Genomic DNA, 72,089 nt, shown 5'->3' with positions numbered 1-72,089 from the left:
CCATTAAATTGTATTTTATTTATGTCTACCCCCTCCCCAACCCTGAACCCAAGCATCACAGTAATGTAAAAACACTAATTATGCCAAATATTTATAAAATTACCCATTAAATCGTATTTTATTTATGCCTACCCACTCCCCAACCCTAAACCCAACCATCACAGTAATGTAAAAACACTAATTATGCCAAATATTTATTAAATTACCCATTAAATCATATTTTATTTATGTCTTCCCCCTCCCTAACCCTGAACCCAACCATCACAGTAATGTAAAAACAGTAATTATGCCAAATATTTATTAAATTACCCATTAAATTGTAATTTATTTATGTCTACCCCCTCCCCAACCCTTAACCCAACCATCACAGTAATGTAAAAACAGTAATTATGCCAAATATTTATTAAATTACCCATTAAATTGTATTTTATTTATGTCTACCCCTCCCCAACCCTGAACCCAACCATCACAGTAATGTAAAAACACTAATTATGCCAAATATTTATTAAATTACCCATTAAATTGTATTTTATTACATCTACCCCCTCCCCAACCCTTAACCCAACCATCACAGTAATGTAAAAACACTAATTATGCCAAATATTTATTAAATTACCCATTAAATTGTATTTTATTACATCTACCCCCTCCCCAACCCTTAACCCAACCATCACAGTAATGTAAAAACAGGAATTATGCCAAATATTTATTAAATTACCAATTAAATTGTATTTTATTAATACACAGTAATGTAAAATTATTAATTATTGTTGTAGTGTCACAAAAATGATGCTATATTGACGTGAGTATCCGCAGCTGTATCCCTTTCAGACTTTACATAGTAAGCATGAGCAAACACTGCCTCCATGTGGCTGTTATATATATAGCAAAGCGAGGAAAATCCCAATCGCTAAGTCTGTGCATTAGTCAATGTTAAGTCAGAAAACATCAGGAAGATTGCACTGGAAATGACAATGTTCTGATGATTTCTTTCTTTTCTCTTCTTTCTATCCACTCACCTGTCCAAACTCGCTTGTATTTTACTCCCAGTCCATCCTTTCCTGACCTCCTCTTCTTATATCCAGCCTTTTTTATCCAATAGCATCACTTATGCTGCGGGAATGTTGAATGATTCTGATTGGCTGATGATCATTTTAATATGTTCTAATATGTGCCGTTATTTAAAGATAAACGCAGATAAAGTAGTTTCGGCAGGTTTTGAGCACATAACAGACTCTTATCACTACGCTGAATGATTTCAGTAATTTCACTGTCAGAAATCACAACTGAAGGCTTTAGATGTGTAAGAAACTAGTCCAACACACAGGAGAAGTTTGAGGACAAAACCTGACAGATAATCTGAAATACAATATCTGAACTGTATCTTTAAGTGTGGAGACATCATAATTAGCAAATAATCCAACAGTTATTTCTTACATAAGCATTTAGTCAAACATTTTTCCCTTTAGAAGTAAATATAGTAGAGAATTTACAGTATGAAAATACAATATCGTAATTATAGTGACCAAAATGATCACGGTTATCGATATCATCACAGTTTTGTTCAAATTATCTGGAAATATAATGTCACACACACTTACTCCGCTGAGTTTTGAAATTATTTTGGTGTGTGTGTGCTCTTCTGTTAATTCAATTTAGTCCTTTTTTCATTGTAATTTATTAAACATATTTCCAGTTTCCAGTTCCAGACAGTATTTAACATTTTGATTTATCTAATATTTTTTTCAGTTCATAAGTTTTATATTTTAAAGCCTGAAAATATATATAAAAAAACTAAAAAACATGAAGTTAATTGTTAGTTAGGTAATTCAAGGAAGTGTTTGTTAAACCTGCATTTCAAAAACTAATTTATGGATTCATGTTTGCATTTTTAAAAATAATTTTGCATAAAGCTGCTTCATAAAATTTAATTAAAATATCTAATAGCAATTTTTCTGACTTAAATGATTAAATGATTTAGTAATTTTTTTGCAGCACAAACTTTAAACTAAATTATATATATATATATATATATAATTTCGTTTAAAGTTTGTGCTGCAAAAAATTACTAAATCATTTAAATACTAAATCATATATATATATACAGTTGAAGTCAGAATTATTAGCCCCCCTTTAAGTTTTTTTATTTTCCTTTTTAAATATTAAGGACATTTTTACAGTATGTCTGATATAATTTTTTCTTCCAGAGAAACTCTTTTTTGTTTTATTTTGGCTAGAATAAAAGCAGTTATAATTAATTTTTAAAAAAACATTTGAAGGTCAAAATTATTAGCCTTTTTAAGCAATTTTTTTTTTCGATAGTCTACAAACAAACCATCATTATACAATAACTTGACTAATTACCCTAACCTGCCTAGTTAACATAATTAACCTAGTTAAGCCTTTAAATGTCACTTTAAGCTGTATAGAAGTGTCTTGAAAAATATCTAGTCAAATATTATTTACTGTCATCATGGCAAAGATAAAATAAATTTATTAGAGATGAGTTATTAAAACTATTATGTTTAGAAATGTGTTGAAAACATCTGTTTTCAGTTAAACAGAAATTGGGGGCAAAAATAAACAAGGGGGGGGCTAATAATTCTGACTTCAACTATATATATTATTTATATATATATATATATATATATATATATATATATATATATATATATATATATATATATATATATATAAGCAATATTGAGTAGCAGTGCGAAATGGCTGTATATCGGCACTGGTGAGAGGCATGTGTTGGCTCAAGGATGCAGGCTAAGTGCCTTAGCGTCCCACCAGTGACGATATACATCCATATCACAGTGTTACGAGTGTGATATTGCATTTATACAACAGTTCGACGGGGTAATCGTGTTTATAAAAAAAAAAATCAAAACTCTTTTGTACAAGGAACTACTTTTTTCCACCATTTCTTCACATCTGCAACTGATGTCAGAACAACAGAAACTGTTAAACTGATATAAATAAAGCACTATAAAATACAAGAGAGATATCGACTTAGAATGTCACTGACCTGTTTCATAATGATTTGATCAGCTGTAGTCTGAAATGCGGAAAATAATCAAGTTTTTCTCCCCTAAGAGCTTATTATGCGGTCTCTATCGCCATCTTGTGGCACAATCGTCTTTGCTCTGCTCATAATGACAGGCTAATGGATGCCGGCGCACTGTATCTCTGAAATTATGAATATTTAAATAAACTGCATAGTTGGCATTTAAAAACTTCAAAAGTACATCATGTTGTCCAACAGCTGCAATATTTGTCAAACTATAGTGAGTTTATTGATCTGCTGTCACTATATGTGGACAGAGTAACACACAAGGATGAAGAGGCTGTATGAGTGTTGTTATTGCGGAATATCGCACGGCTATCAGCCAATCAGATTCGACAACCAGACAGAACTGTTGTATATATATATACTCTGTATAAAAATGTATTTACATTGCAGACTTTTGCAATTAGCTAATAGCAATGTTACAGGATTTACTGTGAGTTTTCCAAATTGCGATAATCAATCAGGGTTTTACTTATAATGACGATTTTAAATGTGAATACTAACCAAAAACAAGAAATACCATGGTTTACATTAAAACTGGTAATCATGACAGCTCTAAAATATAGTTAAACACAACTCGACTTGAAAAGTAAGTGCGTAGGATTTGTTTTCACAAAGGATGAAATTCAATTTCTGCTCAAACCTCCTCCTCCTTTTAGGCCTCAGACTGTCCCAGTGTTGCCAATTAATAATTTTTTAATTTTTTTGTACCGGCATGTCGACTATCAGCCCAAATTGTGCCCTAAATTGTCCTTCAAGCCCTCCTTTCACCCTGAGATCTGATCCTGTCTAAGGTGAAGCGTGGAGGTCTGGATGAGCCACAGACGATATGACGATAAGACAAGCACAACACGCAGATCTGAAGAGCTGAGCACAGGTACGAGACTCACTGCAGGATTATTATTAAAATAGAGAAATGCTCTCAAATAAGAGCCAGTATGTGTGTAAACGAAATATATTATATATACGTTAACTATGTTGTAAATGAAACTGCAGTTACAATCTGTAAATATATTTCCCTAAACTCATGTTTGGTAATATAAATGTACTGATAAACCAAAATTTAAAGGGACAATTCAGCCAAACATGACTATTTACTCTCCAATTGGCTCCAAAGCTTTATGACCCAGCAGGCACAATACATCAACATGTACAGTACACCCCAACATTGTGGGATGTTGCATTTTGGGTGGAATTAATAATCGGGTTGACATCAGAACTTTTCGCCGGACAGATGATGCATTTTGGTCACTTTCTAACACAACCTAAAAACAACCAAATATCAACGCCTAATGATGTTACAACTTGATGTTGTGTGGACGTTACCACTATGACGTCTATCAAACGTTGGGTTTTGGTTGCCATACCTGATGAATAAATGTCAGTATTTAACGTCAATACAATGATTTAACGATTAAAATGATGGGTTGATGTTAGATTTTGGTCACTGACCAACACGACCAAATGTCAATCCTAATGATGTTACAGCTTGAGGTTGTGTGGACGTTACCACTATGACGTCTATCAGATGTTGGATTTTGGTTGCCATACCTGACGTCGGTATTTGACGTCAATACAGTGATTTGAAGTCGGCTTAAACTGTTGGCTCGGGGTTGGATTTCTGTCACTTTCCAACGCAACCTAAATACAACCAAATATCAACGCCTAATGATGTTACAGCTTGACATTGTGTGGACATTACCACTATGGCGTCTATCAGAAGTTGGATTTTGGTTGACGAATAAATGTCAATATTTGACGTTAATACAATGATTTGACATTGGTTTAAGATGTTGGCTTGATGTTAGATTTTGGTCACCAATGCAACCTAAAAACAACCAAATATTAATTCCTAATGATGTTACAGCTTGACATTGTGTGGACGTTACCACTATGATGCCTATCAAATGTTGGATTTTGGTTGCCATAACTGACGAATAAATATCAGTATTTGACGTCAATACAATGATTTGACGTTGGTTTAAGATGTTTGACTTTGGTCACTTACCAACGCAACCTAAAAACAACCCAATATCAACGCCTAATGATGTTACAGCTTGACGTTGTGTGGATGTTACCACTATGACGTCTGTCAGATTTGGATTTTGGTTGCCATACCTGACGAATAAATGTCAGTATTTTATGTCAATACAATGATTTGAAGTTGGCTTGGGATGTTGACTCGACGTTGAATTTTGGTCACTTACCAACGCAACCTAAAATCAACCAAATATCAACGCCTAATGATGTTACAGCTTGGCGTTGTGTGAACATACCGCTATGACGTCTATCAGAAGTTGGATTTTGGTTGCCATACCTGATAAATAAATGTCACTATTTGACATCAATACAATGATTTGACGTTGGTTTAAGATGTTGGATTTTGGTCACCTACCAACGCATCCTAAAAACAACCAAACATTAACACCTAATGACGATACAGCTTGATGTTGTGTGGAGGTTACCACTATGACGTCTGTCAGATGTTGGATTTTGGTTGCCATATTTGACGAATAAATGTCAGTATTTGACATTGGCTTAAGCTGTTGGATTTTGGTCACTTACCAATGCAACCTAAAATCAACCAAATATCAACGTCATTTGATGTCGTTGTTGGACATCAAAATAACGTACATTGAATTTTGGTCACCCGACATCACAACCTAAATCTAACCTAATATCAACATTCAATATTAACATGAGGTTGTGTGCCTGCTAGGGAGTTTCTTTTTTGCTGTTGCTAATATTTTGAGGAATGTGGAAACCAAAATCATGGACTTCCATGGTTTGAACATTCTTCAGAATATCTTCTTTTGTGTTCAACATGGAGGATGAGTTATTGATATTAGATTTTTCAGTTTTGGGTGAACTGTCCCTTTAAGGGTGAATCTTAAACATGACATGATGATATTTCACACTAAATATTGAGAAGGAAAACACATTGTATGTTAGGAAAGCTTCTTTTTAGGACTGTTAAGATGTGTTATGTTCATGCTTATTAAATTAAAATAATGATAATCATATAATAATATATAATTGAGTATTAGGAGGAAAAATGTTTAAATAATTATGAAAATGTGATGATCAAATAATAATAATGATAATAATAATAATAATAATAATAATAATAATAATAATAATAATAATAATAATAATAATAATTAAACCACAACAACAAAAAAGCTATTTAAAGTGTTTTAAAAATGTAATATTTATTCTCATAAATATTTTCCTTTATTTTTAGTGGAGATTTGTTGGACAAAATACCCCAAAATTAATTCAATTAATATATATATATATATATATATATATATATATATATATATATATATATATATATATATATATATATGTTTATTCTCAATAAAACATAACTACACAAAATAAGTATAATGTTCTTTACACAAAATATAATTAATTTCTCCCATTATTTTGTAGTGAAATATAACTGTATCATGTTCTGGAAAGATGATTCACCCTTAATCTGATCTGTAATTTGGCTCAGTTTTATAGAGTATCATAAATTCAAGTCATTAATCTTAGAATTAATCTTAATCTTAATGTTCATCTAATAAACATCTGTAGCACAACTACACGTGCAATAGCAAAACTCTTTGAGCGACTGACAAAAACAAATTGGTAAATATTTATCAATTATAAGCTAGATATTTTCTACCAGATGAGCTTTTGTATTTTTATACTAAAAAAAAGGTCAGAATATGTTGCTACGCTAAGATAAAGTACACGTCTGGTCTCACCAAGAAAGAAACCTGTGCTCAAATACTGTACAAATTCAGTCGGTTGTCTGTGTGTTTGTTTTAGAAGCATATATTTTGTTACTTACAGCACATTTTAATGTACGCGTGAAGCACTTTGTGTCTCTGGGATGCATTATATAGACTGTTTTCTCAATAATCTCATTCATATAAATAGTAATGAATGCCAAGGGTTTGTGAACATCTGCCCCACTGCCACTATTTTCCCCAAATATAAATTAGGGATGCGCGATAAATATCAGCAGCCGTATCGATATCTACTGTAGATATCGTTTTGTTTATGCGATCATGCCGAAAACTGTGAAAAATGTATATTTATCTGCTAATATATCAGCTGTTCAAAATATATTAGTTATTGGTATTGCTGATTTTACCTTCAGAAAAGTTTGAACTGATCTCTGAACTTTATTAATCAACTATCTTAATTTTATTTTCAGATAACATTAAAAATAGCACTGTTATCCGATAGCAAAATTAGACCGATATCTTAAAGCCGATAAATGATGTATTATTTCTCTAGTTGAACCACTTCACATGCTTGTTGCCCAGCACTTTTTAATTATTTTACCGATATTTTAATTTTGGTTAATGTTTAGTTACTAAAGCTAATAAAATCAGTGATACCGATAATCATACATTTTGGATATATATATATATATATATATATATATATATATATATATATATATATATATATATATATATATATATATATATATATATATATATATATATATATATGAGCCGATATATTAGCCGATAAATATATAAATATAAATTTTTCACATTTTTCTGCACAATTGTATAAACAAAAGGCAAACACGTACAGTCAACATGTTTGAGTTTAGCTTTATTTTATTTATCGGCTAATATATCGACTATCAAAACTTATTGGTTATCAGTAACGTTGATTTTATTTTCATATTTTAGCTTCAGAAAAGTTTTAACTAATCTCTGAACTTTATTAGTCAGTTATCCTAATTTTGTTATCAGATAACAGTAAAATAGTATTGTTATCCAATAACAAAAGTAGGCTGATATCTTCAGCCGATAAATGATGTATTATTTCAGCTGGCTGAACCACTTCACCTGCTTGTTGCCGAGCACTTTTTAATTATTTTACCGATATTTTAATTTTAGTTAATGTTTAGTTACTAAAGCTAATAAAGTCAGTGATACCGATAACAATACATTTTGGATATATATATATATCTATCTGAGCCGATATATTAGCCGATAAATATACATTTTTCACATTTTTCTGCAAAATCGCATAAACCAAAAGGCAAACACGTACAGTCAACATGATTGTGTTTAGCTTTATTTTATTTATCGGCTAATATATCGACTATCAAAACATATTGGTTATCAGTAACTTTGATTTTATTTTAATTTGAACTAATCTCTGAACTTTATTAATCAGTTATCCTTATTTTGTTATCAGATAACAGTAAAATAGTATTGTTATCCAATAACAAAAGTAGGCTGATATCTTCAGCCGATAAATGATGTATTATTTCAGCTGGCTGAACCACTTCACTTGCTTGTGGCTGAGCACTTTTTAATTATTTTACCGATATTTTGATTTTGGATAATGTTTAGTTACTTGATTGATTTATTCATGCGTTTTTTTTTTTGGTCAGGCAGTAGATTTTTATTTATACAAAATAATATAAATATTTATATTAAAGAAAGTTCAATTGAAAAAGAGTCCATAAAAAGAATAGTTAATTAATAAAGTTTAGATTTTTTCAAGACATCAGCTTAAAGATATTGGCCTAATTTTGTTATTGGATAAGAATGCCATTTTTTATGTTATCTGAAAACAAAATTAGGATAATTGATTAATAAAGTTCAGAGATTAGTTCAAACTTTTCTGAAGTTTCAAAATAAAATCAGCGATAACGATAAGTTTTGAAAAGCCGATATATTAACCGATATTTATACATTTTTCTCCATTATCACATAAACAAAAGGCAAACACATACAGTGAACATGATTGTGTTTGGCTTTTTTATTTAACGGCTAATATATCGGCTATTCAAAAAGTATCAGTTATCGGTATCACAGACTTAATTTTAAAACTTTAGCTTCAGAAAACTTTGAACTGATCTCTGAACGTTATTAATCAACTGTCCTAAATTTGTTATTGGATTATGACAACATTAAAAATGAGCATTTATTGGCAATGTTATTTTTAATGTTATCGTTATCCGATTGCAAAATTAGACCGATATCTTTAAGCCGATAAATTATGTATTATTTCCGCTGGTTGAACCACTTCACATGCTTGTTGCTTGCCACGTTTTAATTATTTTACTGATATTTTGATTTTGGTTCTATTTCATTTTCATTTTTTATTTACATAAAAAAAAGTTGGCCATAGAAAATAATAGTTAATTAATAATGTTCAGACATCAGTTCTATATAAGTTCAGTTTTAAAATAAAATCTGCGAAACCGATAACCAATTTGGATAACCAATATATTAGTCGATAAATATACATTTTTCTGCATGATTGCGTAAACAAAAGGCAAACACATACAGTGAGCTTTTTGTTTATCCAATCATGCAGAAAAATGTTTATATTTATCTGCAAGTATATCGGTTATCGGTATCACTTAAAAATTCCATATCGGTGCATCCCTAAATAAAAAAGACAGTATTTACAGCTCCGATATACATAAACAAGCAGCTCTAGTCTGGTTTTGGTGGTCGTGTAAATCACAAACATACCTCATAACTTTATTTTCACGTCTTAAACTGAAGTAGAATAGACTCGAGCACCATATGCTGTGTTACACAATGATAAATCTCCAGAATATAAGATATAAATATATATATATATAAATATATACAAAAAACAGAAGAACTGTGTACTGTATGTGTATATAAACTGTACGATCATGCATACAGTGTTGATTTAGGGTATTTTTTGTAAGCTTTTGTTTTCTACTGAAAGAGCTGTGCATGTGACGGTGTGCATGCAGAATCCTCTCTCTGTACGTTCTGTTTACAAGTGTAAGATAGATGGATTTCTGTATTCATAAAGGCGCCTTTTTTATTAATAAATATAGTTGTGTGTGAGTAGACGGGTCAATCGGATCCTTTCACTGTTGTCTGATCTGTAATAATAATAATAATAAAAAATACGAGCCCATTTTTTCATTAATGCAACATCTAGAATGTATATATAAAACTATCCGCAACTTCTTGTGATAACATAAGGATTACAGTGTGAATGCAGTGTTGACCACTAGAAATATATCTATATGGAGATGTTTTAATGCAGACGTTGTTTTAATGTTGAAAAACCCTCGTCTGGTTGTGTACGTATATGCAAGAGACTGTTGGTTTTGAATGTTCTTGTGCTGTTTTTGTGATTATTAAAGTGAATATCTTCTATGACGGTCTTAGCATGCACTTTTTTATTTATCTGTGAACCGACAGTGTAAAATTATTGTATGTGGAAAGAAAAGAAAGATACATGTGCAAAAAAAAAAGCTGGGTTCCACACAAGGATGTTAGGACAACATGAAGGAATTAAGTTAACTTATTAGTTCTGACAAATTTAAGTGGATTGAGCGTAAAACAATTAAGTTTTCCCCAAAGAACTCAAGAATTGTGTTGTTTCAACTCATTTTAAATAAGTAGTTTGAACAAGCAGCAAATGTCATTGTTTTGAGGGTATATACACATATTAGACAAAGCTAGTTTTCAGTAGTTTATGTACAATTAGAGTTTGAAGAATACATTTAAAAAAAAACTATCAACAGGCTTCTAAAATGTTTTGTCTGATTAAAAATAAATATTTAGTTTAGTACCAATTTACAGTAAACAGTTTTTGGCTTCGTTTGATGTACAGTGTGCGTTCATTTTGTGTTTTGCCAACACAATTTCACAGCAATTCGTTACTTTTTTATTTAGTGGCTAATTTATATGAATTCATACGATCTCATTCGTACAATTTAGAACGATTGTGATTGGGTTCCACACCTCCTTTTTAAAATCGTACATTTTTCGTACGACTGAACTCGTCAGAATTAGCCATGAAACTGACAAAATGTAAAATAGTTACGTTTCCTCGTGAGATCAGCCTGGTTTTACAGGAAATGTCTAGTACACAGGTTATTGCACACTGAATCTGAAGTTTTCGTCTGTAATGTTTACACGTAAAAAATAAATTCGACCTCACGTATGTGTGTGTATATATATATATATATATACATATATATATATATATATATATATATATATATATATATATATATATATATATATATATATATATATATATATGTATATATATATATATATATGTATATATATATATATATGTATATATATATATATATATATGTATATATATATGTGTATATATATATATATATATATGTATATATATATATGTATATATATGTATATATATATGTGTGTATATATATATATATATATATATATATATATATATATATATATATATATATATATATATATATATATATATACACATACATACATACATACACTTATTAGACAAAGCTAGTTTGCTGTAGTTGATGTACAGTAAATGTGCAGTAAACACTTCCAGTCAATGACGTTTTTATTAAAAAAAAAAAAAGAACAATAAATAAAAAAATCCCTGGAATATGTCGTATTTCATGCCCAAATTATTATTCAATATGTTTGTAATTTTACTGATTTCAATATTTAATAGTAGATTAAATAAAAAAAAATAAGAGTTTTTTGAAATGAGTATTTTCTAAATCCCCTTTCACACCGAGATCTCTCTGCTATAAATGTGTTTATCCTCCTGTATGATGAAGGCTGACGTTTGTATGTGTTTATCAATGTTATTAATGTCACCTGCATTTACAGGTTTTTGACAGGATGTGTGTGTGTGAACGCACAATTATCCAATGAGCATTTTCCAGAGTTTGTATGTGCAAGCAGCTTAAGTTAAGGTATAACTTCATATATCATTTTTTCTTTTGTATTTTGGGGCGATATCTAAAATCTGGAGATTGACTGTAAAAGTGTTTTCTCAGGTGAAGATCGGTGTTTGATCAGTTCTCGTGTGTTTACCTGTTCACTGTAAACTCTTTTGGCCTGGTCTGTCATGGTGGTGTGTGCATGTGAGAGCGTATGTGTGTGTCTACTTGTTTATGTGGTTTACAAGGACGTGAAGTGGCTACAGTATGACCCAGTTGTACTTGATGAGGATGTGTCTTGTGTCCTCCAGGGTTCCCACCCTTCTTGGAAGTACTTAAATTTCAGAAATGAATTCAAGGCCTGGAAAGTACTTAAAAACAAACACGGGTCCTTAAAAGTGCTTGAATTGAAAGTGTATGATGTTATTTCAATAATTGTACTGTGCTGCTTTCAAAAACTGAACAAAAAAACGAAGAAATTTTAGATAAATGTAAATCTTATACAAGAACTATGACAAATAATTTGATCAATATTTCAGAAACCGCATTTAAATATTACCAGTATTGAATTCAGCTAGTGTATTAAGGTTCTTTGAAGGTGACGGCCAACATTAAAACGGTAAACATTTTTGAAAATGACACACTCAAAACATATGTATTTCAATATAAACATTAAGAGTAAGTGAAATGTGAAGTGCAGGAAGGACTTTCATGGCACTATATATGCTGGGGGTGTGAATTAAGATTTAAAATGATTAGTGATTTAAAAAGTCCCTGTATTTGGTGCCCATGAAAGAGTGGGAAGCCTGGTCCTCGTAATCCAAACGCTTTAAATGATACTTACTGCGTTCTTTTGATATTTAAAATGTAATATAACAAGTATAAAATACATTTCGCTTATGGAGAGTCCTCGTAAACCACATATACAAGTGTGTGTGTGTGTGTGTTTCAGAGAGAGATGTCTGTGGACACAGGCAGTTGTTGAGCTGGTTTCCACTTGGCGCTTCTTCGTCCTCCGTCTGCTCTGATGTACGGCTGATTTCTCAGATCTGCACACAAAGAGACGCTCATCAAGACTTTTGCACATAATATACACCTGCAATATTGGCATCTATTCAGTTGGTCTTGATTTATTAATTATAAATATGTGTTTACATGAATATTCTAGACATTTTACACACGAGTCGACACAAATGGTCATAATATTTTTGAAAGATTTTGGATTTGTAGCATTTATTTTGCATGGATGTAAATATCTATAGTAATGTGGCTTATTATTAGTCCTCATTATTAGTTGTTTCCAAATATTTCCCAAATGATGTTTAACAGAGCAAGGAATTTTTCACAGTATTTCCTATAATATTATTTCTTCTGGAGAAAGTCGTATTTGTTTAATTTCGGGTAGAATCAATGCTTTTAAAAAAAACAAAACATTTTAAGGTCAACATTATTAGCCCCTTTAAGCATTATTTTTTGCCATTGTCTACAGAAAAAAAACACTGTTATACAATGACTTGCCTAATTACTCTAACCTAATTAACCTAATTAAGCCTTTAAATGTTGTTTAAATGTCACTTTAAGCTGAATACTAGCTTCCTGAAGAATATCTCAAATAAATCATTGATTAGAGATGAGTTATTAAAACTATTATGTTTAGAAATGTGTTGAAAAAAATCTTCGGGCCCACTTTATATTAAGTGTCCTTAACTACTATGTACTTACACTGAGATTAATAATTTGTTACAGTGTACTTATTGTGTAAATATATGCATTTACTGTGTACTTATGCTTGATTAAAAACCTGTAAGTAGTTACATCTGTAATTAAATTCTGTAATTACATTTGTAAATACACTGTTGACTATTGCTTACACCTTAACCCACCCTTAAACCTACCCATACCACCAAACCTGTCCATAACCCTACCCCTATCCCAACTCAAGAGCACCACAAGAGTTCTCAAATACATTATGAACACGGTAAGTACATTGTATTTATTTTTTGTTCCAAGTACATAGTAGTTAAGGACACCTAATATAAAGTGGGACCAAATCTTCTCTCTGTTAAACAGAAATTGGGGAAAAATATACAGGGGGCTAATAATTCTGCATAATTCTGCATTATGTCTTAAACTTTTTACAAATTGTAAAGTTAATTTTACATTTATTTGAAGATATTTTATCGTATTATATTCATTTTCTTATTTTATCTTTTTTTTTTTAACCAATTCCCCTAACATTTCAAAGACCCCCTTGTTTACAGGTGTGCTGCTGTATTGTGTTTGATGGTGGTGATTTGTAATAAACTCTGAGAGTGACCTGTGATGATGTCCTCGATAGCTCCGTCTTTTCCCTCTCGCACCAGCGGCGACATCTGTCTGCGCTTGAGCTCCGAGATCAGATCCAGCTGAGGTAAACGCAGCGGCTGACACACACACACACACACACACACACACACACACACACACACACACACACACACACACACATACACACACAGCAAGGTTATTATACTGCAGTTTTGCATTTTTAATTAGTTTTATTTCAATACTATTTTTAAATTTGCTGTAAATTTCATTGTCAGTTTTATTTTGTGAAGAAATTTCTATTCATTCATTCATTTTCTTTTCGGCTTAGTCCCTTTATTAATCAGGGGTCGCCACAGCGGAATGAACCGCCAACTTATCCAGCATATGTTTTTACGCTTTTAGTGTTTCTCTCAACCGCAGCAGGTCAGGTTTTCCTCCACAGAATGAGAGCTTATTAATTCTAAAACTGATTATTTATATTTGCTAATCAATATTTGATTTCAGTTTATTTTCAGTTTTTAGTTTAGTTTGTTTTTCATTGATTCTTTTATTTTCCTTCAGCCTAGTCTCTATTTCAGAGGTCGCCACAGCAAAATTCGCCAACAATTCCAGCATATGTTTTACTCAGTGGATGCCCTTCCAGCTGCAACCCAGTACTGGGAATCACCCATACACGCGCACATTCACACACCAGTTTAGTTAATCCAATTCACCTATAGTGCATGTGTTTGGACTCTGGAGGAAACCAGAGCACCTGTAGGAAACCTACGCCCACACGGGGAGAACATGCAAACTCCACACAGAAATGCCAAATGACCCAGCCGGGACTCAAATCAGCGACCTGTGAGGCAACAGTGCTAAACACTGAGCCACTGTGCCGCCCAGTTTGTTTTTGATTTAAGAAAATTTTAGATTATTTCAGTTAATAATAAGAGTTTTAGCCTTATTGCACAATGTGTGTGTGTGTGTGTGTGTGTGTGTGTGTGTGTTCACCTTCTGCCTGTGCACCGGAGCATCAGAGAACCGTAGATCTGCAGTTTCTTCACTCTCAGAGAGTGTCTTCCTGCGTTGATCAATCTCCTGTTCACACAGCTGACAACATGTACACACACACACACACACACCACTTATTTCAACATTTGTACACAAGTATAGCATTTTGTTACATTTATTTTAGATTACTGTAAATATATGATGTGTTTTGTTTTATTGCTCTTTTAATGTAAATAGTTAACATTTTAGTTTAAGTACCAACTCTCACTGTTAACTACTGGGTTTTTAACCTGTCTATTATTAGGATAATAGATATTTATTAGTGCTTATTAAGAACATAATCTCATTAAATCTTATTCTACATCCATAATCCTAGCCAATAACCCAACTACTACCTTAATAACTATTCATAATCGCCAAACTAAGAGTTTATTGAGCTAAAAGTGTTTGTTAACAGGTAATTAATAGTAAGTTTTATATATACCTTATACTAAAGCAGGGGTAGGGAACCTTTGGCTCTGGAGCCACATGCGGCTCTTTGACTAAAAATATGTGGCTCTACAGCTGTCTCTCTTTAATAACAGTTCAAACTCAGTTTCCTATTGAAAATACAATTACAATTCTGTTTATATTGTATTTTCTACAGCAAAATGAATAAGAACTCTGTTTACAATAAAAGGATGATTCAACCAATGGGCATATGTGGTGCTGTGGTTTAACTTGAACTCGCAACAACAATAAAGGGCAAGTTATATTTCTTACATTTCTGTGGTACATTTCTATGGTAACTTAAATTTCTATGGTAACTTTACGGTCGTAAATTCAAACATTCACGAGTGGCAAAGGCAAAAAGGAAAAAAAATCTGTAAATTGTCCTTTCCTAATACATTGTGATGCGTCATATTTGTTTAGTATCCGTGACGTCTCCCATAGTTTTCTCAACACTGCAAAAGAAGCTACAAGTAGGCGCGTCCAACTGTCGCCATTTTGTTTGCGCGTCATCGCACCCACGTCGGTATACCAAACAAGGGCAAAGAGGCGGGGAGTGAGCAGAGCAACAGACACCTGCTGGCATTTTGCTTAGACCTGGCTTAGATAGAGTTTACTTTGGGAAACGCTTAATACTTTATTACTTGTTACTCATTTGTGTTCTGACCACATGTGCTTGGCTGTATACTATATCAATAAAGGGTTTAGACTTTTAAAAACCCTGTTGTAAGTTAATACATTGAGCCACTAAACATTGTTCTTATGACGTTTTTCTACAGGAGTAAAACGCGAATTCCTTTCAAACACTTCAGATATAGTCTGTGTTAGTAAATACAAGACTATTGATGAACTCCAGCATAACACTGTATGACAACGCTTCAGATGACTGATCTAGAGCCTACAGCTAATCAATCTGTCACATTCTTGAGTGCTTTACGGGTCTAAAGAAATTATAAATGATAAATGATCTTAAATAAAACAAATACATTTATAGAGTTGGTAAATAAGTATGGGAAACATGGGAAATGGAGACCACGTGAATGGTTTGTGAGCACAATTAAGTGCACACAGCATACCATATCATCTGATAATTGTAAGAAATAAGTCCAAAAGGCAGCTGACTGTGTAAAGCCACATAAAACAACACAAAAATACGATGAATATGCCGAGTTCAGTGGCTAATCTGCCGGATTCAGCTGAGGTGAAGTGACGGCGACCAGCGAGACCTAGCTGTCACTCAAGTGGCCACGCCCTTAATTATGCAAACTTAATATAACCTAATATAAAGGAAATGGATGAGTTATAAAAAAAATTCACCCCCCTCACAGTTGTCATGGAGGGTAATAATAGCTATATGAACCAAAATCGTTCTTTGTACCAGGCTGTAAACACCTTTTTTTCTGCTGTAAAGTTGGCCATTTTAACAGTGGGCTCAATTGAAATTTGCTCCATATGGAGCCAGGACTAGCAAAATTTCGATGAATTGCAGTTTCGGGAGAGCAGGAGGTTGCCGCTTGGCATGGACATAAATAAAGATTTTGTTTATAAATAAATTAAGGTTTTGTTATACACACACACCACATGTGGCTCTTTAAAAATGCATTTGATAAAAACAATCTGAAAAGGCTCTTTGCTGAAAAAAGATTCCTGACCCCTGTACTAAAGCATGACCGAAAAATATTATACCCCTTTTCATAAGATGTGAAATAAATCTATAATGTCCCCAGAATGTGTGTTTGTGTGTAGTTTTTAGGGTTGGGTTGATAGACGATGCCATCGTCTATCACCGATAGACATCATGATGCTGAGCCGGCATCGAGATCCTCCGCCCCGCCCCCATCGCAGCAGCAACCCACTCTCGAAAAATACACAGTTATGCACTGTTTACACAAATACGTCTTAGTATTTTACAACTAAAACGATCCACGTCCACACTGTTGTTTCATCTAACATTTCTGAAAAGCCCTCCTTCGAACTATACCACTGAAAACACACATCACGCGACCGCACACACCCTCTTGTCATGCTGCAGAGTATGCGCACATCTGGGAGACGTTTTCCTATATCTACACATATGTCTGTCCAAACAGCTTAAAAAGTAGATTTTTCACCATAGGTGCCCTTTAATGTTGCCACTCTTCAGAGAAAGACTGAAAATACGGGAAAATACTTTTACAGGATGATAGCGGGATAGAACTGTAAAATACAGGAGAGTCCCGGGAAAAACGGGAGGGTTGACAGGTATGAGCTACAGTATATTTTTGATTTATTTTAAAGTTTCAAGTTCAAAAAGAAAGACTAGTAGAGTTTGTCTACAAGAAAATACTACTTCATTTAAATTTCTACTCTCATTATGTTTACTTCAAACACTGTGAGTGCGAGTAAGAGTAAAATGCGAGTAAAATGCGAGTAAAAATGTGAGTAAGTTTGACTTCCCCCTATCAAAGTGTTTTGTTTGTTTGTTTTCAGCATCTTCATGGTTTTGTTGGCTAACAGCGACAGCAGTGTAATGTACAGTATGTGTGTAAGATAATCAGTGTGTGTGTGTGTGTGTCTGATGATTTCTCCACCTTGTATGCTTTAATGAAGCGTGTGAAGACGGGGAAGAAGGCGGACGGAGGGGTGGATTTGGGATTCTCTCCGAAATACTCCACCACAGACTGATAGGCTTCCTGTGGACACACATGCAGAAGGTGTTAGTGTGTGTGTGTGTGTGTGTGTGTGTGTGTGTGTGTGTGTGGTCCTGGTATTTATTACATTATCAGGACCAAATTTCCCCTCATGTGTAGTAATATCAGTAATTTGTGACCTTGTGGGGACATTTATTTAGTCCCCATGAGGAAAACGTCGCATAAATCACACATTGAAGAATTGTGAAAATGTAAAACTCCAAGGGGTAGGGGGATACAATATAGAAACTGTGCAGTATAAAAATAATTATGTCTATGGGAAGACCCCATAAACCATGAAAACTCAATGTGTGTGTGGCTCTGTTTGTGTATGTGTACAGAAACATATACGCATATATAGATATGCACAGACACATACTCAGACTCAAACAGATACACACCTACAGACACATATACTGTATACATGCACAGACACAAACACTTACAGACACACAAATTGGCACCCAGACACAGAAACACACACATACAAACACAGACACAGTGTTTTTTTGTCTGTCTGTTTGTATCTGTATGTGTTTGTGTCTGCGTCTGTGTGTGTGTGTATGTGTGCGCGCGTGTGTGTGTGTGTGTATGTGCGCGTGTGTGTGTGTGTGCGTGTGTGTGTGTGTGCGTGTGTGTGTGTGTGTGTGTGTGTGCGTGTGTGTGTGTGTGTGTGTGTGTGTGCGCGTCAAGATGTTTTCTGACCTGTGCTGTTGTGCTGTCCTTGATGAGTGTTTCCAGCAGGCCTCTGTTAGTGCGGATGAAGTGTGTGAGGACGCTGCTGTCCTGCTGCTGCTCCAGCTCTTTACACACCACATCCATCCCCTTCTGCAGAGAGCACACGTCTGACAGCACGCTGTCCAGAGACACTGACACACACACACGTTTATTTAACTACAGCACAAACTCTACAGAACATTGCATAGACTTCTGTTCTTTTTTAAACACATACTTATACATTTTCTTTTGATTTTACATTAAATATTTTATAAATAGGCGAAGCAGTGGACCAGTAGGTAGTGCTGTCGCCTCGCAGCAAGAAGGTCGCTGGTTTGAGCCTCGACTGGGTCGGTTGGCGTTTCTGTGTGGAGTTTGCATGTTCTCCTTGCGTTCGCGTGGGTTTCCTCCGGGTGCTCCGGTTTCCCCCACAGTCCAAAGACATGCGGTACAGGTGAATTGGGTAAGCTAAATTGTTCATAGTGTATGAGTGTGAATGAGTGTGTGTGTGAATGTTTCCCAGAGATGGGTTGCAGCTGGAAGGACATCCGCTGTGTAAAACATATGCTGGATAAGTTGGCAGTTCATTCCACTGTGGCGACCCCAGATTAATAAAGGAACTAAGCCGAAAAGAAAAGAAAATAATCACAAAGGAGTGAAATATATCAATACTATTAACTATTTTTATACATTTAAAAATATTTTATATTAAAATATAATAAGACATTGAAGGTGTAACTTTAACTAAACACATCAAAATAATCAAAATAATAATAACATTTAAATAAATGTATTTGATCAATTTTACATATGTAAAGAGAAAAATAAAAACAATTTTATTAAAATATATAATATCAATAAATAGAAACATAATAAAAATAAATTTAAAAAATATTTTATTTAATTATTCAAAATCTATGTAAAGAGCAAAAAAAACCTTGACATTTGTCAATATTTTAAAAATATTTTTAAAGAAACAGTAATAGGCAACAATTATTCTAACAATTTAGATGACCTTGTTCTGTGCATTTCTGTAAGGCCATTTAAAAGAAGTAAAGCACTTTTAGCACTTTTAATATAATTGATATAAGAACATAAGAGAATAATAATAATATATTATTATATTTTTAATATATAATAAATCGAATGGTTTTTTTTTGGCATATAAAATCACTGTAATATGCTTCAGATCTGTTGTACTTACATATGTGTGAATATGTGTTTCGTTTTGTTCTGAAAACAAAATTTTCTTAGGGGAAGCTAATAACATTAGGTCTCATTCACTAATAATTGTGTACGCAACAGGTCAAACTTTTGCATCATCTCCAAATTACCCCATCATGCAGACACAGTGTTGGGGAGGTTACTTTGGAAATGTAATAGATTACAGATTACAAATTATCCTATTTAAAATGTAATAAGTAGTGTACCTTTTCAATTACTTTATAAAAGTAAAGTAACTGATTACATCTGATTACTTTTTGATTACTTTTATGTTTCTAATAGATATTTTAAACTAAATCATTTTCAAGCATTTACACAGAGCAGGTGTGATCTTACAGTAGCTCTGTTTACAGTTAGAATGTCAAAATCTCTCATCATTTGAATTAAGATTATATTAATTTAATGTTAAAGTACGCCACCACAAAACCAGACCTTATAACAAATGTTCACTGTTGTTACAAAATCAAAATTGTAGTTAGTTGTGCAGGGTGATTTTTGTGGCATTTGCAATAAAACATACATCTAAGCTATTTTCGCAATTTTCATTTTTAAATCGAAGCAACTTAAAGTCAATCATATCTTATTGAACAATAAAACTGCCAATGAAACATGAGGGAGAATTGTTCATTTCAATTATTTACAGTAAATAATATGCTGTACCAAACAGAAACAACTTATAGTACATAACAGCAGAAACAAAAAATCCAATAAAAGCATGTGTTACACATTTACAATACTATAGTCATTTAAAGTAAAGGGAAATATTTAGGAATGAGCATTATATTGTATATATATTTACAACTCTTCATTAATAAATGACACTACATAATGTAGTATCATCAGTAACTATCATGAACTAATAGTAATTACCATAGTATACTTTAGCCTTTACTACAGTAAACTATATACACTGTAAAAAATAAATCCGTAAAAAAAAGGCAGCTGTGGTTGCCAGCCGGGGTCCCCCTCACTTTTAGAGACAGACCATTTAGAAACAGGTGCTTAATAATTATATGAATGTATGATCTCATACAGCCCAACATCCCCCCCCCCCACCCCCCACCCCCCACACACACACACATTTAAAATGCCCTCTATGCCCCTGGCTGCCAATGCTTTACCGTTAAAAATACGGTACAAACCGTAAGAGTAATTTCTCATTTTTACAGTAAACTACCGTATTTTATTATTTTACAGAGGTAATATGTCTGTATTTTGAATTACCAACATCTACACATCTTTTACACAAATAGACACAATAACACAGCCATATGCAGGTGGTGATGAGGAAGTTACATACTGAACCAATGCTCATCACAAACAACTTTTCCCACAAGCAGAAAAGTGTATCAGTGTGTAGAAGGTGCTCAGTGTCATTCACACAGCTACTAAACACCAGTATAGTAACACACGTAACATTAAAGTCATGAAATAAACATTGTTTATCAACATTAGATGTAATATAAATCTCTAATGTACAGAACTGATGGGGAAACAACTAAAAAGATCCATAATAATGTCAACAAAAAGCATAGAAAGTGATGTGCCATGCAGGGAATTCTGGGAAAGTCAATTTACGGTTATTCGCCGTATATATTAAGGAAACGTACTGTTAACCAGGTCACGGATTTGTACTGAAGCAGTTTTACAGTTTTTTTACCGTTGAAATCACGGCCATTTTTTACAGTGTAGACCTCCTCTCCCTCAGTCCTCTTTCCTTCAAGGAAATGTCTCGTGTTAGCCTTATTGGTTGGTAACATCACCGACCAGAGCAAGAGGTGGCAGTTACGCACCATAAAGTTTGTGTGGACCACCGAAAAACAGGTAGAATAAAAAAATAATAATTCTCGCCGTCATATGGATTTACTTTCATCGACACCGGCCTCACAGCTCTGTGAATGTCGGTGCTGTCACTTATTGATCCGCGATTGGTAAATGTAGCTTGTGTGGATGCTACTGCGCTGCTTGGCTTAAAATAATAGCTTTGCTACTATCTAAATCAAAGCTATTTGATTTAGAAAGAGAAATGTAGTTATAGCAGAATAGCAGCGCTTTAATAAATGACCTTAGCAGAAGGCAGGGTGCTTATCAAAAACAGGCAAAGCAGCAGATTAATATTATTCAACATATCCCAGATTTTTAAACACTATTATTAGATGTAACCCCTTTTCTAATCTTTAACATTTTCATAAGTAACTGTAATTTAATTACACATTTCTTCTGAGTAACTGTAACAAATTACTGTTACTTTTATTTTGTAATTAAATTACGTAACGCCGTTACTTGTAACTAGTTACTCCCCAACCCTGTGTAGATATAAATTTAATTCAAATTATTCTCCATTCTGTTTAAAGTTGAAGAAGGGGATTTTATGCATTGTATTTGGAGTTGTATATATATATATATATATATATATATATATATATATATATATAAAAGGCTGTTGGGTACAGATTTGTAGGAGACTAAGCCCTATATTTAATACAAGATGTGACTTCGACTCTCTTAACCTTTTGTCAGGTCTTGCTGATAATAATTTGAAGAGTGCAAGAAACAGGAAGTTGTTTAACTTTCTTACCTATGCTGCCCGTAAGTATATATTTCTCAATTGCATATCTGATAAACCACCATAATATTCGATCTTATGTCATTGGAATATATTACAAACTGGTCAAGGAGGGAAAAGTGTTTATCAGATCTGGACTCCTTTCCTTGAGTATGTAGGTCGCGGGATTTCAGGTACATTTTTGAAAACCTTAGATCACCATATACCTTGGTTAATTTATGTATTCTTCTATTATTATTATTACTTTCTGTATTTTTGTGTCTTTTTATCTTCATTTTGTGCTGTGATGTGATTGTGTAGACTTTTCGTATTTATTCACATGTATTTATACACATGTATAGTTCTTAAAAAGGTTCTTTGAATTTGGAGCCCACATGCACAACAAAGTTAGTAATTTAATAGATGCATGTCCAAACTAGCTTTATATAAGGACTTTCCACATAGCAGCGCTCATCAAGAGTAAGTTATGGGAAGACAAATTATGAATGGAAAATATATAATTCTGGCACCGAGACAAAAGAAAGGGAACTGTAACTATAATGAAGGTGTGTGTGTGTGTGTGTTTACTCACCGAGTGCTGCTTTATCCAGAAAATGCAGTTCGCTGTGGAAGTTGCTGAGCTGAGGGTATTTGTCTTGAATGATGCTGACGATGAAATGCAGGAGCGTCTGTTTGCGGTCTGTAGACTTCATGTCCAGGAGCTTCACAAAACATGCAACAAATGTGTGAAAAACTGACTTTGTGAAGCGAAACAACAGCAAATGAGACTTAAACATTAGCCGAAATTCTTAAAGTGGTGCCTGTAAATCAAATTTTGCTAGTCAGTAATGTCATCTTTTCTTTTATTTATGCAAAACAAATAACTTTGATACAACTCATAATGACATGCTAACATATAAAACATACAGTACTAGCAACAATTCTCATACTCAGTAACAGAGAATGTATTTATGTTCGACTCATTCGTTTATTCCTTTTCTTTTCGGCTTAGTGTCGCCACAGCGGAATCAACCGCCAACTTATCTAGCATATGTTTTTTACGCAGCAGATGCCCTTCCAGCTGCAACCCATCACTGGGAAACACCCACTTTCATTCACACACATATATAGAAACAATTTAGCCTACCCAATTCACCTATACCACATGTCTTTAGACTTGTGCGTGAAACCGGAGCACCCGGAGGTGACCCAACCCAGGCTCGAACCAGCGACCTTCTTGCTGTGAGGCGAGAGCGCTACCCACTGCACCACCGTGCTGCACTCGACTTATTCAGTAAATGAGCAATTCCAGCGTTATGGATGTGACATTTGCAGCAAAAATTCAAAACATAAATTCACAGAGAAAGTATATGTTAACATTATACTGAAACATCTCTTTATATTTTGAGGCCAGCTTCCAGCCTCCGCCGCTGAGACTGCAGCTCTGCACAAGACGTTTGGCCAGCGGAGAAATTAAAATGGTCGTGCCCAACTGAGTCTGGTTTCTCTCAAGGTTTTTTTTCTTCACTTTCGCCATTTAGTGAAGGTTTTTTTCCCTCTCCGCTGTCACCACTAGCTTGCATGGTTCAGGATCTGTAGAGCTGCGCATCGTTGGATTTGCTCTTCAGTGTTTGGACTCTCAGTAGTGATTATTAAACCACAATGAACTGAGCTAAACTGAACTGAACTTAAACACTAAAAACTGAACTACACTGTTCCTATTTAGTATGACCTTTTATGTGAAGCTGCTTTGACACAATCTACATTGTATAAGCGCCATACAAATAAATGTGAATTGAATTGAATTTTCCAAAACAACTCACCACAGAGTTAAGGAATCAAAAATATCAATCTGTAAACAACTTTGAGGTTTATATGAGGCAAATAAGCCTGCGTTATGGATGTGACAAAAAAAGTTAGCGAGTTTACAGTATAAGACATACTTTGTAGAAATTCTGTGAATAAAACTGCACAGCCCAATAGAAACAATGCTAATCTAAAGAATAAAAGTTGGCTCTCTATTGAACAAATATGATTGATTTTAATTTGCTCAACATTTTTGCATATGAGGAATAAGTGTCGTTATGGATGTGACATCTCTTCGTTATGGATGTGACATGTAAAATTGCCACCTGTATGATTTTGGTAAATCAAATATAACTGAGACATTTGAGAGTATTTTTAGAGTACTGTAAAATACACGCCTACACAAAAAACCTAGAAAGGGTTTCAATATTTTAGTGAAAACTAAATTTATTTCATGGCAAGCTTGACATTTGCATGGAATTGCTCATGTGCATCACACACGAGCAGAAAAAAAATGAATCCATGTAAATTATTAATGAACTACTCCTCCAATCCAAACAAAAAGTAAAATAAACATAAACGATGACCACAGTTTTACAACAAGATCTAATGCTTTTCCTAGCTACAGTATAGCAGTCATCCTTTCCATAAGCATATGTTCTAACATTAAATTCAACAAATAATCAATGTTTAATGAATGTTTATTTTTCCAATGTTCAGAAAGATAAAGGTTTCCAATAGCTTTTGTTTATCTGGCTTTGGGTGGCACGGTGGCTCTGCTTAGCACTGTTGCCTTACAGCAAGAAGGTTACTAGTTCGAGTCCAAGCTGGGCCAGTTGACATTTCTGTGTGGAGTTTGCATGTTCTCCCTGTGTTGGTGTGGGTTTCATCTGTCCAAACACATGCGCTATAGGTGAATTGGGTGAACTAAATTGGCCGTAGTGTATGTGTGTGAATGAGAGAGTGTATGGGTGTTTCTCAGTTGCTGGAAGGGCATCCGCTGTGTAAAACATATGCTGGAAATAGTTGGCCGTTCATTCCGCTGTGGCGACCCCTGAAATAGAGACTTAGCCGAAGGAAAATGAATGTATCTATCTTTTTGACTCACCAGATCCAGGCTTTGGAGTCTGAATCCGTATGCAGATCCTCTCTTCCCGCTGTTCATGTAATTCCCAAACGCTAGAATGATCTGGAAAAGAGAGAAGCAGGAGTTTTCAGCAGGTTTTCACAGATGATGTTGTTTCTGGATGTGTGTTTCATGTGTTTCTCTTCACCTCCAGGATCTTCTTGAGTTTGCTGGAGGATCTGATGGATTTGGATGCAGTGATGACGGCGTTCAGTTGCTGGAAAACAGACAACAGGAGAAACTGCACTGACGACACCCGGAGTAAAGTGAAAAGGAAATGAATTAAATATGCACTTCTGAAGAGAAAGAACTTACTGTAAATAGTATTTAGTATAAAGGGGAAGTAAAAGAGAAAATAAATTGAATGGTATTTTCTAGTAAAATGCATTAGGGGCGGCACGGTGGTTCAGTGGTTACAATTATTATTCATTCATTTTCTTTTTGGCTTAGTCCCTTTATTAATTAGGGGTCGCCACAGCAGAAAGATCTGCCAACTTATCCAGCAAATGTTTTACACAGTGGATGCCCTTCCAGCTGCAACCCATCACTGGGAAGCACCCATACACTTTCATTCATTCACAGACAATTTTTTGCTTACCCAATTCACCTGTACCGCTTGTCTAGTTGTTGGGGAAACCGGAGCACCCGGTGGAAACCCACGCGAATGCGGGGAGAACATCCAAACTCCACACAGAAATGCCAACTGACCCAGCTGAGACTCGAACCAGCGATCATCTTGCTGTGAAGCGACAGCACTACCTACTGCGCCACCGCATCGCCCACAAGTATTATTATAATTATTATTATTTATTTCTTAGGTTTGAGTGTTTATTTTTTATTCTATTTATTTATATGAATTAATAATGACATACTGTGAGTGTGAACGTTTAATTAGCAGAAGTTTTGCTTAAAATATTGCAATACACACAACATTATGGGTGACAACAGTTCATAAGAGGAAAAAATGTTGGTGCTCGTCTCACTATGTAAACAGAATATCATTTCCTGTCTCCATTGTATCTCCAGTGTACTGTGTGTGTGTGTGTGTGTGTGTGTTCTCACAGGTTTGAGGATGAGGACGCTCTCGCTGAAGCTGCCCATGAATGTGAGTGTGCTGATTCTCTGCGTCAGGCGAGGGATTTTGCTGAAGGCCATCATGAAGCGGTCCTCTTCCGACAGCTCCAGCAGGGGGCGTCCCGAGCGCTCGTAATTCTGAATCAGCTTCAGCTCATAGTCAGACGGAACGAAACGCTCCAGCAGCTCCAGAAAGTCAGATTTCAGCAGCTCCAGATTATACCTGCCACACACAGGTTTGTTTTTTGGTGAATTGTGGGGACATTACATAGGTTACCGTTGTTTTTATACTGTAGTTTCTACCTCTATCCTACACCTAACCCGACCCCTCACAGGAAATGCGATGCGTGTGTGTTGAACATACGTCTGTATGGCAGTGCAGATCTGTGCGGTGCTCATTCCTGCTTTCCTCAAAGTGATGGCCAGGTTTTTGGCCCTGTTGGGCTCCAGTAGTGAGATTTTACTAGATGCTTTCTGAGCCACCTTCACCTTCAGAGTGCCCACGTCCACTGGAGCCGACTGAGCTTTGGTTTTGAACAGCTCCTCGAACACGTCCATGTTCAGCTCCTGCTCACACATGACACATGATAATTTAGCACTTAAAACACCTTTCCACTTAATAAACTCTACAAAAAATATGGTAAAAACAGGGCCAAATCAAATTTTTACTCAATATTTTTAAATAGATTTTAATTATTTAAATTATCAGTAAAAATTAAAACAATTTAGTTTTTCATATTTTGTCCTGAAATATATTTTATTATTAATGTTTACATTTTTTTTCACAAAATATACTAACCTTCAGTGAGTTCAAATGAAGTGAAGTGAATTTACAAAGGTGAAAATAAGGATTCCAGCACTGCTTGTGATAAAAGAGACTTTTATTATGTAAGACTAATAGTTAATAAAGTCTTAGGTAAATAAAGTCACAAATAAATGCAAAGATACATAAATGTAAAGGTAATGTGAATTGCTGATGTGTACTCACTGACATTTAAAACAAATAATAAAAATGTAAACATTAATAATTAAATTCATTCATTTCCATCTGCTTTTCCAGGGCTGGGTTGCGGGGGCAGCAGTCTTAGGAGAGAACCCCAGACTTTCCTCTCCCCAGACACTTCCTCCAGCTTCTCCGGGGGATCCCGTTACCTCGATCTGTTCCGGGACCTCGCAATTCACAAATTAAGCACTGCCCACTTTCAACCATATCTCAGTCAGGCAGTGAAGATCATGGCTTTTTACAGTTTATAATGGCATGACAGTTCAGTGGAAGTGTTTGAACTGGCTGACTGAAAATTAAAAGTCCTTGTGCATATATCCTTTTGATTGTATAAATAGACGATTATCAGACGGCCATGTTTTGTGTGTGTGTGTGTGTGTGTGTGTGTGTGTGTGTTATAAACACACAGATCTGACCTGAAGCACCGTCTGGTCATCAAGCTCTGTGAAGACGGTTCCTGCTACCTGCTCCTCCATCAAAGCCTGCCAGTTCAGCAGCGGCATACGATACTTGGTCTTGATTGGCTGCTTACCTTTTACACCTTACACACAAACACAAGAGAGAAATACACACAGAGTTTCATTCATAATCTCATTATTCTTTTGTACCACAGATGACTGTCATGGTTTCTCTCACCTGTCTTGATGGTTCCTGTCCTGCCAATAAAAGGTGAAGTGGGTGGAGCTAAAGCCAGAGGGGGCGGAGGAGGAGGTGGTGGAGGGGCGGGGACTGGAGGAGGGGGTGGAGACTGTGGCACAGGTGAGGTCTCTTTTGAGCACTTATCTTGGGTGTAAAAAAAAAGAACTGTTTGTTTGACAGAAATGTAACAATTTGCATACTTTATATATACTTATATACTCATATATAAAGTCCGTGTGAACTGGATGTTGCTAAGATTTTATTTCAGTATGACGATGTGCTTCAGACTGATATGGAATATTGAGTAGGGGGCGGGGCTTTCTTTTTGCGGATCATTCCCTTACAGAAAACGAATGGTTAGAAGGGCGTGGCCAAAAATATTGTGTCTGAAGTGTCAAATTAACATCATCAGAAAAGGATCGCCCCTCTAAACGTAGCCAGCCGTCGACTTGAGTGTACCCTGATAGAAACCCATGTTTAGAATTCTAAAACGCATGCTAGTTAAGATCACAGGGAGCTTCTGGGATCGCGAGAAATGCAAACGGCTGAAGTATAAGGTAGACTCGATGAGAAGTACACATGTTTGCAAACCTACCTAAAGATACAACCAATAATTCCGATTAGAGCGATAATGTGGAGAATATTGATCTTGTGTTGAGCCCAATGAGCCTTGCATCTAAAAATAGAGCTAGGGTGTTCCTTTAGTGATATCGCTTCGACTCACGCTGAAAATGGCGGACGTGAATCAACAAACTGAGGATATGATGACGCGCCTGTCAATCACTATTGGTGGGCGGGGGACCGCACTCCTACGTAAAGTTGCGGTCGGTTTGAAAACCGCTCCAATTGGTCCACCATTTTTTATGTTGTTAAATTGAAAAAAAAAAGCACTGGGTGTGCTTATATCACCCCAATATGACGGTCTATACACAGAAAACAAATGGTTAGAAGGGCGTGGCCAAAAATGTTGTGTCTGAATTGTCAAATCATCATCAGAGAAGGATCGCCCCTCTAAACGTAGAAGCAAATGCTCAGACTTTGAATATTACCAAAACAATTTTTTTTTCAGTGGATTAACTTGCATGGATTAATTATTTACCTTATGTTTAACAATGTGAGCTAGCAAAATAAACATTGTAAATGTCGATTTCATGCAGACTTTAAATATGATTTGATAATGATGTGTATAAAGAATATACACAGTAGTGGATGTACACTTGTTTTGCGTCAGGACCGAGAACATTTTAATATTATTATATTACAATTTACTATGTATTTAGTATAAAAAGTAATGAATTTTTCAAAATTATGTTTTAGGGATGGGCCGATAAACAATATTATATCGAATCGCAATAAAAATGATAAATTTTTACATCAATTATGTCAGTTTTTACTCTGTATTGATCTAAGAGCTAATCACATAGCAGAAATGTGCAACTATGGGAAACTAAAAGTGTTAATATTCAGATAAACTGAATTTCCGGCCCTCAAAAATTATCAGCCACTGAAAATAGGTTGTTAATGGACCCTCTAATTTTTGTGGCTTCAGTCATTGTTGGGATACTCTTAAATATGGGACAACTTTTCCTCTAGGATTTTCTCCAGCTGTGGCGACAGCCTTTTACACAGATCCATCAACTACCTATAGCATTATTTCAATGACAAATGTCGTGAGCGCAGTATTGCAAGTCGAGATCGCATTTATGTAATACAAGCAAGGCCGATTTCTTCTGTTGGTGCACAAAACTTTTTGCACACCCTCAAATATACACTGCTCAAGTGCAGATTTTCTTGTGCGCTCTCAAATAAACGCTGCTGAAGTGTGATTTAGTGCATTAACTGGTATGTTAATCTCCGACATTTATTAGATTTGCTAGGAATATTTATGTATGTTTCAATAGACCTACAGAGCGGCATTAATGCGTCCTGAAGTAAAGTGAAACGGCTATAAACTCCAGCAAGATGAAGTCATTGCAAGCAAAACCATATACCTTTATCTTTAAATAAAGTATATTTATATAAACTGTGTTCATCTTAACTGAACGATACATCGTGTTTGCTAGCCTCATGCATCACGCACCTGTCAGTCAGTCAGTCAGGGTTAAACAAATAGCGCACAGCACTACTACGATTACAGAAAAGTTCATGCTGGTATTATAATTCACTTATCTTTTAATATATTTTAGTGCGATTATCACCCGCTATTAAAAAAACAAGGACTGAATGTTTTGAATGAGAAGCTGTAATGTAGCCATGGCGGGATGAATTTTGGTGTGGCGCCCCGCCACGAAAGAATGAATGTAGCGTGAAACCATGATGGAAGCATTAACAACTGATACCGAAATATATACCGCTATTGTTAAATATGGTAAATAATTATCGAGATTGCATTTTTTGCCATATCGCCCTGCCCTACTATGTTTGTTATTTGGTCATTTCTCCACCTGGTGTGTTGGCAGCTGCTATAATGTGTAGATCCAGAGCTCCTGAAGCAGATCTCTCCATCCGGATCAGCCCTCGCTCCACCAGCAGCTGCAGCATCTTCTCCATCTGCATCTGTGTCTGCTGTCTGTCTGTGCGTGTGTGCTGTTGGGTCTCACTGAGCGTCTGTCTGTCCTTCTGCTGCTGGAGCTGGAGCTGCTGGAGCTGAGTCTGAGCCTCCTTCAAACTCTCCTGAAACAGCAAACACACATTCACCTGCGGGAGCTGCAGTGAACGTAAGTGTGTGTGCGGTTTTTCTGTGTTTGTTTGCAGGTGTGGGTTTCATTCAGTCAAATTGAAGACTTTTTAAGACCCTTTTAAGACCATTATGAATGAAATTTTAGAAATATACAGGACTAAACACTAATGATTATTTCTAATGGCTCGGTTGGGCCAATGGATTTTATTTGCTTGCCACCAAATGTAATTATTTCTTAGCAACATACTTTAATGTGTCAAAACAAGAAAACTTTAGCTGTATACACTTTTTTTCAACATTATATTTCTTTTTGACAAAAAATGACAAGTTTAACATTGTTAAAAGTATTTTTATTGTGGAGACAACTACATACATCAGGGGTCACCAAACTTGTTCCTGGAGGGCCGGTGTCTTGCAGATTTTAGCTCCAACCCTAATCAAACACACCTGAACAAGCTAATCAAGGTCTTACTAGGTATACTTGAAACATCCAGGCAGGTGTGTTGAGGCAAGCTGGAGCTAAACCCTGCAGGGACACCGGCCCTCCAGGACCGAGATTGGTGACCCCTGACATACATAATCACAAATATATCAAAAGTTCAGATGCAAAAGCCGCTAAACGCCACCTCCGCCAAAAAAACGATAATGACATTGAGTGAATGCTTTAAGCACATAGTACATCATCAACAAATAGATTTCCTTCTAATCATCCAAATCCCAACGTCAGCGCATTCAGAAATAACAGTTTATTTCTAAACGCCACTTGCCTTTGACAGCAAAAGCCGCTAAATCCTGAGAACCAATCAGAAGGCGCAAATCGAATCATATGTTTTCAATGTAGCAGCATGCTGATGCGTCGCTTTCAATTTCAATTTTAAAAGACGGAGTTTGATGAACTGGATGAGCCTGTCCGACTGTCAGTAAATGGCAAACGAAAACATCCCTTACCTCAAAACTCTGTGCATGTATGTATATATATATATATATATGTATGTGTGTGTGTGTGTGTGTGTGTGTGTGTGTGTGTGTGTGCGTGTGTGTGTGTGTGTGTGTGTGTGTGTGTGTGTGTGTGTGTGTGTATTACCTTGAGCAGCTCCACCTGTTTGCTGCTGTGAATGAGTTGTTTTTCGAGGTCAGTTGTTTTCTCCACAGCTTCAGTCTCACACTGCTGCAGTCTAGTGTTCAGCTGACACACACAAACACAAACACACATAGAAAAATAATAATAATATATTAATATGATAATAATTTTATGTCAAGAATTTACAAAAATGTAAAAGTATGTTACTAGTTAGTTATTAGTAACTTGTTAAGCTGTTAGTTACTAGTTAATTAGTTAAAGTTATCAGTATCTAATAAAGTTATGGTAACTAATAACCTTACCTTTTTTTAATTTAACACAATAATGTTCACCTTTTGTAAAGCTGCTTAGAAACAATAATTATTGTGAAAATCATTACAGTTGGTCAGTTGGCATTTCTGTGTGGAGTTTGCATGTTCTCCCCATGATCGCGTGGGTTTCCTCCGATGCTCCGGTTTCCCCACAAGTCCAAAGACATGTGGTACAGGTGAATTGGGTAGGCTAAATTGTCCGTAGTGTATGAGTGTGAATGAGTGTTTGTGGATGTTTCCCAATGATGGGTTGCAGCTGGAAGGGGATCCGCTGTGTAAAACATATGGTGGATAAGTTGGCGGTTCATACTGCTGTGGCGACCCCTGATTAATAAAGGGACTAAGTTAAAGGAAAATGAATAAATTAATAAAAGAAAAATATCAAATATAATATACAGACATTTGTACCTTTATTTCTGAGAGTGCATGAACTAATGTTAACTAATACAACTTCATAGTACATTATTTATTATAATTAAATCAAAAGGCACACACACACACACACGCACACACACACACACACACACACACATATATATATATATATATATATTAGGGCTGCTCGATTATGGAAAAAATCATAATCACGATTATTTTGGTCATAATTGTAATCACGATTATTCAAAACGATCATCAGTTGAAGTCAAAATTATTTGCCCCTGTGAATTTCTTTTTAATATATATAAATATTTCCCAAATTATGTTTAACAGAGGAATTTTTCACAGTATTTCCTATAATATTTTTTCTTCTGCAGAAAGTCTTATTTGATTCATTTTAGCTAGAATAAAAGCCGTTTTAAATTTTTTAAAAATGATTTTAAGATCAATATTATCCCCTTTAAGCAATATATTTTCTTCAATAGTCTACAGAACAAACCATCATTATACGATAACTTGCCTAATTACCCTAACCTGCCTAGTTAACCTAATTAACCTAGTTAAGCCTTTAAATGTCACTTTAAGCTGTATAGAAGTGTCTTGAAAAATATCTAGTCAAATATTATTTACTGTCATCATGGTGAAGATAAAAGAAATCAATATATATATTGTATCACACATTAAAAATAGTGTTTCGACATATTTATTCAACATGTGTTCAGTTTGCATCAGTTTGACAGGTTTATCAGCTCTACAGAACACATTTCCATCAGTATATCTATTTTAGTGTGTGTACCTGTGAGTTTTGTTCCTGTAGCTCCTCTAGATGCTCCATTATTGTGTTTTTGGCCTCTGCGTCCTCAAGCATCGCTCCCACATCAAACACATTATCCAGATACGCCTGAATCTGAATCTGCAGCCTCTCGCTCTCAGTCACGTTTAACTTCTAAACACACACACACAGAGATAGAAAACAATTCACACTGATTATAGAAAACAGACATGCATCATTTCACAGAATCCTCCAGAAATCTTTCTAATGTGCTGTTTTTATAATCAAAATAGTTTAAGTTTTGTTTTGTAACTTTATAATATAACTGTGTTTCCTCACCTCTAGATAGCTGTCGAGCCCGAGCTGTGTGAACTCGTACTGTAAAAACACCCTGAAGTTCATGTCCTCTACTGAGTGCACTACAATGTTGATAAACTGCATACAAGCCACCTGTAGATGCAAAAGAGAAATATATTAGTCAAAATGTTAACTATGAGGAGAAATCTAATGAACTATGCTGTTAGCATTGTGGATTTAACATATACAGTTGAAGTCAAAATTATTATTATTATTTTTTTTTCTCTTTTTTTTTATATTTCCCAAATGATGTTTAACAGACCAAAGATTTTTTTACAGTATTTCCTATAATATTTTTTCTTCTGGGGGAAGTCTGATTTGTTTTATTTTGGCTAGAATAAAAGCAGTTTTTAATATTTTTTAAAACTATTTTAAGGTTAATATAATTTTACACTATTATTATATTATATTAGCAATATTTTTTTCTATCGTCCACAGAACAAACCAGAATTTGAATCTACCCTCTGCCACTTTTCCAAATGATCAACTAGAAGTCAAGTTATTATTTGTTGCTCTTACAACTGGGATAGACGACAAGACTTTTGTCAGGAAAAGTGTGTGTGTGAGTGTGTGTGTGTGTGTGTGCATGTGTGTGTGACCCATACAGTGATTTAAATGAAAAAAAGTAGGAATGAAAATTATCATATGCATTTGTTTATATGTCTTTTCACCAAAGAAGGCTCGCACAAATTCCAAAGGCAGACACTAATCAGATCAGGGCCTGGTGTGTGAACTTTGGGGGTTTTACGAGGTGGCCACATGTTGATTGGTCAGTCTGAATGTCTCAGTTTTTGGGCTTTAGTCACATGGTCAAGAAAGATACAAAATAGCTGGGAAACTCTGCTCTGTCTCTTTCCCTGGCCTGTATTTCCCTGGTCTGCGCTCTCCTGCTCCTCTCCTCCTCTGGAGTCTATCTTGTCTGCCTCTTTGAGGCCTACTTGCTCTCTTTATCTCTCCCTCCACCTGTCTCTCCTTCTTCTGGTAACTTTATTTTAATTTAAGCTGGGGACAATTATTATCATATGTTTTATCATTCCATATTTGACCATTTTATACAGTTATTTTGTAACTAATTCAGTGTAACCATAGAAAATTATTGTCATTAAATCATTTCATTATCAAGTATTTGTGAATTACTTTTGATTTAACATCAACATATAATTGCTCCATATTGCATACAATACACTCAGATAACATCAACGCTCTCCCACATTTTAAGCTATTAATGCTGCTCTTATTTCCATTTTTGGTATAAGATTGCAGAAGAATGGTTTCATTAGATTGTACAGTTTTTACTATCATGCTGATAACTTTTAGTCATTCAGCAGAACTACAGTTCGAACCGCTGTGGTTAAAACCCATTCCTACAAAAAAGATGCAATAACTCTCTGTCCTCACCATGAAATCAATGTTGCTTTCTTCATTTCTGAAATACTCCATCAGTTTCTCGAATCTGTCTTTCTCCCCACACACCTACAAACACACACACACATCTTCAGAGTTCATGATTATCTTTAATATAAAATCTTCGTCCAATAAAAAATGGCATTACAATAAAACAGTAGCACAAGAACAGTCCCGCTAATTTTGCATGGATTAAAGTGAGAAACAAAAACTTTAAGAGAACTTTAATATGTTTCAATTGAAATGATACAAAAACTCATTTCAATTAGTGTCAAAGAACCAACATGTTGACACTTAAAATTAAAATATAAATTATAAAAATGTTTGGTACTATATAAATAAAGGCTGATTGATTGATTGATTAATTGAAAACTTTTCAATCAATCAATCAATCAATCAATCAATCAATCAATCAATCAATCAATCAATCAATCAATCAATCAATCAATCAATCAATCAATCAATAAATCAATCAATCAATCAATCAATCAATCAATCAATCAATCAATCAGTCAGTCAATCAATCAATCAATCAATCAATCAATCAATCAATCAATCAGTCAGTCAGTCAATCAATCAATCAATCAATCAATCAATAAATCAATCAATCAATCAATCAATCAGCCTTTATTTTTATAGTACCAAACATTTTATAATTTATCTTTTAATTTTCACTTTGAGCTCCGGTTTCTTTAACATCTGAGGTCACCTGATCATTGTGTTGCTGTCGTCAGCATGACACTATGTTATCTAAGGCGGTGTTATATTGATATGCAAAACGTGTGCATTCCTCGAGAATTTGGCTGGGAAAACCCTTCTAGTTTGCGTAATCGTCTTTGCTGTCGGAGATATGCATCTAAATCTTCAACCACGCTGATGAAAACACACATTCAGAGCGCGATGCTGATCATATCTCATACACGCGTGCGCCTTTATGATGGTTTGGTGTGGCGTCTCGCCTTCTCAGACAGCGACTCATCTGATATGATTCTGTACAGATGAGTTTAACAGATGAACACACTTTTATTTCATGTTTGTTCTGTTAGCATCGTAGTCAATAACTTGAAAATTAACTTGAACTTACGGGAGTTTTCCGGGATAAATTACAAAATGGGTGGGTGGCTGGAGATGGGTGTGAAATAAGGGAGACTCCTGGGAAAAACAGGAGTGTTGGCAGGTATGCTCACACACACACTATGCGCTCTGACTACTTCAATATTGTTGATAAGCCGTGCTGCGCATTTCACTCTGTGTCGCGCTGAACGCTGTCGGCCAATCACAACAGACTGTCATCGGTCCAATCAGCGCAGATTAGCTTCGCGCTAAGGAGGGGTTTGGGAACAAATGAATCGCTGAATGAATCATATGGGAGTCGCTGGGATAATTTGGTATGTGACCTTGCATGCAAATCAGCCTGTTATTGAAGACCCTTAAAACCAAAATATGACCCTTTTTAATGTATAATAGGGGCTCTTTAAATCCTTGAAATCAACACTTTTGTTGATATCCAAACACATTTATTGGTTATAAAGTTTATATATTTTTTATTTGTTCTTAACTTCTTTTACTATATATAACATGTTCTGTGCGTTCACTTCTTATTATAGTCCTTAATTTAGATTCTTATTGATGTTACTTTAGTTTTTTAAGGTCACGGGCGGTTTCATTAGCATTTTACAGCCTATCGTACAGGGTATTTGCCAAATAAAAAATAAATTGATGAAATGTGAATGTTTTAATAAATAATTCATATGATTCACCTTCAATTTTTTTATATATATATATATATATATATATATATATATATATATATATATATATATATATATATATATGATTATTTGATTTTATTAAAACAGACAATTGTGTTTTTAATTTTGTAGTACATATGTAACTGTATGATTATTGTTTCATTGTGTATTATATTGATACCTTATTTTAACATGATTATATTATAATGAAATTAACTGTTTAAGTCAGTGTTTCCCAACCCTGTTCCTGAAGGCACACCAACAGTACACATTTTCAACCTCTCCCTAATCAAACACACCTGAATCAGCTCATCAGAAGATTAGAAGAGACTCCAAAACCTGAAGTTAATGGGTCAGATGAGGGAGACATCCAAAATATGTACTGTTGGTGTGCCTCCAGGAACAGGGTTGGGAAACACTGGTTTGAGTATTGTTATAACAATGTTCAAATATTACTATTTTATTTTTGTCATTGTTTAGTTCATTTCTTTTCAGCTTAGTCCCTTTATTAATTTGGGGTCGCCACAGCGGAATGAACTGCCAACTTATCCAGCATATGTTTTGCACAGCGGATGCCCTTCCAGCCACTGGGGAAATGTTTTGTCATTGTGTTTGATATATTTAAAACAGAGTTTCCGTCTTGCCATTTTTATAATACATATTTAATATTAAAGTATGTTGTTTTATTTCAATATTATGATCTAATGCATGTGTAATAATGAAAAATATAATTATGACAGCGAATAATGTATTATATCTATATAATAAGGTGGCACGGTGGCTCAGTGGTTAGCACTGTCACCTCACAGCAAGAAAGTTGCTGGTTCGAGCCCCGGCTAGGTCAGTTGGCATTTCTGTGTGGAGTTTGCATGTTCTCCCTGTGTTGGCGTGGGTTTTCTTCTGGGTGCTCCGGTTTCCCCCACAGTCGAAACACATGCGCTATAGGGGAATGGAATAAACTAAATTATCCGTAGTGTATAAGTGTGAATGAGTGTGTATGGATGTTTCCCAGTACTGGGTTGCAGCTGGAAGGGCATCCACTGTGTAAAACATGTGCTAGATGAATTAGGGACTAAGGAAAATGAATGAAATGTGAATGTTTTCATATATTGTGAAGTGCCAAGACTCACTTGTGAATGAAATTATTTCGATTTATTTCATTACTTGTGTTGTATATTTAATGATATTTTATTAAAACAGACTATTTTGTTCATAATTTTGCAGTACACCTTTAATGTTTTTAATTCTCTCATCATTATGTGTTGTTCAATTATATTAATACAGTATTATATGATTATATTATAGTAAAATAAATCTTATATTATAACAATCATCAAATATTACAATTTTATTTTTTTACATTGTTTTAGTATATTTATTACAACATATTATAATAATTTATAATACATTATATATATATATATATATATATATACAGTTAAAGTCTTTTTTAAATATTTCCCAAATGATGTTTAACAGAGCAAGGAAATTTTCACAGTATGTCTGATAATATTTTTTCTTCTGGAGAAAGTCTTATTTGTTTTATTTCGGCTAGAATAAAAGCAGTTTTTAATTAAAAAAAAAAAAAAATTAAGGTTAAAATTATTAGCCCCTTTAAGCAATATATTTATTTTGATTTTTTATATTTGATTTTGAGACTACAGAACAAACCATCGTTATACAATAACTTGCCTAGTTAACCTAATTAACCTAGTTTAGCCTTAAAATGTCACTTTAAGCTGTATAGAAGTGTCTAAAAAATATCTAGTCTAATATTATTCACTGTCATCATGGTGAAGATAAAATAAATCAGTTATTAGAGATGAGTTATTAAAACTATTATGCTTAGAAATGTGTTGAAAAAAATCTGCTCTGTTAAACAGAAATTGGGGAAAAAATAAACAGGGGGCTAATAATTCTGACTTCAAATGTGTGTGTGTATATATATATATATAATATTTATAATATAATATATTTTTGTTATATAAATGTTATGGTGTAATGCATATCTAATTGTGTAATTTTGTTTTATTCCATTATTATAATGAAAAATATTATAACCAATTATACATTATATATTATATCTATATAATATATTTCGATTAATTAAAGCAAATGTTTTTTTAATAGTGTATATATTATAAGTTTTTATAATAAATATTTAATTGTACATTTGTTGTTTTATGCTTGATTTTATTTGATTAAAATAAATGTTTAATTAATTCATATATTGATTTTTTACACAGTTTAACTCTGCACAGTAAAGGAAAAGAGCCACAGTGGAGGAGACGATATGAAGACTGAAACTGAGACAGCAGGTAAGCTTTCTTTCTTCTTACCTCTCGGAAATTATTAAAGGCTGCAAGAATCATTTCATGTCCTCCTCGAACCAAACACACAGCAGCAAGCAGCTCCAGAACCAGAGCTTTAGTCCTAAACACACACACACAAACACAGCTGATGTGTCAATAATGTAAAAACAAAAGATTCAAATGCAAAACACACACACACATTCATATGCAGACACACACACACACACACACACACACACACACACACACACACTTACACACATATACAGACATACTGTGCATCTTCTCACCTTGCACTCCTGTTGTTGAGACTGAGAGTGATTTCATTGACACAGCTGGGATGAGCCGTAACCTGGTTAAACCCTAACTAACACACACACAGAGAGAGAGAGAGAGAGAGAGAGAGAGAGAGAGAGAGAGAGAGAGAGAGACTTGTTAATTAACAGAAGAGACGAGATGAGGTGAAAGTGAGGTAAAAGTACCTGGTAGTTCATGATGGCGCGCAAACACATGATACAGAGGTGCAGGTGATTATTCTGACTGAGCACACGTGAATACCGCAGAGCTTTCCTGGACACAATAATGACCAAATGAGAAAGTCAGAAAGATTATAATGTTTACAAAATGATCGTTAATTTCATACTCATTCATTTAGCTCAATGAACTGATTGATTGATTGATTGATTGATTGATTGATTGATTGATTGATTGATTGATTGATTGATTGATTGATTTAGCACAGCTGAATGAACCGCCAACTATTCAGGCATATGTTTTACACATCGGATGCCCTTCCAGCCGCAACCCAAAATTGGAAAACACTCATACACCTTCACATTAACACAAAAACACTCGTACAATTAATCTAATTAAAGGTGTTGTAATAAAAATATAGTCAATTCTACGTAATCAAATATAGTATATAAAATAAAATATATAAAATAATTAAAAATATGAAGTAATTTAAATCTAAAATAATAAAACATAATCAAACAATAAAAAATATGTTAAAATAAATAATAATATAATCAAATATTATATTAATCTAATTCATATAATAATCATATGGACAATATTAACTAAAAACTTAAGTGGTATGAAAGATTCAAATCAAATTTGATATACAAACTTTTTTAATTCTACGATATTTGTATAGTGTATAGTGTATTGTATTGTATATAGTGTATAGTGTATATAGTATATAGTGTATTGTATATAGTGTATAGTGTATATAGTATATAGTGTATTGTATATAGTGTATATAGTATATAGTGTATATAGTGTATAGTGTATATAGTAAATAGTGTATATAGTATATAGTGTATTGTATATATTGTATTGTATATAGTGTATATAGTATATAGTGTATTGTATATAGTGTATAGTGTATATAGTATATTGTGTATTGTATTGTATATAGTGTATAGTGTATATATAGTATATAGTGTATTGTATTGTATATAGTGTATAGTGTATATATAGTATATAGTGTATTGTATTGTATATAGTGTATATAGTATATAGTGTATTGTATTGTGTATAGTGTATATAGTATATAGTGTATAGTGTATATAGTATATAGTGTATAGTGTATTGTGTATTGTATAGTGATTATTAGGTTTGATTATTTCATGTAATGAGTGTGGCCTATCATGTAAAATGAGATCACAGTTAATTCACACGGTTCACATAATCATTCAGAAACATGAATTAAAAGCTGAACTGTGCTATTGTGTGATGTTCACCGTTCTGATCCAGTATCTTAAAGTCATTTAAGTATGCACATTTGTCTCTGTGTGTGCGAGGAATGCAGATTATCCTGATGTTTGCATTTGTGTCTCTCATTTATGATGTTTGCAAACATTTTTACACTCGTCACTGATCTGTGAATGTGTGTTTCTGAATGCAGATTGTATTGTATTGTGAGCGAAGCTGAAAATAATCAAGCAGAAATCAGATCATGCTGAATCTAAGATAAGAAAACATTTGGACTTAAAAGAGAACATTTGTATTCACATTTATTAGTAACTAAATAAAGTAATAGAAAGCTGTATTGTTTTCCTACAACTCTTTATATCAACCCAGGCTCATGCTGAAACTGTACTCCTATATATATTTCTGGAGAGCGCCAAATGCCTTCGAGGAGCTACATTTTTTTGCAGTTTTTGATTTTTGTGAATCCACCAGGGGCCACTGTGTACACTTTTTGAGATCTCAATTGACTGACCCACCCTCCTCCTTCCCTAAACCCAACCGACAGTGTTTTCAAAAGCAATCCAGAAAGAAAAAAGCCCTCGCCTCATTTTTACCACGTTTTCAGATTTTACCACATTCTCACCCTGTTATTTACTTGTTTATTTTATTTATTGGCTTTTGTTTTCATCTTCCTGGAACCGTTCTTTGCCATACTCGAACCCCGTCGTCATGTCAACTCTACTTCAGGCTACAAGTCCGCCGCCGGTGACAGTGAAAAGGCCGCCCACATGGAGGCAAGTGGTCAGCTGGTAAACACGAAAAGGAACGGCGTCATACCGCCCGTATCATTCATTTTAAAGACGAAATACAGCCATATGTACCTTTGGCTACATAATTTGTGATCTCCAGAAATGTATATAGGGCTACGTTTTCAGAATGAGCCTATGTTGCTTTATATTGTTCAGAAGCAATTTATAAGACATTTTATTACATGGCCTGTTGAAATTCTTGATTCTGATTGTACCTTAAATTTGTTAAAATGCACAGGTAGTTTCAGTAAGTTGAGGTCGTAGCACTTTCTTGAATTGCAGTCATTTTCTTTAGCTTTTTAGCCTCTTCCTGCACAATATAGACAGTACTTAACTGTTTTATTTTAAATATATGTGACATTGGACCACAAAATTATTGTGGTCTTGTTTTGCACAGTTTTTAGGAAAAGCCAAAAACACATTATAGGCGATGCAGTGGCGCTATAGGTAGTGCTGTCACCTCACGGCAAGAAGGTTGCTAGTTCGAACCTTGGCTGGGTCAGTTGGCGTTTCTGTGTGGAGTTTGCATGTTCTCCCTGCGTTCGAATGGGTTTCTTCCGGGTGCTCCGGTGTCCCCCACAGTCTAAAGACATGTTGTACAGGTGAATTGGGTAGGCTAAATTGTCCGTAGTGTAAGAGTGCGAATGAGTGTGTGTTGTTGTTTCCCAGAGATGGGTTGCGGCTGGAAGGGGATCACGTAAAAACGTGCTGGATAAGTTGGCGGTTCATTCCGCTGTGGTGACCCCGGATTAATAAAGGGACTAAGCCAAAAAGAAAATGAATGAATGAATGAATGAACACATTATGTGAATCGAAATTATAGATTTTTTTAATGCCAACAATCATTAGGATATTAAGTACAGATCATTTTCCATGAAGACAATTTCTAGATTATTGTAGAACTTTTTTTATCTGCATTGTGCATTTCTAATAACTTAATTTGTAAACTTTAAGGTGATTTCTCAGTATTTAGATTTTTTTGAATCCTCAGAAAACTCATTTTCAAATAATTATATCACGACCACATATTGTTATTCTTTCCAAACCATACATCAATGGAAAGCTGATTTATTTTGCTTGCAGATTATATAAAAATCTAATTTTCGAAAAAAATGTACGCTTATGACTGGTTTTGTGGCCAAACAAAAAATCAATAAAACAAAACACAAATAAATAGACATTTTTGGGTGACATTATAAACATACTGTTATGAAAATACTAAAGTTATCAAAATACTTGGATTCTATGCAATTATTCCTGAATTAAGTGATTTTTGACTTCAGTTTAATGCAGGGACAACTTACAATTTTTTACAGACGCTAGGACACATTTCTCAATACTTAGTTCACTTCTGCAAAACTCTTCACACAGTGAGCACTTCAGAAGTCTATGTGGGCTAAACTGAGGATCAATTATCATTGTTTTGGCACAAAATGCATTCAATGACTACATCTCTCAAATGTCATCAATTCTTTTCTCACTCAAAAAATATTTTCTCCTGCAAAAATCTTTGTACGTATAGGACATTTTGCACGTGCTTACATACTGTTTTCAAAAGTGTTAAACTTCTGTTCAAATCAATAACATCATGCAAAACTGAATAAGACAGCAAAACTTAACAGCAATGTTTGAAAAATATTAGAATAATAAGAATAATGTTGTCTTGAGGTGCAAAAACTGCTTAAATTAGAAATAAGACTTGTAATTGCCCATACATGACTGACCGTGTGGTGAAGGGCCGTGCTGAGCGAGGGGAATTGTGGGTGGGCGAGTTTGTCGCACTCGTGGTCAGATCTTCCACTGATTTCTCCTCAAAGCTTCCATTTTCAGAGCTGCTGTCCATATCATATCTGTAAAAACACAGACATGTGTATTAATACTTTTACTATTTTTTTATTTTAGTTTATTAGAATATACAAAAGGTACACAATTTGAGATAATGCAAATACAAAGAAAATGAAACAATAACAAAAATACAAAAAACAACAATACATTCCATTACCGGCAGGTGTGTGTGTTTGTGTGTGTGTGTGTGTGTGTGTGTGTGTGTGTGTGTGTGTGTGTGTGTGTGTGTGTGTGTGTGTGTGTGTGTGTGTGTGTGTGTGTGTGTGTGTGTGTGCGTGTGTGTGTGTGTGTGTGTGTGTGTGTGTGCGCATGTAAAGGTAACTTGGTAAACAGGTCAGAGTACATAGTAATAGTGATACTTTTACTATTAATACGGACGCAATAAATAGCGAGATCCCACATGAAAGAAATACTTATCGTAGATACTATAGTGAACCATGCTACTGTATATGGTAAAGTACGTCAATTGATCTGTTGTGGTAATTCTACAGTTACCGAGGTAACACAACAATTTAATCATTCATTTTCTTTTGGCTTAGTCTCTATTTCAGGGGTTGCCACAGCAGAATGAACCGCCAACTATTCCAGCAAATGTTTTACACAGCAGATGCCTTTCCAGCCACAAACCAATTTAGTTTATTCAATTCACCTATAGCGCATGTGTTTGGACTGTGGAGGAAACCAGAGCACCTGGAGGAAACCCACGCCAACACGGGGAGAACATGCAAACTCCACACAGAAATGTCGACTGGCCCAGCCGGGACTCAAACCAGGGACCGTCTTGTAGTGAGGCGACAGTTCTAACCACTGAGCTACCGTGTCACCCTGCATTCATTAACAGTGACTTGTAAATACTATAATACATATAGTATAATACACTTTACTATAGTATGGTTCAAAAACACTATAGTATTTTAATGTGTTATTTTTATAGAATATTGTTTATGTGAGAAATGAGAGTAATGACAATTTTATAATGTTACAAATAATTTAAAATAAATGCTTTTCTTTTATACTTTCTATAAATCCTGAAACAAATTTATTATACACAAAAATCTGAAGCAGCACATTTTTTAACATAATAATAATAAGAAATGATCATCAAATCAGCACATTATTATGATTTCTAGTACCATGTGACACTGAAGACTGGAGTAATGATTCTGGTCAGATTTGCATTATAGGAATACATTGAATTTACAATAATATTCAAATATAATTTACAATATATTCAAAAATACAGCAGCTAATTAAGTAATTATAATAAAATAATAGTGTTATAAAATAACACTATAAAAATACTATAGTGTTTTTGAATCATACTATAGTAAAGTGTATTATACTGTATGTATTACAGTATTTACAAGTCACCGTTAATGATTTTACATATTAATACATCATTATTCATGTACTGTTATTGTAAAGTGTAACTCTGGAAAGTTCACCAAGGGTGTTTGTAATAACGGAACTTGCGACCTTAGTTGGCTAACGATGGTTTTGGGAAACGCACCCCAGGAAGGTTGTCCATTAAGACAATTTAAGGATCCAGAAACACAATTAAATCTCTTGACTCTAAACTTTTGAATGGTGTTGTAGTTGTTATTAAATGCAGCTTATTGACGACTTCACAGTGATGTATGCTTTAGTTTGGTAATGGTTGTTTGTTACTCAGACTAGTGAATATAATACAGCAGTGTCTGCAACTGGCACTGAAACTGATTTGAGTCATTGGACTGTCAGACCGCATCCTTTTCCCAGACGCCTCGTCACATTAACAATTTAGCTTCCTCTGTTGTGTCCTGGCAAGTGTGTGTGGTCCTGGTATTCATGACATTGTGGGAACCAAATGTAATACAAGCAATTTCAGTAATTAATAAACTTGTAGGGACATTTTTGTGGTCTTCATGAGGAAAAATGGCTTTTAAATCATCCAGAATGGATTGATTTAGGATTAAGGTTGGGGAAGAGGATAGAATATACAATATAAATATAAGTATCATTATGCGCAATATAAAAATCATGATGTTTATGGGAAGACTATGAAAACACAACGTGTGTGTGTGTGTGAGTAGGTATGTGTGTACCTGTTTTTGTGTTATATCAGGACACACATGAGTATTATGACATGGTTATGACCGGTATACAAGGACATGGTGAATTATCAGGACATTGCTGATGTTCCCATTTCTCAAAAGGCTTATAAATCATACAGAACATTTCATACTGCACATTTTACTGTAAGGGAAAGGGTTAGGTGTAGGGTTAAGTATATAGGGCAATATAAAATGCAGTTTGTACAGCATAAAAACAATGAAAATGTATGGAATGTCCCCACAATTCATAAAAACAAATATATGTGTGTGCATGTGTGTTTGTATGCGTACATGACTGCACGTTGAGCAAATGAGAGGTAGTCCACTAGTACATCCAAGCCCTTGTTTTCTTCGTTTAGAAACTCCTCAGCCCACCTGAGCAGAACAAAATGAGCACAATTCAATTTAAACAAAAACATACAGTATTTATTCATTCATTCCTTTTCTTTTAGCTTAGTCTCTATTTCAGAGGTCGCCACAGCGGAATGAACCGCCAACTGTTCGGGGATATGTACGCAGCAGATGCCCTTCCAGCAGGAACCCAGTACTGGGAAACACCCATACACATTGACATTCACACACACGCTCAAACACTACGGCCAATTTAGTTCATCCAATTCACCTATAGCGCATGTCTTTGGACACGAGGAGAACGTGCAAACGGCACACCGAAATGCCAACTGGTCCAGCCTGGACTTGAACCAGTGACACTCTTGCTGTGAGGCGACACTAGCTATGTTTCCATCCACCTATTTTTAAAAAAACGGTTGATGGAAACGCCATGATGCGCATAAATTTGGAAAATGCGCATAAAAAACGGATGCGCCTAACTGAGTCGGATAAACTTTTTAATCGATAAGTAAAGATGCGCATAAACTACAATAGAAACACTTTTAGCGCACAAATTTCAGCATGCGCATTAAAAAAGGTCATGTGATTTTGTTATGAGATCATGTGATGATCAAAATGTGTGTAAATGGACAAACCAGCAGGCTGAGCACACTGTAAACCATCTGAACTGTTGTTTTGGTCATTCTAAAACAGCTTACCGTTTAAATATTAGTGTTATTATATTATTAATGACCTCCAGAATCAAGAGCGTCTGTGGTCCGTGTCTGACGCCTTCAAACGCCATACAAATAGCTTACAACAACAACAACCTACACAACCGTATAAACATATACTATGTTTTATTTTGACCGAATCCTGAGGTAATCCTGACTTACATGATTAAATATAAAAATATATTATTATTAAAACATATTTATTGTGTTAAATATAGTATTTAAAATTTAATATATAAAATACATCAATTTAAAATAAAAGTTTTGCTCTTTTGTTGCCTCGCAGTAGATATTGGGAAATGCTGCTTTAATGAGTGTTGAATGCCTTCGCTGAGGCCAGCTTCCAGCCTCCGCCACTGAGACTGCAGCTCTGCACAAGACGTTTGGCCAGCGGAGAAATTAAAATGGTCGTGCCCAACTGAGCCTGGTTTCTCTCAAGGTTTTTTTTCTTCACTTCCGCCTTTAGTGAAGTTTTTTTTCCCTCTCCGCTGTCGCCACTGGCTTGCATGGTTCAGGATCTGTAGAGCTGCGCATCGTTGGATTTTCTCTTCAGTATTTGGACTCTCAGTAGTGATTATTAAACCACACTGAACTGAGCTAAACTGAACTGAACTTAAACACTACAAACTTAACTACACTGTTCCTATTTACTGTGACCTTTTATGTGAAGCTGCTTTGACACAATCTACATTGTATAAGCGCTATACAAATAAAGGTGAATTTAATTGAATTGAATACACTCAAAATCAGAGTGGATAAACGAATGAACTGTAGGGGATGAAGTCGTTCGCTCAGGATTCAGACACCGCTACAAAATGGCAGAACACTTCATTTAATGCACTACAGTATATAGTGGATAGGAAACAATTTCAGACACAGCAATGTGTTTTTGCTAAAATTAAAATTGTATTTATATGCAGTCATGTGACATCGCTTACCCGATGTGATTGGTGCGCAGAGAGATCTCCAATTCTCTAAGAACTTGGGTGGATTCTTGGACTCGCCTCTTAAACTACAAACCACAGCATGTAATCAGCATTATCATTTAAAATATAATCCCATACATGCATAAAATCGCTCAAATCAGTTTTCAGATTATAATCGGATGAGTTGTACTGTAAATCTCAGATTTAAGCACACATCGGTACCTTTCTGCCTCCTCCCTGCTCTAATACGCTCTTTAGTTTCTGAATGTAGGCTGATGGAGGATTCTTCACTTGAAAGCGCTCCTAAAGAGACAGAGAAGTGAGAAGGAATAATGAACACAACTCTACCCAGAGAACACCTTGATGTGAAAAACGACAAAAAACACGTCAAAACTGCAAATCGATTTGATGTCAACTGACTACCTTGATGTCAAAGCAACATCGAGTTGTCATTAAAATGTGCTTGACTTGATATCTAACATTGGTGTCAAAAATGGGAATCGATTTAATGTCGATTGATTACCTTGATGTCAAATCAACTTCGAATTGACATCACAAGATGACATCAAATTGACATCTAAAATTGGCGTCAAAAAATACATCAAAAATGTGAATCAATTTGATGTCAGTTGACTACCTTGATGTCAAAACAACATCAAATTAGCATCAACACAACAGGGAACTGAAATCTAACAATATCGTCAAAAAACACATCAAAAATTAAAATCGATTTAATGTTAGTTGACTGCCTTGATATCAAAACGACATTTAATTGACGTCAACACGACATTCAATTGACATCTAAATAACATTGGCGCCCAGATACACATCAAAAATGCAAATCGATTTGATGGCAATTAAATACCTTGATGTCAAAATTGCATCAAGTTGATGTCAAAACAACATCGAATTGACATCTAAAGTTGCCGTCAAAAAACACATTAAAATGCGAATCAATTGGATGTCAGTTAACTACCTTGATGTAAAAACAACATAAATTGACGACAACACGATAGTGAACTGATATCTTACATTATCATCAAAAAACATGTCAAAAATGCAAATCAATTTGATGTTAATTGAATACCTTGATGTCAAAACGACATCAAATTGACAACTAAAATTGGCGTCAAAAAATACATCAAAAATGCGAATCAATTAGATATCAGTTAACTACCTTGATGTCAAAACAACATCAAATTAACATCAACACGACAGCGAACTGAAATCTAACAATATCATCAAAAAACACATTAAAAATTCAAATCGATTTGATGTTAATTGACTACCTTGATATCAACACGACATTAAATTGACGTCAACATGAAATTGAATTGACATCTAACATTGGCGCCCAAATACACATCAAAAATGCAAATCGATTTGATGTTAATTGACTACCTTGATATCAACACGACATTAAATTGATGTCAACACGACATTCAATTGACATCTAAGTAACATTGGCGCCCAGATACACATCAAAAATGCAAATCGATTTGCAATTAAATACCTTGATGTCAAAATTACATCAAGTTGATGTCAAAACAACATCGAATTGACATCTAAAGTTGCCGTCAAAAAACACATCAAAATGCGAATCAATTGGATGTCAGTTGACTACCTTGATGTAAAAACAACATCAAATTAACATCAACACGAAAGTGAACTGATATGTAATATTATCATCAGAAAACACGTAAAAAATGCAAATAAATTTTATGTTAATTGACTACCTTGATATCAACACGACATTGAATTGACGTCAACACGACATTGAATTGACATCTAATATTGGCGCCCAAATACACATCAAAAATGCAAATCGATTTGCAATTAAATACCTTGATGTCAAAACTACATCAAGTTGATGTCAAAACAACATCGAATTGACATCTAAAATTGCCGCCAAAAGACACATCAAAATGCGAATAATTTGACTGTCAGTTGACTACCTTGATGTAAAAACAACATAAATTTACGTCAACACGATAGTGAACTGATATCTAACATTATCATCAAAAAACATGTCAAAAATGCAAATCAATTTGATGTTAATTGAATACCTTGATGTCAAAATGACATCAAATTGACAACTAAAATTGGCGTCAAAAAATACATCAAAAATGCGAATCAATTAGACATCAGTTGACTACCTTGATGTCAAAACAACAAGTTAACATCAACACGACAGCGACCTGCAATCTAACAATATAGTCAAAAAACACATTAAAAATTCAAATCGATTTGATGTTAATTGACTACCTTGATATCAACACGACATTCAATTGACATCTAAGTAACATTGGCGCCCAGATACACATCAAAAATGCAAATCAATTTGATGCCAATTAAATACCTTGATGTCAAAATTGCATCAAGTTGATGTCAAAACAAGATCGAATTGACATCTAAAGTTGCCGTCAAAAAACACATCAAAATGCGAATCAATTGGATGTCAGTTGACTACCTTGATGTAAAAACAACATCAAATTGACTTCAACACGATAGTGAACTGATATGTAACGTTATCATCAAAAAACATGTCAAAAATGCAAATCAATGTGATGTCAATTGAATACCTTGATGTCAAAATGACATCAAATTGACATCTAAAATTGGCGTCCAAAATACATAACAAATGCGAATCAATTAGATATCCGTTGACTACCTTAATGTCAAAACAACATCAAATTAACATCAACACGACAGCGAACTGAAATCTAACAATATCGTCAAAAGACACATCAAAAATTCAAATCGATTTGATGTTAATTGACTACCTTGATGTCAACACGACATTGAATTGACGTCAACACGACATTCAATTGACATCTAAGTAACATTGGCACCCAGATACACATCAAAAATGCAAATCGATTTGCAATTAAATACCTTGATGTCAAAATTACATCAAGTTGATGTCAAAACAACATCGAACTGAAATCTAACATTATCGTCAAAAAACACGTCAAAAATTAAAATCGATTTGATGTTAATTGACTACCTTGATATCAACACAACATTGAATTGACATCTAACATCGGCGCGCAGATACACATCAAAAATGCAAATCGATTTGATGGCAATTAAATACCTTGATGTCAAAATTACATCAAGTTGATGTCAAAACAACATCGAATTGACATCTAAAATTGCAGTCAACACATTAAACACATTAAAATGCGAATCAATTGGATGTCAGTTGACTACCTTGATGTAAAAACAACATCAAATTAACATCAACACGAAAGTGAACTGATATGTAATATTATCATCAGAAAACACGTAAAAAATGCTAATAAATTTTATGTTAATTGATTACCTTGATATCAACACAACATTGAATTGACGTCAACACGACATTGAATTGACATCTAATATTGGCGCCCAAATACACATCAAAAATGCAAATCGATTTGCAATTAAATACCTTGATGTCAAAATTACATCAAGTTGATGTCAAAACAACATCGAATTGACATCTAAAATTGCCGTCAAAAAACACATCAAAATGCGAATCAATTGGATGTCAGTTGACTACCTTGATGTAAAAACAACATCAAATTGACGTCAACACGATATTGAACTGATATCTAACATTATCATCAAAAAACATCAAAAATGCAAATCGATTTGATGTCAATTGAATACCTTGATGTCAAAACCACATCAAATTGACATCTAAAATTGGCGTCCAAAATACATCAAAAATGCGAATCAATTAGATATCCGTTGACTACCTTAATGTCAAAACAACATCAAATTAACATCAACACGACAGCGAACTGAAATCTAACAATATCGTCAAAAAACACATCAAAAATGCAAATCGATTTGATGTTAATTGACTACCTTGATATCAACACGACATTCAATTGACGTCAACACGACATTGAATTGACATCTAACATTGGCGCCCAGATACACATCAAAAATGCAAATCGATTGGATGTCAGTTGACTACCTTGATGTAAAAACAACATCAAATTGACGTCGTCATGATAGTGAACTGATATCTAACATTATCATCAAAAAAACGTCAAAAAATCTAATCGATTTGATGTCAATTGACTACCTTGATATCAACACGACATCAAATTGACATCATCACATCAAATTGATATCTAACATTGGCGTCAAAAAACACATCAAAAACTGAATCGATTGGATATCAGTTGACAATCTTGATGTCAAAACGACATAAAATGGACATCTAACATTAGCACCAGAAAACGTGTCGAAAATCAGTCAAAGACCCTCCTTGGTCCACTGAGTGGTTTGTTAATACCTTGAATTATGACCTAAAGTGTTACCAACATTTCTTATATTATAATACTTTTTGTATTGTTACATTGGTGGTCAAAAGGCCATCAACATGTGGATGTCAAATGGACGTCAAGGTTTCAACGTAAAATCGATTTGTAGTTTTGACATGTTTTTTAACGTCTTGCTTGATGTCAATTTGATGTTGTTTTGACATAAAGATGCCTGCTGGGTACAAGGCATTAATTTCACACATTTTGTTCCACCTAAAGTCTGAGTTCAGGGCATTCTCACACAACACCATTTTCAACTAAAAACTTTAACTTTTTGAAACACTTCATGACAAAAGCAGTTTGGTGCTTCAAATTGAAAGGAAAATGTGAATCAAGTCTGCTTTAAAGTTTGTTTTAGTTTGGGTCTGTGTGCTTAAAAACAGCTTCGTGGTAAATATATGTGTGCGAAAATGTAATTATTGTGTGTTTTTGCTCACCTGATCACAGACCAACTCCCATTTCTTCTCACTGTCGTACTGACTGAGCAGCATCACTTTATCAGGTGGAAGATTCATGGAGTTCTACAATCACAGTGCGAGAGGTAAATCAAAAATGTAATCAGTAGCAATCATTTAAGTCACATTAATGCTACAGAATCATTAGCTCTGTTCCTTTGAGGAAAAAAAAGATAAAATTATATTAAACAGCTTTTGTAGCACCTTGTTGAGATCGTTTTCATTGCATAAATTCTTTAGAGAGTAAAATAAGCTCTTGCTTCCTGCATGCTTCATATTTTTGTGGACAAACTTGATATGTTTTTTCTGGATTCTTTAGAAAGTTAAAAAGAGCAATGCTTATTTGTTGCGCTTAAAAAAAGTGTTTCCTACTTGGACTTTGTTTGGGGGTTTTCAGAATAATAAGTCAAAATTAAGTAAGTTTTTCCTTAAAAGAAGCAATAATCTGCCAGTGGGGTAAGTAAAATAATCTTGTTTTTGCTTTGAAATTAGTTTTTTTACTTACTCCATTGGTAGATTTACCTTTTTTAAGGAAAATCTTCTCTTAATTTTAACTTATTATTGCTGAAAACAAAACAATATTTTTTTACTTGTATAGAAAATGTCTAGAAAAAGAATTGTTAAAGATTAAAAACAAGAAAAAAATTAAATACAAAAAAAAAAATGGTGCTAGTTGTGTCAAACAAAGACCTGAATCCAACCCAGGCTCATTCTGAATACGTACCCCTACATACATTTCTGGAGAGTGTCAAATACATCCCAGGAGCTACGTTTTTTTTTTTTTTTTTTTGCAGTTTTTGTTTTTGTGAATCCACCAGAGGCCGCTGTGTACGATTTTTCAGATCTCAAATTTCTCCCGCGAGTGCCATTCTCGCCTGCTCTTCTCACGTAAATCCACCGGAGGCCACTGTCGACTGACTGACCAACTGATCAACTGATCCAACCTCCTCCTCACCTAAATCGAACCAATAGTGTTTTCAAAACACAGATTGACCAGTGTCCACCCACTTCCCTAAACCCAACCGACAGTTTTGAAAAGCAATCCAGAAAGAGAAAAGCCCTCGCCTGATTTTTACCACGTTTTCAGATTTTACCACATTCTCAGCCTGTCATTTACTTGTTTATTTTATTTTATGGCTTTTGTTTTTGTCTTACCCACTTTCTGGAACCGTTCTTTGCCAGACTTGAACCCCATCATGGTCAACTCCTCTCTGCGTCTCAAGTCCGCCGACATACATGGCGAGCTAACTGGTCAAACTGGTAACAGCGGGAAAGCGATCCACATGGAGGTAAACAGTCATCTGGTAACCGCAAAAAGTAACAGCATCATACCGCCTCGTAGCGTTCGTTTTAAAGACAAAATGAAGCCATACGTATTTCTGGCTACATAATTCGCGATCTCCAGAAATGTATATAGGGCTACGTTTTCAGAATGAGCCTATGTTCCCCGATTCAGTTTTAATATGAAAAGTTATTTTCATACTCGATCACAAATATGTCCACATTTTCAAAGAAGTAGATACAATATTGTATAAAGTGTAAAATATAAAATAAAATAAAAATATAAAGTTATATCAGTATTGTAGGCGAAAACTCTACCAAAACAATACAGATTTTAAATGAATTATTAATTCATTCATTCATTTTCTTTTCGACTTAGTCCCTTTATTAATCTGGGGTCACCACAGCGGAATGAACCGCCAACTTATCCAGCATATGTTTTATGCAGCTGATGCTTTTCTTTCTCAATAAAATGCATCTTCTTTTAAGAAACTGTGAAGGAAAACAAAGCTACAAAATAAGAAAGTACTATTTGCATTGCAGACTATGCTGTGTTTAACAGCTGATTTACTGTGGCACAGTAACAGATCATATGGTTTATATATTTTCATGTATTTCAGATGGTTTCATATAAAGTGCTGAGTAAGCGTTCACGTCTTGTGAGTCGGTTTACGAGCGACGGAGAGATCACATGTATGATAAGGCATGCTGACTCGAAGAATGCCCTTTCTGAGCTGGCAGATTAGTGCTGCGTGAATGTCCTGTTGCTATGACGATCTCCTAAATTATTTATGAACAACATGAGTGTTTGCATTTGTGCTACACACACACACACACACACACACACACACGCATGCACGCACTCTGTTATGGCGCATACAGAATTACCTCATCAGTGACTCAACTGAGCATCAGATGATACCCAACACATGCACACACACATACACACACATGCACACACGTGTTGGCATTGGTGGTTTACAGGGACACTCCATATACATAATTTATTTTATACAATAAAAACTGCTCATGGCTCATTAGATATGAATATATATAGTTAGTTAGTTAACTTTATTTTCCTCCGTAGGGAAACTTGATTTGCAGCACTCACAGAGACTTCTGACATTTCACAATTGGCATATATATAAACAAATGATTTAAAATCATGGTACCCCTACTCTAAATAAATATCCAGTCTACTAGCCATCAACAGCTACTGAGGGAGGAGGAATTTAAAAACTTCATTGCTTGGGGTATAAATGATAAATTTTCCTATTTCTTACACATCTGGGAACACAATATCGACGACCTGATGGTAACAATTGGAAGGTGTTTGATAAAGGATGTCTCCCATCACTGACAATCAGGATCGCTTTATTTAGTACTCTTTCTTTGTATATACTATCAATGCTCTTTAGTTTTATTCCCAACAACTGGCTGTTGTTACCACCTTCCCCAGTGGCCTCTTCTAGACCTCAGAAGCATTTCCGTACCAACAGATCACACAAAACGTGTCAATACTTTCAATAAAAGCACTATAAAACATGATCAACAATGTGTTGTCAACATTAAAAGACAATAGTTTCCTTAAGAAGTACATTCTCTGTTGAAGCTTTTTCCTTACACACTCCATACATCCCATTTTTGCATGTATTAAAAGTTGAATATTGTGCAAAAGAGTTATTTGAGGTTGAAGCAAGCAGTGCAACATGATAATTAATAATTAATAACATGTTAGCTAGCAACATGTTAAAACATGTCAGGCATGTTTAAAGTGTTTGAAGTGTCAGGCAGTGTTAAAATGTTCTAGCAGCATGCTTACTATCATGTTAACTATCATGTGTTAAAAAGTTTTAGTTCATGCTGGCAATCTGTTAACAATCATCATCACAATCATGTTATCAATGATAAAAAAATATATCCACATATTAATATAAATACTTATTCATGCAAGAAATTTGTTGATGAAGTTATTAGATTTATAGTTATGTTTTATCAGTAACAAAATGGCATAAAATATATTTACCATCACATTTTGTCTCTCAAAATCATGCTTACATTAGGAAACACCTAGGAACTGTTGGTTGCTTTAAATTTCTAACTATGAGCAAAAAAAAATCTCCCTTTACCAAATAACACAGATTTTTTTTCCTCCTCTCCCTATTGTAAAAAACAGCTTAAACCAGCCTAGGCTGGTTGGCTGGTTTTAGCTGGTCGACCAGCCTGGTTTTAGAGGGGTTTCGGCCATTTCCAGCCTGGTCTTAGCTGGTCAGGCTGGAAAATGACCAGCTAAAACCAGCTTGACCAGTCTAGCCAGGCTGGGAGCCCAGCCAAAACCAGCTATGTCCAGCTTAAACCAGGCTGGTCAAGCTGGTTTCAGCTGGATTTAGCTGGTCATTTTCCAGCCTGACCAGCTAAGACCAGGCTGGAAATAACTGGAAACCAGCCTGGAAATGGCCAAAACCCCTCCAAAACCAGGCTGGTCGACCAGCTAAAACCAGCCAACCAGCCTAGGCTTAGCAGGGCTGTTAATCTTTTTCCTCATTGGGGTTTTGCTAGTCCTTTAAAGCCATTTTGGAAAATATCAAAACAGTGTGTAAATGTATTTCCACATGCCTTGCTGTAGATTTGTTGATTTCTTTTACTTTCTGAATGCAGCAGGTGGGGTTCTTTTAAGTACTAGTTTTACAGTAAAATATGACTGGAATTCAAAGTATTTGTTTTGTGCCCATTTCCTTGGTTGTATCTTTCAGCTGATAGTTCAGGAATCTTATCATTTGTTTTGGGAACATTGAATAGAGCTCAGCGAACTTCATGCTAATATTAAGCCTTTGTTTGCCCCGCTCATGAACCCAAGACTGACCAAAGATTGAAAGATCTGTGAATGAAAATGCTAAAGCAAATACGTTTGACCATCTAAATGTCTATTTTAGACCTACACAACTACATATTCTGTAAAAACTGAAAGGAGAAGTGTGCCTCTGTATACATCCTCAACACAAAACCACATGTGTGAATTACATACTATTACACTACTAAATTGAAAACTACTGCTTAAAAGTAGCATGCTAATTTGTGGTATCAACATGCTAGAAACATTAGTAACGTTATTTATATAACGTTAGCGACATGCTAAAACATTTTATACTGTATTAACAACTCATATCAAAGTGCTGAATCATTTTAGAAAGACAACAATGCGTTAACAGCATGTTACAGTAGTTTATGTTAGCATTATGTAAAAGGCTATGAATGCTAAATCATGTTGGCAACAATCTTAATGCCAGCAACGAGCTAAAATATATTGGTCAGGCTAAAACATGTTAGCTAGCAAATTATAAAATGAGGTTAAAATATTTTAGCAACACGCTATTTCATATTAGCCGCATTTTAAAACATAACATTCTAGAAACGTGCTAGCATATGATAGCTAATCAATGATAGCAACAAGTTAAAAAGGTTTTAGATGTGTAAAAATGTTTCCAACATGCTAATTAATAATAGACATGTTAACTAAACATGTCAGCAACATGTTAATAAAAACTTCTAGCAATTTGCTAATTCATATTAGCATAAATGCTAGCAATTCATATTACAATGTAAGCCGTGTTTTAAAAAGCCTCTGAAAGCATGCAAGACATTGCAGATATAATTACTTATAATAATTTTTACTGATGGCACAGGTTTCAGCATTAGTCAATGTGATAAACAATACACAGTCTGTCTAGTGCTGTGTCATTTAATTTTTGCGCATATTGAATTACACTTCTTCACATTAGCTCTGTTCTAATATGCAAAACAGGTCAAGGGGAGGAAAAAACCTGCAGTCTGCAGAAATATAGCTTTAGGGCAAACACATACACACACACACACACACACACACTTGTACAGATATTTTTTTATGGGCACTTCTCATAGCTGTAGTGATGTTTCTACTGTTCAGACGGTGGATTCTCTCCCCTAACCCTAAAAGCAACCCTCACGGGAAACAATCAGCATTTGTATGTTTTCAAAATACTTTAATCTGTGTGAATTATGAGCCATTTTCCTCATGGGGACCCCAAAACGTCCCAATTAGGTCAAAATTTATGAGTATTGCTGTACATGTGGGGACATTTGGTCCCCACAACGTAAGTACACATTACACTCACACATAGTGTTCTCAAACAGTCTTCCTGTATGAATGCCTGCAGTGCAGACAGCTCTGTTGACTATTATTGTCAAGATCATAATTGTGACGTTGTGTCTGTCACGTAGACACAGTGTTATTGTATCTGTGCATGTTTGAATTCAGAGCTCATTGTGTCTCATTTATAGTGTTAGTTAACCTTATCTGCCAAGAAATGAGGACAGGAGGCCGGAGGAAAGTAGAATCAAGGACAAAACATTGACAACATCCCATAATCGTCATCTTTCGCTTTATATTTCTGTCTGTTCTGAACATTTTGTCTTGCTTTTACACTACCGGTCAAAAGTTTGGGGTGAGTAGGATTTTTAAATGTTTTAAAATAGGCTTCTCCTGCTCACCAAGGCTGCATTTATTTAATCAAAAATACATTTCATTTAATAATTTATTCCAGTGATTTTAAAGATGAATTTTCAGCTTCAGTAGTCAGTCTTAAGAGTCACATGATCCTTCAGAAATCACTCTAATATTAATTATTATAATTGTTATTATTATTATTATTATTAATATTATTATTATTATTAATGGTAATAGTAATAAAAGCAATAATAACTGAAGTAATATTTTCATTTGAAAGTGCATATAATAAGTAATAAATACATATTTAACAAATGTTTTAAAAATACATTACATTTACAAATTTACATCATTTTTACATTTAATAATGTGAAAATAATAGTTGATGAACGGAATAATTTTATTTAAATTATTAAATAAAATTCATGATAGGGGTGATGCAGTGGTGCAGTGGGTAGTGCTGTCGCCTCACAGCAAGAAGGTCGCTGGTTCGAGCCTCGGCTGGGTCAGTTGGCGTTTCTGTGCGCAGTTTGCATGTTCTCCCTGCATTCGTGTGGGTTTTCTCCAGGTGCTCCAGTTTCCCCCATTGTCCAAAGACATGTGAATTGGGTAGGCTAAATTGTCTGTAGTGTATGAGTGTGTGAATAAGTGTGTATGTGTTTCCCAGTGATGGGTTGCAGCTGGAAGGGCATCCGCTGCATAAAACAAATGCTGGATAAGTTGGCGGTTCATTCCGCTGTGGCGACCCCAGATTAATAAAGGGAGTAAGCCGAAAAGAAAATGAATGAATGAATGAAAATTCTTAATAATAAAAAACTAACCTCAAACTTTTGACGGGTAGTGTACAACTAGCAGTATTATCCGTATAAAACACTTAAAAAAGTTTCTCTGTATGTACTGGATTTATTAGGGAGGGGTTTGTGTAGGGTTATCGCGATACCTCTTATGATACTATACCAGCTGAAGTATCACGATACCAAGTAGTATTGTGATACTGTAATTCATAACTCAAATTATAAAGAAAATTGTCAGAAATGCTATATTTTATGTTATAATAAGCCTACTTAAATTCATAATTCAAGGCCAAAAAGTATTATTTGCACCTAAAATGTATTCATTCTTTTTGTTTATCTTGTAGAAAACTGACCAACAAAAAATACATTAAAATAAAGATACAAATTATCTTTGTTACAAATTGTTTTTAACAAAAATAGGCTAAATGAAGTGGTCAAAAATTGATTCAATGTTTCCTGGTGCTATTTTTGGGTTTTTCATCTATATATATATCCAAAGTAATTCAAAATTTCACTTTGTGAGTCGTTCTTTTAAGAGATTGTCGTGGATGTTGTAGCTAATAAATCATATTAACAGGAACAGAAATGAACCGATTCAGATGTGCATTTGAACTGAAGCGTCAGAAAACGTGCAATAGGCTACCATAAAATGCGCAAACTCTACACAGTTTTGCAACCTTAAAATGCTCCACAGACTATTCAAATAAAATGTTTTATTGTTGCACAAACGTGTGAGCATTTTAGTGACTTTTCCACATGCAACATTATCTATTGTAGATAAACCGTGAATGACGAGACTACTGTTTACAAACCACAGTGGCACTGCCAGTATTTTGAAGCCATAGTATCGCGATACTACCATTGTACCAGTAAAACGTGCAACCCTAGGTTTGAGTCAACTGTTGATATCGGTTTAATTCTTTATTAAGTCTATAAAGGATTGTTTGTTTGCTTTTTTGAGAACTACAATTGGTCAAAATTAAATAATAAAAAAACAGAAAGTACAGTTGGCAAGATTATTCACCTTCCTGTGAAATGTGAATTCTTTTTCAAATACTTTCACAAGTACTGTTAACTGATTATATTCAACACATTGTAAATATTTAAACTTCTAATAGCTAATCTTCATGATGACAGTACATAATATTTTACCACATATTTATCAAGATACTAGTATTAAGTTTAAAGTGCAATTTAAAGGCTTATGCTAAGTTCAGACTGCATGATTTTAGCCCCGATTTTGACTCGCCTACAGGTTTTGAGAAATTGCAAACAAATGCCAGAAATCACAGGCAAATCAGTGCTCATTCACAGTGTGAACTATTAAAGACGCAATCTGAAAGAATCACGAATGAGTCCCCAACACCCATGAGATATTTCATAGTACACTGAAAAAAGTGTTGCATGCAAAACTGTTGCAAACAATTTATTTGTGTTGAATTTAAACAAACAAATTCAATTTAATAATGTTCAACTTAATTTGTTTGTTTAAATTCAGCCCAAATAAATTGTTTACAACCACTTAACGTAAAAAAATTTAGTAAATCCAATGAATCATCTTTGAATCTTTTTTTCAGTGTATCTAGTTAATAACAAAGGATATACTATGTGACCTCACGTTGTTTCCATGTCACTTCTCGCGTGTGTTTGGTTGTGAGACGTAGTTTGTGGACTAAGACAAAGTTGTCGGGGATTCTTTCTATTATAGAGTCATGCAGTGTGAAACCCCCTGTCGCTGATCTATTTGCAGGGTAAACAGTGATGAAATGCTAGCCCAGATAGTCATGCAGTGTGTAAACATCTGTGACGCGATGATACTATTTAAATTAGCAGTTATTACATTTTGTTTTCTTTATTACAGCCAAACTAAAAGAAATAAGAATTTCACCAGAACTTATAATAGCAAATACTGTTTATAAATGTCATTTTTCTGTTAAACATCACTTGCAAAATGTTTGAAAAGAATAACAAGTTCACAAGAGGGCTAATAACTGCACATATTTCATAATATTCTAGTTAATAACAAAGGATATACTATGTGACCTCACGTTGTTTCCATGTCACTTCTCGCGTGTGTTTGGTTGTGAGACGTAGTTTGTGGACTAAGACAAAGTTGTCGGCGATTCTTTCTATTATAGAGTCATGCAGTGTAAAACCCCCTGTCGCTGATCTATCAAACACAGCAGTGATGAAATGCTAGCCCAGATAGTCAGTTTTTACATTTTGTTTTCTTTATTACAGCCAAACTAAAAGAAATAAGACTTTCACCAGAACTTATAATAGCAAATCCTGTTTAAAAATGTCATTTTTCTGTTAAACATCACTTGCAAAATGTTTGAAAAGAATAACAAATTCACAAGAGGGCTAATAACTGCATATATTTCATAATATTCTTTCATTTCATACCAGCGCAGCTCTATCTTTTCTTCTTCTGTTGTTGTTTTCAATCATCAGCCTATTTTTTATGATTCATTTCTAAAGTATTAATCATACAGAAATACATTCACAACTGGCTTTGATTCATAGCGTCTGATATATGTATACGCTGAAGGGTGGGCTACTGCAGAAGATGGATGTTTCGTCCTTTCAGTAAGCTGCACGATATCATTAACTGAATAGACCATTTGTATAATTACAGGCCTGTGGTTTCTGTGCAAGTCTTGCTCTCCTCCCCAGTCTGAATGGGACATTGCACAAAGCTTGTGTGTGTTAAAGGAAACCTATTATGCCCTTTTCCAAGATGTAAAATAACACTCTGAGGTGTTTAGAGTGTGTGTGTGTGAAGTTTCAGCTAAAGTTATATATTTAAGTTATATATATGTTTTATAACTCTTTGAAACTGACTCTTTTTAGGCTTTGATTTAAATTGTGTTGTTTTGATGACTGTCGTTTAAAAAAAATAGTAATTAAAAGAGGGTGGAGCTACAAACGCCTATGTGCCTAAAACTCCACATTTATAATCCTCTTAGAGTCACGGACATTATTTTTAGCATGTGAAAATGCTTATGGAGGACGGCTGCTTCTCACTCAGGGCTGTTTTTGCTAATGAGGAAGAGATCGTCATTAATAGGTGGGGTTTTCCCCCTCTGATAACTCGAACAAAGGGAGAATGTCTATCAAAGTGTTTCTGCAGACTGTTTTTTTATCAAGTGTGCACTGAAAAAATTATTCAAAGATGATTCCTTGGATTTACTCAATTTTTTTACGTTAAGTGGTTGTAAGCAATTTATTTGGGCTGAATTTAAACAAACAAATTAAGTTGAATTTTCTTACATTAAATTTTTTGGTTTAAATTCAACACAAATAAATTGTTTGCAACAGTTTTGCAGACATCATTTTTTTCAGTTTGATTATTAAAAATAGGATTAATCAATTTCTACCATTAGAAACTGGCTACATTCACACAATGTGGCCAAACAACTGTATAATTCATAATAGGTCCCCTCTAAATGCAGTGGTGGATTTAGTGATTTGAGGACCCTAAACAGTCCTAATGTGCACCCTGTGTGTTTGTTTATTTTGCTGTATTTTTCTTACACTGAAAAAAAGATTCAAAGATGATTCCTTGGATTTACTCAATTTTTTTACGTTACGTGGTTGTAAACAATTTATTTGGGCTGAATTTAAACAAACAAATTAAGTTGAACATTATTAAATTTAATTTGTTTGCTTAAATTCAACACAAATAAATTGTTTGCAACAGGGGGGGGGGGGCACGTTTTCATATATGTGACAATTACATTACAATTTTATGTTAGACCCTCACCAGAGTGGGGTGTAACGTGTTCCATAGTAATGCGTTATTGTATTCTAATGACATTTTTGAGGAACGCAGTAATGAAACAAATTACATTTTTAATTTGTGTATTTCAATTACAGTTACTAAAGTCAATGTATTTACGTTACTTACGTTACAAATATAGATTTATAAGAAAAAAATGCTTCTTTTAAAACACATTTTCCACTGCAAAGTCAATTAATAAGCATGCGCTTTTAAATTGCTGGAGAACGTGAGCTGAAATAGTTGCTGTTGAGAGTGTTAGCTTTTTCAAGTGGAAATACAGACATTAGTTTAATTTCTTTAAACGTAAAAGCTAAAATATGACATTGAACTGCAGTCTATGTCCAGTCTCTGAAGAACTTTCGACTGCTTTTAACTCGACCAAGCACTTGAACTACTTGTTCAAGCACTTAAATAGAAAGCATTCTATTTAAAAACACAGCAGCCCATCTCAACCTGAACAGGCTAAATTGGCCTATTGTGTAGGAGTGGGAGTGAAGGTATCTTCTGAATGTGAAAAGAACTACTTAGCTGCTTATGGGGCTGTTTACAAACTGCGTCTTTTGTGGACCTGCATACTGGGAGGGCATATTGTGTGCGCTCGCATTTCCCAGGTGCACCTAGTTGATAACCGCGAGTCACATGACAAGAACTGACCGACTAGCTTCATACATGTTAATGGAATATACACATCATACACTAATTACCTCAGACAAACACAGAACACCCAAACGCTGAAGTGCTTTTTCATACTATGGATGTCAGTGGTGACAGGAATTCAGTTTTCTTCTAAATGTCTTCTTTCGTGTGAGACAAACAGGTTTGAAACAAGTAAATGATGAGAGAATTTTAAGTTGAGTGAACTATCTCTTTAAGTCTTTTGGATATGACAAGCTGCTGTGATCAACGCATTGTAATGTTTTTCAGTGAATATTAAATTACTGAAAGAGCTGCAGTTCATTTAGTATTTTTATAGGTATATTTTACGTGTTTTAAAAGTAACTTCAAAGTAATGTAATTAATAATTAATAAAAAAATTACTTTTTACATGAAGTAATTAGTAATGTAATCAGATTACAATTTTCCAATAGTAGTCAGTAATTTGTAATCTATTACTTACCCAACATTGACCCTCACCATATACAATATATGATAGAAACTACACTGTAAAAAATACAGGGTTCCACACAATTAATTCATGTTGTCCCAACACAAATCGGTTAAGTTAACTTAACACTTTTAACAAATTCATGTGGACTGAACATAAAAAAATAGGTTGCCACAATGAAATCTCAAGAATTGTGTTGTTTCAGCTCATTTTAAATAAGTAGTTTGAACAAGTAAAAAATATACATATATATTGAGTGTATGTTATATATAATTTATAAGTATAATTTATATTTGTAGGCATTTATTGGGGGGCCCCCAAATTTCCAAGAGCCCTAACTGGCAGCCTACATTTGAAGTCAGAATTATTAGCACCCTTTGATTTTTTTTTTCTTTTTTAAATATTTCCCACATGATGTTTATCAGAGCAAGAAAATTTTCACAGTATGTCTGATCATATTTTTTCTTCTAGAGAAAGTCTTATTTGTTTTATTTCGGCTAGAATAAAAGCACTTTTTTATCTTTTTAAAAAACATTTTAAGGTAAAAATTGTTAGCCTTTAAATGTCCCTTTAAGCTGTATAGAAGTGTCTTGAAAAATATCTAGTCAAATATTATTTACTGTCATCATGGCAAAGATAAAAGTAATCAGTTATTAGAAATTAGTTATTAAAACTATTATGTTTAGAAATGTGTTGCTCATATTATTTTTAAATTAGAAAACAAATCTCTTCGTTAAACAGAGATTGAGGGAAAAAATAAACAGGGGGGCTAATAGTTCTGATTTCAACTGTACCTTATTTATTGTTAAAATCCGCCCTTGGTTAAATGCTTAACATATGAAGGCAAAACTATTGTTCCTGTGTAGATGCATTCATTCTTATAAAGACACCAACGCAGAATTCTCCGAATTCTCCGAAATTTTCTTGAAAGTGTATTTGCATGTGTTCACGTGTGCATACATATGTCCACTAATATGGAAGTTTTCCATGATAACATCCATGTTTTTTGAGGTAATGCTTTTGACTTTTCCTAAACAAGCTCTCTGGTAATTGTTCTGATGCTTTGTGTTGTAATATGCACACTTGTCTCTGTGTGTTTTCGAGTGATTGCTCTTCAATTACATGCTGTTTTATCTAGAACTTGCTACAGGTGCAACTTGCTTGATTTGCATTGCATTTCCATTATACAAACAGCATGTCTCAAACCCTGTGCTCTCATTGCCCAATGCATGTGGAGGCACGTGCCCTTTAATACCGGTTTGTAGATTAGATGGCCTTTCGCCGCTGTATGTTGGAGGAGTGCTTATCTGATTGAGGAACAGCATCAAGGATATTGGCAGAATGAATTAATTAACATGGAATGAGTTACAGTACAGCTGACTTAACTAATATAGCAGAGCCATAATAGTCCTCCTGTAACTGTGTATACAGTCGATAAAAGAGGGAAAGACTTGCTAAAGATGTACTAGAGAATCTGGTCCATGCAGATTTCATGCATTAATATTTTAAACTCTGAGCTGAATTTAAGTTTTTAATCTGTTAAATTCTTCAAAATTCCAGGTCTCGATATGCTGAAGCATATCATTACGGTAACATCAAGCTTTTATCCATTTGCTTTTAAGCTGTTTTAGAAAGTACAACAAAAACCGATTCGTTTTAAACATTACTAAAAAATATTATATAAAAATATTAAATATTAAAATTTAAATAATCATGTATTTTAGCTTTTTTATTTGTCACTTTTTTGATCGTACAAACAATTCCATTAGGGAATATTCAATTATATAGTTTTAAAACAGTACTTTTACATGTTTTAAGTGATTGTCCTGTAACAAGTGGCAACATTTATAAAAATGTTTCAAGAAAAAAAAACATTAAAAGATCAAAACAAGTAGTAGATCCCCATAAAAAATATTTAACCACCCAGCAAATATTGTGCTCTCATCATAAATACAGCAAATGATAAGCAGATAGAGCACATGCAATGCACCTACAGTAATAATGACGCAGTAAAGTCTCCAAGCTGCACAGTTACAGCCTCCCTGCTGCATAGCATTCATAATCAGAGGCATTTTTCAGATTTCGCAAGGATGATTATGAATGCAGTTACCTTGGTACACATTATCTAGTGGTAGATAAGTCGTTTTAGCATAAGTAGTGGTGGTTTTTACATGCGAAAAGATGCACATCAGTTTCAGGATGCATTTCAACCGTATTATGCTCTAGTTGATGCAGAAACGAGCATAGTGTTCAGGCTGGACACGTCAGTCAAGCTTGCCTTGGCTGGCAATCAGCGTTTTATGACGTGTACTAATCCAGTTTTGACATAGTGGTGTATTTAAATGAAACATCCAGTCTCTCTTCACCATTTGGCTGCTCACCAATTCTACATTCCCTCCACCATCCCCAGCTCCTCCTAGCTCATTTCTGATATCTGTTTAAAGTGTCAGCCAAGTATACGGTAATCAGTCTCATGTCTCATTAGCCCCTTTCACACATACAGACTCTTTCATTAAATTACCGGCAATTTTATGGAAAGAGATCCAACCCAGGCTCATTCTGAAAATGTACCACTATATACATTTCTGGAGAGTGCCAAATATGTCCCAGGAGCCACACTTTTTTGGAGTTTTTGTTTTAGCGAATCCACCAGAAGCCACTGTGTACACTTTTTGAGATCTCAAATTTCTCTCTCGAGTACCATTTACGTCTGCTGTTCTTGCATAAATCCACCAGAGGCTGCTGTCGACTGACTAAATGACTGACCGATTGACTGACCCACCCTTCTCCTTACCTAAACCCAACCAATAGTGTTTTCAAAAGCACCGATTGACCCGCCCACCCACTTCCCTAAACGCAACCGACAGTTTTAAAAAGCAATCCAGAAAAAGAAAAGCCCTCACCTGATTTTTACCACGTTTTCAGAGTTTACCACATTCTCACCCTGTTATTTATTTATTTTATTTTTTGGCTTTTGTTTTTGTCTTATTTACTTTCTGGAACCGTTCTTCACCGGACTCGAACCCCATCATCGTGGTCAACTCCTCTCTGTGTCTCGAGTCCACCGACGTACATAGCCCACTGGGCTAACTGGTAACAGCGGGAAAGCCATCCATACGTAGGTAAGCAGTCAGCCAAAAAGGAATGCATCATACCGTCCCATAGCGTTTGTTTTAAAGACAAAATGCAGCCATACGTACTTCAGGCTACATTATTTGCAATCTCCAAAAATGTATATAGGGCTACGTTTTCAGAATGAGCCGGCAGAAGAGATCATGTGTGAACAGGCCCTTTACTAAAATACAGGTACACCAATTTTCCAAAAAAAGGAAGTTGTAAAATGACCGGTAATTTCCTGGAATGCTGCTTTGTGCGAACGCAGAAGGAAAATAGCCAGAAAGAGCATGTACATGTTTAGAACACGCTGACGCGAGACGTCTACTCTGGCCAATCAGAACATTCGGACGCAGATGGCGCATTCACATCTGCTTGTTAGTCACATAACATTTCTGTTCCTTAGTGCCCACTGTAGAAAAAATGATCGATAAAATGCTTATGATAAACCTGCTGGCGACAACATTTTTCTCCTATAGTTAAGTATTTTGGTTTGCCTTGGAGGTGGCGCGGTGGTGCAGTGGGTAGCACTGTCACCTCACAGCAAGAAGGTCGCTGATTCGAGCCTCGGCTGGGTCAGTTGGCATTTCTGTGTGGAGTTTGCATGTTCTCCCTGTACTGGCGTGGGTTTCCTCCGGATGCTCTGGTTTCTCCCACAGTCCAAATACAAGCACTAATGGTGAATTGGGTAAGCTAAATTGTCCGCAGTGTGTGTTTATGAAAGTGTATGGGTGTTTCCCAGTGATGGGTTGCAGCTGGAAGAGCATCCGCTTGCGTAAAACATATGCTGGATAAGTTGGCGGTTCATTGCGCTGTGGCGGCCCCAGATTAATAAAGGGACTAAGCTGAAAAGAAAATGAATGAACGAATGAATGAATGAATGAATGAATGGTTTGCCTTGGACAAAAGCAGCTGCACGAATGCTAAAGTTTTAATTAAATAAAAGTAAACCCATCAACAAAAAGACTGCCCCCTTCATGTTTACAAATACAATCGCAGCCATCTTGAGGTCATTTCTGGTTAATGATGTCAGAATCTACCTGCATTTTGGAAAGGGTGTGTGAATGGTGTTTTTCCGGAAATATTACAGAACGTCCTTGCCTGTGCACCAGTAATTGCCTTGTTTACAAAACAAAAGCATCTGTTCACAGCTGATTTAGGATATTAGCAAAAAGCCTTCAAGCCCATCTGCTCTCCTGTGGGTTTTATAGGTAAAAAAGCCAAATGGCTGCTCTCTGGGACTTCTAGTGTTCAGTGTGAAATTACTGGTAAATTTCTTCCACAATATATAAGATATTTACTGCAATCACTGTGTGAAAGGGGCTATTAACTCATAACTAGGTCCACACAGAATCTGCACGCGCAGAATTCCTCAGATTTTTAGCCCATCATTAATTCTGTTTATTGACTTGAGTAAAGGTGTATAAATCTATATTTATTCAGTTTTTAAATTAATTACAGCAATATTATTGACTAATATGAAAATGTTCATCTGATTTATGTATAATGCAGTTTGTACAGTAATATTTTTTTGTCTTTTGTCTTTTAATGGATATATTATATGAGAGACTTGCTTTGTTTACCAAATAAAGTGGATCTAATTGGATTTGCATTTTAAACATTAAATAAAAGTTAAAAAGATATAATTTTTTATTTCACATATTAAGGTTTTAGTTATGATACTCACAAAATAATTCAATTATAATTTTTATAATTTTATAATTTTTACCAAAATTCTCCACAGAAATAGCAAAACACGTCCGCAGATTCCCTCTGGCCCTACTCGTAACCAATCAAAATTGTTTATGACTGTATTTTGGTGCTATTCTGTTAACACCGTGTGGGGTAGCCCAGAACAGCCCATCCAACACTAACTATGATGAAAGTGAATAAACCCCTTATAAATAAGGGACTAAGCCGATGGAAAGTGAATGAATGATGAAAGTGATCTTAACTCCTCAACCAAACATACTGAAAATCTTCAATATGCTGTTTGTATATTTAAAAACACAGTAACAAAAATGACATATTAAAGCAAAACCCCCCACCCTCGTATACTCTTTTGCATTATGGGATTTTTTTCAGTCATGTACATACCAAAACAATGCTGAACCTCTCCTCTAGTTCCTCTTCAGACGGTTGAGGCAGTTTAGGAGCCGCTGGCGGTTTTTGCCCATAAGTGCTGAGGGGCCGTTTAATATCCCGTACGGGTGACATCTCCAAACTCCCAGCTGCATTTCCCATGGCTGTATGCGGAGTTACTCAAAGAGGCACACATATACAGTGCAGATGATATAGGTCTTGCTCAGTGAAGCTCTACAAGGACAACTTTACACCTGCTGGCTGATTCCAGAGTCTTGAATATGACTTCTTAGTCAGTCCCAATGTATAATATTGGGATACGTTGAGAACACTGACAGATTATCCAGTTTAGTTCTGCAAAGTCTATTAGATGTTTCACAGTTATGATGACTTCAGCAGTGTTGACTGACTCTAAACCCTAGTAAGACTACTTGTTCAGTCCCAATGTACTGTAGCAGGTGAGTAGTTGGAAACTTTGGGAACACGATCACATAAAATACAGCTCAAATGTTGATCATTTGAAATTTTGATTCTGTAAGGTCCATCAAAGTACAGTTTAACATCTGCCGTCTGACTTTAATTATTTGAATATGACTCCTTGTTCAGTCCCAGTGTAAAATTTGTATCGGTCCAACTACGGGAACACAGATAATCCATCAGAAGCTTGAATCCTGAAGATTTTGGTTCAATAAATTCCATTCAAGGTCCTTTAACTGATGACTGCTCACTTATTTTTCAGTCCCAGTGTAGTAGATTTAATGGGAACACAGTCAGCTAATCCAGCAGAATCCTGAACCATTTGACTCTATAAAGTCCATCAGAACTTTACACCTGCCTACTGTCTCTAAAACAATAGAAATTACCTCTTGTTTAATCCCATAGTGCTGTAGATGTTTTGGTCCTACTGTGGGATTATTTGGGAATGCAGTCAAGAGTCTGCTTCTGTAAAGTCCATCAAAGTTTCTATAAATACAGATTTACACCTGCTGACTGACTTTAACCATCTGAATATGACTATCGGACTTCTTGTTCAGTCCCAATGTAGAATTTGTTTTAGTCCTATATTGGGAAGACCAATAATCCATCAGAGGCTTGAATCCTGAAACATCTTGGTTTAAAGATACTATAACTCTGACTTTAAACCTGCTGACTCTAAACTGACTCTTATTCAGTGCCAGTATAGCAGTTGGAAACTTTGGGAACACATAAAGTCTTGCAGTAGCTCAAATGTTGGAGAATATGGCTCTGTGAAGTTTCTACAAGTACAGCTATCTTGTTCAGTCCCAATGTAGAATATGCTTTAGTCCAATAGCGGGACACTTTGGGAACTCTGATAATCCAGCAGAAGCTTGAATCCTGAAAAATGTAGCTTCATAAACTTCATCAAAGATCCTATAACTGCTGACTCGAAACTGGCTCTTGTTCAGTGCCAATGTAGCAGTTCAGCAGTTGGAAACTTTAAGAACACACAAAATCCAGCAGGATCTCAAATGTTGGAGAATATGGCTCTGTAAACTTTCTAAAAGTACAGCTTTCCTAATGTAGAATATATTTTAGTCCAATAGTGGGACACTTTGGGATCTCAGATAATGCAACAGAAGCTCGAATCCTGAAAAATGTAGCTTTATAAACGTCGTCAAAGATACTTAACTATGACTTTACCTCTGCTGATTGACTTTAAATACTTGAAAGTTGCTTCTTTTTCAGTCCCAATATAGACGTTCGGTAGTTGGAAACTTTGGGAACGCATTCACATAAAGTCCAGCAGTAGCTCAAATGTTTTACGAGTGGTCATTTGCTGGTGGTGGATGAGGAGATTCCCCCCAAAAATGTGTAAAGTGCTTTGAGTGTCCAGAAAAGCGCTATATAAATGTAAGGAATTACTATTATTATTATATGTTTTTTTTTGTAAAGTCTGTCAAAGTTTCTACAAGTGCAGCTTTCCTGTACAGCCTTCTTATTCAGTCCCGATGTAGAATATGTTTTAGTCCAATAGTGGGACACTTTGGGAACTCCAACAGCAGCTTGAATCCTGAAATTCGTAGCTTTAAAGATTCTACAATTATGACTTTACACCTGCTGACTGACTCTAAATGAAAATAACTTCATGTTCAGTCCCAGTGTGATAGTTTTAGTCCAATGGTGGGACACTTTGTGAACACAATCAGACGAGGTTTGAATCCTGAACAATTAGTCTCTTTAAAATCCACCAAAAATTCTGCATCAACAACACAACTATCTGCTGACTGACTCTAAACACTTGACTTCTTGTTTAGCTCAAATGTAGGATTTGTCTTGATCCAGCGATGGAGAACAGTCAGATAAAAATCCAGCAGATGCTTAAATCCAAAAGCATATGGATCTACAAAGTCATTTTTTACATAGTTGATTATGTTTCCAGCTTCTTGTTCAGATGATGTTGTAACAAAATTTCCAATGAATGCAGGAAAGTCTATATTCTCTCCAGATGTGTTTTGGTGGTCTCAAACTGGCCTCTCGTGTGCTTCTGGTGTCCGCGACATCTCTCTGCTCCATCCTGAGTGAGTATTTCAGGTAGGGAGGAAAGCATTGAGCGATCTAAGAGAGGCACCGGGAGCAGGGAGGCTTCTGGGTCCTAGTGCTGTGAATGTATGTCTGTGTGTGTGTGTGTGTCAAATGAACACCTGATACTTACTCAGATGTCCATCTACAACTGCGGTCTCGTGTTTCCTGTTGGTGTTTGTTGCTAGGAGGCTAAAGACAACCACACAACACCGGACATAGAGACCCAATTGTCATCTTAATGACATCAGGCTTCATTTCTGCAAACCTCTGCAAAACCG

At 34.8% G+C, this 72,089-nt stretch overlaps 1 protein-coding gene across 1 annotated transcript; it reads right to left on the bottom strand.

The window, feature by feature from the left end:
• Window positions 1-12,328: 12,328 nt before the first annotated feature.
• fmnl1b (formin-like 1b) lies at window positions 12,329-69,809 on the bottom strand. The gene is made up of 26 exons (XM_056451107.1): window positions 69,283-69,809; window positions 52,607-52,690; window positions 48,073-48,153; window positions 47,863-47,936; window positions 46,152-46,235; window positions 43,647-43,772; window positions 39,901-39,988; window positions 39,709-39,785; window positions 39,446-39,539; window positions 35,350-35,424; window positions 33,934-34,044; window positions 33,619-33,768; window positions 32,137-32,238; window positions 30,817-31,045; window positions 28,370-28,516; window positions 28,150-28,274; window positions 27,095-27,297; window positions 26,719-26,953; window positions 25,805-25,873; window positions 25,639-25,719; window positions 23,317-23,446; window positions 18,944-19,107; window positions 18,140-18,241; window positions 15,081-15,179; window positions 14,098-14,203; window positions 12,329-12,829 (listed from the first exon to the last, which is right to left on the bottom strand). The coding sequence occupies exons 1-26, from the start codon at window positions 69,427-69,429 to the stop codon at window positions 12,729-12,731; spliced, it is 3,084 nt and encodes a 1,027-aa protein (XP_056307082.1). The 5' UTR covers window positions 69,430-69,809; the 3' UTR covers window positions 12,329-12,728.
• Between the last annotated feature and the right edge of the window lie 2,280 nt (window positions 69,810-72,089).

This window comes from Danio aesculapii, chromosome 24 (genome assembly GCF_903798145.1).
Source record: "Danio aesculapii chromosome 24, fDanAes4.1, whole genome shotgun sequence".
Lineage (NCBI taxonomy): Eukaryota > Metazoa > Chordata > Actinopteri > Cypriniformes > Danionidae > Danio > Danio aesculapii.
Note: the sequence above shows the minus strand (reverse complement) of the source record. Positions and strands in the feature narration are given on the sequence as shown.

Bases quoted from the DNA above. Each gene is read 5' to 3' on its own strand.
- fmnl1b (XM_056451107.1), bottom strand. From the start codon at position 69,429: ATGGGAAATGCAGCTGGGAGTTTGGAGATGTCACCCGTACGGGATATT. The intron at 35,425-39,445 runs GTAAGAAGAAAG...GTGTGTTTGTAG, and splicing joins CCTTTAATAATTTCCGAGAG to GTGTGTGGGGAGAAAGACAG. The intron at 23,447-25,638 runs GTGAGTCAAAAA...TGTTTTGTGAAG, and splicing joins GACTCCAAAGCCTGGATCTG to CTCCTGGACATGAAGTCTAC.